This window comes from Camellia sinensis, chromosome 2 (genome assembly GCF_055761805.1).
Source record: "Camellia sinensis isolate YWXY chromosome 2, ASM5576180v1, whole genome shotgun sequence".
Classification (NCBI taxonomy): domain Eukaryota; kingdom Viridiplantae; phylum Streptophyta; class Magnoliopsida; order Ericales; family Theaceae; genus Camellia; species Camellia sinensis.
The window spans coordinates 41,464,056-41,536,144 of NC_138962.1; the positions used below are offsets into that span (position 1 = coordinate 41,464,056).

General features: G+C 42.5%; 1 protein-coding gene across 1 annotated transcript; it reads right to left on the reverse strand.

Annotated features, from left to right (window-relative positions):
* Positions 1-5,780: 5,780 nt before the first annotated feature.
* Positions 5,781-42,588, reverse strand: LOC145813291 (uncharacterized). The gene is made up of 5 exons (XM_082908583.1): positions 42,147-42,588; positions 39,181-39,311; positions 6,628-6,873; positions 6,418-6,478; positions 5,781-5,857 (listed from the first exon to the last, which is right to left on the reverse strand). The coding sequence occupies exons 1-5, from the start codon at positions 42,586-42,588 to the stop codon at positions 5,781-5,783; spliced, it is 957 nt and encodes a 318-aa protein (XP_082764709.1).
* Between the last annotated feature and the right edge of the window lie 29,501 nt (positions 42,589-72,089).

The following is a 72,089-nucleotide window of genomic DNA, read 5'->3' on the forward strand; positions in this document are numbered from 1 at the left end:
TGAAAAATATAAAGGTAGAATTGTTGCTCAAATCCTAGGTAAATTTGAACGTAACAATGTGTGGACTCTAGTTCCCAGACCTAGAGACATGAATGTGATAGGTACCAAGTGGATCTTTAATAATAAATCTGATGACAATGGTATTGTGGTTAGAAATAAAGCCAGGTTGGTTGCTCAAGGCTACACACAAGTAGAGGGTGTTGACTATGATGAGATGTTTGCCCCAGTTGCACGTCTCGAATCTATTCATATTTTACTTGGTGTTGCATGCTTTCTTAGTTTTAAATTGTTTAAAATTGTGAAAAGTGCCTTTCTGAATGGGTACTTGAAAGAAGAGGCTTATGTTGAGCAACCAAAAGGGTTTGAGGACCCTAAATGTCCAAACCATGTCTACAAGTTAGACAAGGCTTTGTATGGGTTGAAACAAGCCCCTCGAGCTTGGTATGATAGACTTACTACATTTCTTCTTGATAATGACTTTCAAAGGGGTAGTATGGATAAGACTTTATTTGTGAAACATACTAAGCCTCATATTCTTGTTGCTCAAATCTATGTTGATGATATTGTGTTTGGATCCACTGCTGATCATCTTGTGAAATATTTTTTTGATTGCATGACACATTAGCTTGAAATGAGCATGATGGGAGAGTTATCTTATTTCTTGGGTCTTCAAATTAAGCAGTCTTCTTCTGGTATGTTTGTTTCTCAGACCAAGTATGCCAAAACTCTTGTGTCTAAGTTCGGTCTTGAGTCTGCCAAACATGCACGTACTCCCATGAGCACCAGTCTTCACCTTTCCAAAGATTCCTCTAGTACTGATGTTGATCCTACCCTGTATAGGAGTATGATAGGGAGTAATCTTTACTCACAGCCAATCATCCTGATATTGGTTTTAGCGTAGGTGTTTGTGCCCGTTACCAAGCCAGTCCTAAAGAGTCTCATCTTCTTGCTATCAAACGCATCATTAAATATGTTAATCGGACTTTGGGATATGGGGTTTGGTTTTCTATTGATACTACAGCTGACATTACTGGTTTTTCTGATGTCGTCTGGGCAAGGTGTGCTGATGATAGGAAGAGTACATCTGGGGGGTGTTTTTACCTTGGGAAAAATTTTGTTTCCAGGCATAGTAAAAAGCAAAATGCCATCTTTCTTTCGACTGCTGAGGCTGAGTACATTGCTGCACGGAGTTATTATGCACAAATGCTGTGGATGATGCAAATGCTTCATGATTATGGGATAGAATAGAACACTCTCACACTTTTCTATGATAACACAAGTGCCATAAACATTTCAAAAAATCCTGTCCAACACTCTCGCACCAAACACATTGACATTCGTCATCATTTTATTCAAGAGCTAGTGGAAGAAGGCCTTGTTGTTCTTGAATATGTACCCACTGAGCATCAAAAAGCTGATATTTTTACAAAACCCTTTGATCTTCTTCAGTTTAAGTTCCTTAGAAAGACCTTGGGTGTCATGCTCGATCACTAGAGTGTTACTTGTTCCTTGAGTGGGTGTGAGTGTATGGCTTTATGTGTGCGTGAATGCTATAATCTCATTGTCATTGATTCCTATCATTTTTGCATCCAAATTTATTTGAACACTACTCATGCTGCTTACAAGATCTCATTTTTCTTTGTTCATAGCTCATTTTGAATACCCATGCTCATTAACTTCATGATCTCATTCTGTACACATCCTTGAGATAAACTGTTGCAGGGGTTTCCGCACAAGTGATCAAAGTTCTCTATGGACTACTAACAGTGTTTCTTATATTTTTTCAGAGGAATTGACCTATACTAGTATATCATGGGTGATGTTGAGTCTCTTAACCATCTACCATCATTTTTTCACTTCCACGGTTTCTCCCTCAGTTCCTTGAAGTCCTGGCATTAGGAAAAGGATACCTCAGAGGCACCAACCAGGCCATTCTTTTTTATTTCATTCTTCTCTGGTTTGGTTTCCATACTCTTGAGCGTGAATGCCACTAGTGAGTGCCCACAAGAAAGAAAAGTTGGAAAAAAATGATAATATAAAAAAAAAGGGATTCATTAATTGAGGGGGAGCCTCCGCATTTACTCAACAAATACCTTGTGTTTCCTAGTGGTTTGACTTTCCTCTGTGATGTTTAGTTACTCTTGCCAGAGGTCCAGCCATCCGATCACTACGAGGATTAACTCTAGCTTTGTGGCCTCTCAAGGACTGCACACACACACATTCATTTTGGGTTTTTTGAGTTGTACATTCTTATGTAGCTTATGATCACTGATTATATCTTATCTGATTTGCTCATGATTACAAGTGTCATATTGTCAAAATTGTAAGTTTGCAGGCTTCATGGTTTGTAGATTATTTCATCTAAGTATCATTTGTGGCTTATAGTGATCACCTACTTGTGTTACAGGTCTCGTTTCATGATATGAGTATAGTTTTTTTGCTCAAAAGGTGTTTTTTTTTTGTTTTTATTTTTTTCTTCTTCGCTCGAGCGAGGGAGTGTTCGCTCGAGCATGCTTCTGCAGATGGCTTAGACCTGAGCGCGTGGCTTTTTGGCTCGAGCGACAAGATCTTGGCTCGAGCGACCTCGTGCGCATAAGTGTCCTCGCTCGAGCGACCTGTCGTGGTTTAAATGTTGCTATTGCGTCTCTTCGCTTCAGTTTTGCCCTCTTTGCTTCGATTACTATCTCTTTCACTCCTTTTGGGCGATCTCACTTCCATTTGTGTTCATCCCTTGGGTTTCACTCGTGTTTGGGGCCATCACTCATTCATCCATCTAGCATTATCATTTTTTGGTAAGATTTCTTTTCTTTTCTCTATTTTTTTCTTCTTCTCGTCTGTAGTGTGCTTCTGTGTCTGCTCTGTTTTGGTCATCATGTCTAGGGTTCATCATTGCTGAGTTTAGTTTTTTTTATAATGATTTAGTGTCTCTCTTTTGCATCTTGGTTTAGGGGTATGGAACATTTTTGCTAGGTTTTTCTGTTAGGGTTTGATTTGGGGTTTTATTTTTAGTGTTTCATATACTAATATATGTGGTCTTAGTACATTGAATTAATGTTTATTCTCTTATTGGTATATCGGAGTCTGTCGATCTTTACCCTGGTTCAGTTTTTCATAACATTCATATTCTGCTAAAGTTTTGTGTTTATTTTTCTAACAATATTGGACTAATGGTGTTTTAATGGTTACTTTTGTTTTTTTGGGGGGTTCTAATATTGTCATTGGGTACCTTGTGTTGTGGTTGGTTATGTGGTTTCTTGTGGGTGTCATCACTTCTTCAGTGGTCAGTCATGGGTGAGCCTTCAAAACGTCGAAAGACTACCGTTTCCCGTCCCAAATTCAACACTGACAAGTTTGAATCCAAAGAGAAATCCAAACTGTTTAGGGAATTTTATGCCATTAGTAAATTCCATCTTGAAAGAAATGTCCTCCCTAGTGCATTTGAGTTGTTACCAATTCGTCTATTGTTTGATACCTTAGGGGGTGATCAGGTGTTGATTTTTTCAGGGCCTTAAAATCTGAGTCTTATTCGTGAGTTCTATTGTAACATGCACTCTATTCGCAAAGAAATTCCTTCATCTTTTAGCACTAGGGTTAGGAAGACATCTTTAGACATCACTGGCAATGTTTTTCGGTTGTTTCTCGGTTTTCCAGAAGTCCCGAATTTTCATTTTCCTCTTCATACTCGTACTGGTGTTGATTTTGATTGAGTTGCCACTGAACTTTGTGGTATTTCCCAAACTTGGATTGCCGGGGCGGTCATTCAACAAATTGAGCTTCTTCCTCGTTTTCGCCTTCTTAACCTCATAGTTTGTGCTAATATTCATGTGACCACTTATTCCTCCCACATTATCCAAGATCAGGGATATGTGCTATATTGCATTGATCACCATCTTTCCATTGACCTACCCGAGATGATAGTCACCAAAATGATCTCTGTTTTTTAGGGATGTAAGTCCTTAGGTCTTCCTTATGATTGCTTTCTCACTAGATTCCTCACTTCTCTTGGTGTTCCTATCTATGATGATAATGAGTTTGCTTCTCCTGCTAAACCCATTACTAAGTTGATGGTCTCACAGAGTCAAGCTCATGTCCGGGGGGATGTGTCGGGAGTTGGGGTGTCTGGAGTGTCTGATACAGGTGATGATCCCCTTGCTGAGGAGGCGGAGTTTGATGCAGCCCCTACTGACGTACCTGATATGCCTGAGCTACGTTCGTGTTCGTTTCATGGCCAGTTGCAACAGTTTGAGCAGTCAGTCACGCATCGGCTTGATCAGTTGGATGCTCGGATGGATACACTTGATAATCGTCTTGATGAGCAGAGCATGATGCTTGCTCAGATTCTTTCATTGCTTCAGATGTAGCAGCCACCTTCTTTAGACTCCTAGTTTTTGACAATATTTGGATCATGGTTTTTGGACAGTTTTTGTTCTTTTCTCGGACAATTTTTATTGTATGTATATACTTGTTTCTTTTGTCACTCTCGGACAAAAAGGGGGAGTATGTTTTGGGGGGTATATATGGGATATATGTTGAAAAATCATGATGGATTTTGCAGGTAGCATTGGACTAGCATTGGACTAATGTTTTGTATGGGATATTGTTTTGAGCTTCTGAGCTTCTACTTCATTGTGTCTTGATGGTTTTTTATATTGCATGTCAATTCTCTCCATTTTCAGGTTTGTAGATTTCCATCAAGAATGTTTTGATTGCTGTTCTTCCATTGAGTTGGTTTGTTTAGTTAGTACATTTGTTTTCTAGGAAATTGTGTTAGAAAGTTTTGTCCGGGAATTGACAAAGGGAGAGATTGTTAGGTCCCTTAGTCTTTTCAAATCCACGAACAAACTTGAGTTATTGAGTTGTAAATTTCCCTGCTATTTTGTCTTGCTTGCTCGAGCGAAGGAGTCCTCGCTCGAGCAAAGGCTGCGTCTGGCAAAAACCTGAGAATGATGAATGTACGCTCAAGCGAAGGTTGTGTGGCTCGAGCGAAGCCACTTACAGAAAAACACGTGAGATTAGTTCCTCGCTCGAGCGAGAGAGTCTTTGCTTGAGTGAGCTTCGCTGTCCCAGACTTCTATAAGTATTTGTTTTAGTCGAAAACTAGGATTAGGTTTTTGAGATCTACTTTAAGGTTTTTTGAGATTCTCTTCTGGAGTATTTTTTTGTGAGTTTTCCTTGATGATTTGAGTGAGTATTAAACTCATGCATTGATAAGCACATATCAAAGAGGCTGATCAATTATATTCAAGAGTGTTCTTCTTCGGTGGAATTCAGAGATTCAAACGTGGAGTGTTAAAGGAGTTTGATACTATGCGTAGTTGTTGATTCGACAAGTGAAGTTGTGGATTCAACTTCAGGTTAATCAATTCCAAGACGAAGGTTGCGGTGAAGGATTTATAGAAGATTTGAGGACAAATTGGAAGCGTTTGGGTAATTTGTTTGTTATCATTGTAATCTTTCTTTCTTCAGTAGTGGATTGATTAGTGGCGTTTCGCTTGTGGTTTTTTTATCACAATTGAAAGTGTTTCAATTGTGGTTTTTCCACGTAAAAATTGTTTGTGTCAATTTATTGTTTTTGAAAACAACAATCTAAATCACTTTCGTAAGTGCTTGATGATTTAGATTGTGTGTTTTGAATGATTGGGAATTGGAGTAATTAAATCTTGATCTAATCACGAATCATCTAGGATTTCAAACTATAACAATATCAGTCCAGCATCAAAACCATACAGCCATTCATCCACCCAAATAGAAGCAAACATCCATTCAACTAGGACGGACCATCACAGCAGCAACCATAGCAGAGCATAGCAGACCAGCATCAAAACATCCCTAGACAGCTCCACACAATGACAACAATCTACAGCAACAACAACAGACTAGTATCAAAGCCACACAATATCCCAGACAGACAGGCCGACCCACATCAATATCCCAGCTCAGCCAAGCAGCCCTCCTACTATTTACTACCCAAAAAGAAACCAGAGTTTCTTTTCCATTTTTCCATCCTGGAAAGAGCAATCACCCCCATTGTTTGAGGGATGAAATAATGAAAGAAGAAACACATCCAATCAGACAGAGATGATGGCAACCCTTAAGCAGAATAATTGTAAGACAAACTATCAGCCTCAACATCACAGTTCATAACACTATCAGTTTTAGCACAGCCTCACCATGGCAGTCACCATATGAGTTTAGCATTCCACAGATATCAGTATAAAGCATAACAGCTCAGACCATGACCATATATCTGAACAAACATATCAGCCCAACATATCAGTACAGAACCTACAATTCAAATAGGTTGGCAAGACCTAGTTTTTCTACGTTGTCTATGAACTCTACCTTAGCCAAAATGACCACTGCCTCAATGAATGTTGGGCTACAGAATCAACAGAGCTGTAGAGCTACATAACAAACCACTTCCTTGTAGCAAAGCATTAGCTACAACATCACAAAATAGAGCTGCAGCCTCCATCAACTACAGAATCAACATAAATAGCTCAACTACAGATAAACAACTCAGACCATGACCCATATATCAGTAACCTCCATGAACTACAAATCAGTCGGAACAAAGTCTGACTTGGTGCATCTTAAAAATGATTTCAGTCACTGAGTAGACCAAACCTGAACATGATGCTTAATCCACAATGTAATTCTTACTAACACCAGATCACAAAGATCATCTAAGTTAGGCTGGGTATTATTGAAAATACAATCATTCCTTAATTTCCATATAGACCAGAACACCGCAAAGGGGATGATTCTCCAAATTTTCTCTTCCAACTTTTTCAGCATAACTCCTGTCCACCAAAGTAGCAGGGCATCCACTGAATCTGGTATAATCCATTGAAAACCCCACCAGCTCAAAATCTTGGACCAAAGTAACCAGATAAAGGAACAATGCAAGAGCACATGATTATCCGTTTCCACTTCCACATTATAGAACACACAATGTAAATTACTAATGTTGAGCAATATACCAATCCTTTGAAGATAATTAGATGTCTTGATCCTTCTCTTTCATGCAAGCCAGCCAAAGAATTGGACTTTAGGGAGGGCCACATTCTTTCCAATAAGGTCTGTCACCCTGTAGATAGGACCATATGAGGACTCACACCACTCATAAGTAGATAAGACAGAAAACACTCCTGAAGAATCCGCATTCCATATCAATTTATCAGGCACATTAGCCCTTAACTCAGGGGCAGTAAGCAGCAGCCCTTTCAATCTACCTACCTCCTCCATTTCCCATTCAAACAAGCTCCTTCTAAAAGATAAATTCCAGTCTTCATGTTGAACTCTAGACCTCAGCATAGAAACAGATTCAAATTTATGTTTGGCCAGAAGAAAAAGTCTAGGAAACTCATCCTTGAAGCAAACATTACATGCCCATTTGTCTAGCCAGAACCATGTCCTCAAACCATCACCAAGGACAAGTTTAGAATTAGGTTGAAAAAGGCCCAACAATTCGGGCTTGGATAATATAACACCCACAATATCTTCCCATATTTTAGATACCCTACCCCTTCTCACAAGCGCAGGTGACCAAATATCACTAGACCCATAATACTTTTTTCAATTCACCTCTTTCCAAAGGGGTTTGGCCTCTGCCCCAAACCTCCACCACCACTTTGACAATAAACATACATTCATCAAATCAACTCTTTTAACTCCCAACCCACCTTGCTTTTTACTAAGAGTGACATCACCCCATTTAACCAAATGAACTTTCCTTCTAAGATCCGAGCCACCCCAAAGAAAAGTTGATTGGATTTTATTGATCTCCTTGGCTACCCCTACTGGAATCTTAAACAAAGAGAGGTAATAGATAGGTAAGCTGGACAAAACAACTTTTATTAGAGTTAGCCTACCTACGAAAGAAAGGTACCTTCTTTTCCAAGAAGCCAATTTTATTTTAAACTTCTCAAGCACATGCTGCCAAGTCTTTTTTCTATCAGGACTGGCTCCCAAGGGCATCCCCAAATATTTCAAAGGTAATTTTTTATGAAGACAATGTAATTTGGAAGCAAACTCTTGACATACAGCTGTAGGTATACCCACCCCGCACACCACACTCTTATTATAATTGATTTTGAGGCCCGATATAATTTCAAAGCATCTTAAAATTCTTTTGATATTTAAAACCCCACCCCATTCAACTTTACAGAATAGTATGGTGTCATTAGCAAATTGCAAGTGAGTGATCTTTAGATCACTAGACCCCACTGATGCACCCCTAATCAAACCCAGTTGTTTTGCTCTCTCCAACAATATATTAAGGTCTTCTGCCACAATGTTAAATAAGAAAGGTGATAACGAATCGCCTTGTCTGAGCTCTCTTTGTGGTTTGAACTCAAAAGTTGGGGAACCATTCACCAAAATAGAGATCCTTACTGAGGTCACATATTCTTGTATCGACCGCACCCACTTAGAACCAAAACCAAAATTAGATAGCATTGAGAATAGAAATCCCCAATTTACTGAATCGTATGCTTTTTCAAAATCAAGCTTCAGTAGTATCCCCTTTTTTCTGTCCTTCTTCCACCCATCAACAATCTTATTTGCAATCAAGATCCCGTCCAGAATATTTCTACCTCTTATGAAAGCAGACTGTGAATCACTTATTATTGTAGACGTCCCCCGAGCGCCCCGGGAGGGTGAGCTCCCGTTCTGTTCATTTGGGGTTACTACAGCTCGGACCCTCAAGTTGTCACGGTTCTTAATCTTGAACCAAAGAGTCCAAATCTGGCAAATCGTTTTGAGAGAAAAAAAATAGATTTTTTGAAAGAAGAGAAATGCCAAACATGGACTGCTTTGCCAGATTGCAGAGTCGCCACCTAAATATTTTATTTTGGGGGAATTTAGGAAACCCCGACTCGGTGCCGAAGGCCACATGTCTGTCATCACCGGAGTTGTCTCGGCTCGGGAGCTAGGGTACGATTGGGGAAGGTCAGCTATGAGCACCCCATCTCGCCCGGTTCGAAGACCGGCCTCTACTAACCATGATATCCGTTTTTGAAAACTTTATGTGTTCTTATTCCAATTATTATCCTAGAATTACTATGTTGTGCGCACAGCAAACAAGTATAGACTAGATTGCCTAATTTGGAAATAAACATTGCATATCCGTTTGTTTTGGAAAGCGTTTTGGAATTTACTAGTCGCAAGTAGGCTAAAACACGGATTTTAATGAGTTTTTCCGATTCAAACAATCCACCCTTCACCCACAGGTATTCAAACAGTTTTAACTCATATAAGCACTTAGCCACATGGCAAGCATACTGTCATGACAACACTCACACGCATGCGGGATGCTAAAGCATAACTACTTACATTGTACTCCGTGCCAAAACAGTAAACTAGTTAGCGAATGCGCATGTCCTAGTTCATGTTAAAATGACTAATGCATCGCATGCAAAATGTAATTAGAAATAGGCTCGGTTAATCCTAAATATGGCATATGAGATGCTACCAATCGATTCATGTATTCAATTTGGAATTTTGAAAATACGAATGCAGTTAGCATGATGTACCGAGCCTAATGCATGCAACACAAATGCATGAATGCACGCATGCATAGCATAAGGTATGCTAATTTCAAAAATGCCCTAATCTACCATCATAAGTAGGTAAATAAAAGGGAAGAAAGAAGTGGGGATTGGAAGACATACACACACTCACACACACTTATTACAGATTTGCCCTCACTCGGAGGGCCCAAATAAATATTACAGTCCCAAATAATAAACAAATAAAATTATTACAGAATTTCTAATTAATTAAAAAAAAGATGCAAAAGAAAGAAGAGGGTGGCCGCAGCCTTTGCCTCGGGATGCGCAGATGATGCATGCTCGGTCCGCCTTGCCCGAAAACTCGCTGCCATAGCATTGCTGCCTCTGTTTACACTGCCCTGTCTCTCTGAAAATTGCCAAAGTCCTGGAACAGGTTCCTCACACATTGCAGAGCACCACCGGCCAGACAGAATTCCCACCGGCACTCCAGAATTTCCATCGGCTGTTGAATTGATAATCGGCACTTAAAATATTGCCGCCCGGCGCTGAATTCTGCCGGTCGGCAGAAACTTCCTGTAGAGACAGTTTTGACAGCAAACAGAGAATAGACAGTGCATGGCATAGGGTTTTCCGGCACATGTAAGCATGGTCATATTTCCTATCATGCTTTGAACTCAAGGAAGCATGTCCCTCGATCCCCGAACCATCAATGGTGCATGGTGGCTCAAAGAATCAAATTTGCCACTTGATATAAAGGTGCATGCAACAAACAAAATGAGAACCGAAGCCTTATCAAGTTGGAGTCAAAGGCCCCGGTGACCGAGAACCAAGGCACATTACATCACTTGAAGTATGAATGTCCCTTGACTCTCGCATTTGGCTTGACACCCCAAACCAAATGATGCAATGCATGTTATGCTCACAAGGCTCAAAATGCAACATGATGCTAATTATGCAAGGCATGCCAAATGTCATGCAACAAATATGACAAGTATGTAATGCTAGCATGCAAGATGCAAGTGTGAAACAAACATGAACCAAATTGGCAATGGGATTAACATACTTCAAGGCTTAATGAAGCAACCATGCAACAAACATGGAACAAGCATGCAATGGGGCCTTGAACCATAAAGGGACAGACCTTGATCCGCCCCAAAACAGTGGCCAAAAGATGTCTAAAAGGTGGACCGATACTCATGCTAACAAGCAAACTAATGGTCCCAAGGTTAAGGCACAAAAAAAAGGAGACATTTTACCCCCACCAACATGACCTCTCATGGCATGATTAAAATAAGTAAAAACAGAATTTTACAAACCAAGATAGGACTCCAAACCCTCCTAATATGGCAGCTAAGGTGACTCCCAAGAGGCATATGCACCAAGGCTCATTCCTAGGCATAAGAGGGTACACCCTCAAGGCATAAAAGAGGTCATGCATGCATACATACAAACATGATTCTTGGACTAAAATGTGGTCCTAAAAGATGTTAAGTCATGAGGGTGATCACAACCATGCATGCTAGAGGTCAACATGCTCAAAGCTTTCAAGCCAAAATACATAGCACCCATAACAAACATGTCAAGCATGACCAAATGGATAACCAACAGACTTTAAGCATGGAAAAACAATACTAAAAGCTTCATGGAACTAAGCCAACACACGCAAGAATCATGGCCTAATCATGAGATGCATTTCTAAGCAAAATGGAGCAATACAAAGCAAGTACTACAAGCATACAAGGAGGCACAAATCCGGCCAAAAACAGAGGTTACATATGACCTAAAACACCTAAAAAACTTCTGAAATGAGGCCAAGAATGATCAAGCACACACGCTACCCTTTTAAGCCAAAAAGCAAGGAAACAAAACAATGAAGGGAGAGGGGTGTCCCTCCCCTATGCAAGACTTCAAACCACTTTTTTTTAACACTGAAAATCAACTGGTTTTTAGTATTGAAAGGACCAAAACACTGAAGTGAACAAAGCCTTACCAAAGAGGCACCAAAATGGACCAAACAAGGCCTAGAAGGGTGAGTTTGCACTCAAACAACAAAACGACCTTAATGAAAGTTCTAAAGCATGAAAATACCAGCCCTTTTTATGTTATACACAAAAGCTAAAACAGCAAGCAAGATAGGTAAAAAACTATTGCAAGTTTGGGGAATATAAAGCAAGATGCTCACCCTTGAAGAACCCTTGAAGAACAAATGGTCTAGCCCTCTTCTTTTGATCAAAACCAGTCCAAAAACTCAAGAATCAACCCTCCAAGTCCCTCAATCTCAGAGTAAGGTGTAATAGTGTGTGTAATGGTGCAAAAGTAAGGTAAAAACACACTTTTGGGCCAAAAATCACACACAAAGGAGGAGAGAGAGGGAGATATAGAGATAGGATATATCTATATCTCTAAGCTCTGGTTTTTGCTCCTAACTTTATAACCTAGATCAAAGAGGAAAGCCCTCCTCTTATAAGACTCCCTCTTGCAAAGTTATACAACAAGCTTGGTTAGAGGGAGCTCCCTCCATACACGTGTATGGAGGGGGGCAGAGTTGGTGCCAGCTATCACAACTGGCACAAAATATCTCCATAAAGTGGATGAATAGTGGTCGGCTGCCCAAAAATGCCATTTCGACAAAAAAGAGTGCCGACCGGCAACAAACCATGCCGACCGGCAATAAAGTGTGCCGACCGGCAAACAAAAGTGCCAATGGCAGCAAAAACCAGCCGGTGGCCTCTAGCCACTGCCGGTGGTGTGTGGGGATGTCTCACAAGGCATTCCCTGCCCCTTCGAGGCAAAACACAAGTGTTTGGTGCGAAACCAGACACTAAACGGTCAAGTTCGGTGATCCTGACGCAGGGCGCGGGAGCCGAGACCTCCGGGAACTCCAAACGAACACAAACATGGATGATCACCGAGTGTTCAAACGGTGACGCCCAAGTCTTGAGGAGGGTCAAAAATGGGGTGTTTACAGTTGCCCCTCTTTGACAGAACTCGAAAGTCATAACAATGACGGGAGTGAATGTCAAAGCCCAGAGACGACCCATTTTTGACAAGGCCGAAGACTCAGACAAACATGCAAGACAAACAAGATATGTGCCCGAAGGAAGGGGCAAAATGCAAGACAATGCACAGAGCCGGACATAACTTATGATCATGCAAAGAAAGCTGTAACGAAGCATACATGCGACAGTTTTAAGCTAGCATACACCAAACTACACTACAATGCAGAAAGGATGTAAGAGAATTGTGCAATTCTCAATACATCTCACTCGGAGGATACAATACCTGTGCGGCTCGTCTGGTTGCACCAGCCTCAGATGAACCGTACATACAATATCGTGCCTGCAAAGAAAACAAACTCAACAGGTACAATATTGCATAATAGTGTACTCGAAATGCGTGACATTGCAAAGCAAGTGGGGAGCATAACAACGCTGTGAAAATACAAACATGTAAGTGGAGCATGCGGTCTACGTAGGCAACGAAATTGATCATAAGCATGCGGTCTACGCAGGTAATGATATTAAACAATCATGCGGTCTACGCAAGCAAAACATGCGGTCTACACAAGTAATGAAATTGAACAATGATGCGGTCTACGCAATCAAAGCATGCGGTCTACGCAGGTATTGAAATTAAACATGCGGTCTACGCAATCAAAACATGCGATCTACGCAGGTATTGAAATTAAATATGCGGTCTACGCAATCAAAACATGCGGTCTACGCAGGTATTGAAATTAAACATGCGGTTTACGCAATCAAAACATGCGGTCTACGCAGGTATTGAAATTAAACATGCGGTCTACGCAATCAAAACATGCGGTCTACGCAGGTATTGAAATTAAATATGCGGTCTACGCAATCAAAGCATGCGGTCTACGCAAGTATTGAAATTAAATATGCGGTCTACGCAATCAAAGCATGCGGTCTACGCAAGTATTGAAATTAAATATGCGGTCTACGCAATCAAAGCATGCGGTCTACGCAGGTATTGAAATTAAACATGCGGTCTACGCAATCAAAGCATGCGGTCTACGCAAGTATTGAAATTAAACATGCGGTCTACGCAATCAAAGCATGCGGTCTACGCAAGTATTGAAATTAAATATGCGGTCTACGCAATCAAAGAATGCGGTCTACGCAAGTATTGAAATTAAATATGCGGTCTACGCAATCAAAGCATGCGGTCTACGCAAGTATTGAAATTAAATATGCGGTCTACGCAATCAAAGCATGCGGTCTACGCAAGTATTGAAATTAAACAAGCGGTCTACGCAATCAACACATGCGGTCTACGCAAGTAATGAAATTGATAAATCATGCGGTCTACGCAAGCAAAGCATGCGGTCTACGCAAGGAAAGGAATGTACTATTACATAGCATAATTGAAACAATTTGTGGAGTTCACAAAGCATGAAAAGGATACGGGGCGGGACATTCTTCGCATTTATTGAGCATTGCTCGCAGAAGTTGTGGCCTGAGGTCAACTCGAAGGTTCACGTTTCAAAGGTTTGCTTTCCCGTATTGTGAAGGCGTCCAACAACGTGGTTGACCCGAACAGAGGTGCGGAAGGTGTGTTAACCACAAGGGGAGTTTCATTGGTATCAATCCTGATACTTTGCTACCTTGTCACTCTATGCTTTACTTTTCTTTTTACTGGTAGTTTAAGCACATTGCACTGCCTCGGGCAGGTTTTATTTTTTTCTCAAAATTACACTCTTTGCAAAACACGTGATGGGAATGAAACAATTCATTTTATTCAAAAGACGTTGTATTTGTAAACTTCATATGCATCGCATCGCAAGGTATCACACCACAATGTGAACGAAATTGAACTCATTTTGGAAATTTGCATCATAATAATCAGGTAGTGAACCGACTTACAACTCGATAAGCAAAACAAAGACATGGTGCAACCAAACAAGTGCGAGTACAACTCGATAAACAAATCAAGAGCTCAAAGAGGGCGAAATACAACTCGATAAGCAAATGTACAATAATTTGACAAGCAGACAGGAGTGACTCCGCAAGAACCGATCGCCGGGGAGGGGTTGGAGGTGGTGAAGTTCCCCAATTCCTAGCATAAACAGCTCAAAAAACTAGAAGGAAGCCCACCGGCTTGGTGTAGGGACCACCGGCTGCAAGGAATGGCTACTGGCCATGAATATGTTTGGTCGGCAAAATGAGATGGCCGGTCGGCAGAATTTTTGGCCGGCCGGCACTTAATGAAGGGACCACCAGAATGTTGACACCTGTCCCCCACTCAACCTTATCTCCTACAAAAGATCCCAGCTTCGTAGTTTTCCTCATTTTCACACTGATTTGCTCCAATGGAAGGGTTTCTTGCTCAAAATCTCACAGCTTGGATTGCTAGCTTGGATGGCTCGGAAAAGGTGAATTTCCGGGGTTTTGGCATAAATGCACTATTCACTCTGGGTTGCACCCCGTTGCACCTCCCGTTTCTTCAGGCTGCGGCAAGATTTTGGAATCCGGTGACGCATGTCTTCAGCTTCGTTGGGCAAGAGATATGTCCTACTTTTGAAGATTTCCGAGCCTTGATGGAGTCCGAGCGCGACGAGGAGCTCCTGCCCCAACTTAATTTTGGCCATGCTCAATCCCTAGGACGAATGTGTGGACTCAGCATGCGCGATGCTCGGTCTCTGATTTGTGATGGGATGCTGGACATTCCGAGTTTGGCCAATCGATTTTCTGAGGCTGGTGATCGCAACAACCATCATTGGCAAGGCTTCCGGCGACATGCCCTCTGCTTGTGCATGTTGTCCCATTTTCTGTTCGTCTCAGGCTCTGGAGGGGCTAGTGTCCGACTGATTGAGGTTGCCCAAGGCTTGAAGGAGGGCAAGAGCTGTATTGCCATGATTCTGGCTGAGACGCTAATGGGCTTAGACGCCTTTTATCATCATGAGACGACCAGATTAGCAGGGAGTCCACTACTACTATAGGTAATGTTTCCCACCTAATCTCGCATATGTATTGCTCACATCACTCGGCCCTCAAGCTCGGTCTTTTCTCGCAAAGCCCTATTCTCACTTTTCTCTCCTCGTACATCTCTCTATTCTTTGCTCTCTCATTTTTCATCCCTCCCCAGGTATGGTTGATGGACAAACTGCAAGTTGTGGACTCTTGCCCAGCATATTCAGCTCACGGCTACTTCTTCCGGCACCGTCTAGTCAATGCCTTGGATGAGGGATGGTGGTTCGCTTGGATGTGCCACTTGTCCACAGACCGTATTGCTTGGCGGTGTCCTGGGCTGAGCCTTCCGGCAATAAGTTACAATATGCCCCGGCAGACCGGGATTCAATTGGTTGGTCTCACTCACTGTGTATTCTACTTCCCATTTTGGATTCTACGCCAATTTGGCCACGATCAGACCTGCCCGCCAGAGGGGATAGAGTATCCTGCTGCATTCCCAGCCTGAGGCACACAGCTTGCTTGGCAGGCCACCGCATGGAGGATGAGAGAACTCCTGGCCCCTGCTCCTACTTTCAGTTGCACTTTGTCTGACGAGTGCATGGATTGGCTCAACGAGGAAGCACAGATTGGGCCCAGCTTGGTATCAGAGGCTTCGACTAGCTCTGGGAAGGGGCGCAGGAAAACCTGATTTGACTATGCCCCAGATTTATTGCTTTATTAGTACTTTCAAGTTTTCTTTATGAATAAAAAAAAACAACTTCGATTGTATGCAAGAGCAGGAGAACTCTGTTTTGAAATCAATGAAATTGAAGGTTGTGGTACTGAAAATTTTCCGCTTTGGTCCAAAAAAATGGTCAAAGTTGTAAAAAGATTATTTGAACAAAGCCAGCTTTTATTAAAACTTCTCAAAGATATTTTCGATATGGATCAGAACTGGACACGCCTGAGATCTGTCACTGAGATACACAACCCCAGATCCCTGCAACTGGAAAGTTACCCCTAGTCTGAAGAGCGCCGTAGCACTGCATAGCAACGGAAAGTTGCCCCTAGTCTGAGTGGCACCGCACTGGAGATTCCAACGGATGCTGATGGACAAAGATGACTGAGATGATCAAATGGACAAAGTTGATCGGGGAAGTGTTATAGCTGAACTTCAGGATGAAGCTGCCTACGTATCCCAAACATGGGAATCAAGCCTCACGTAGTTCCGGTTCAGGTTCACTCGAGTATTTTCACTCTCCTTTTGCGGTCTAATTTTTGCCAAGGTCGCCCTCTGCGGGTTTTCAGCCTTGCGAGCTCAGTTTTTATATTTTCTAATTTTTTGTGCTCTAACTTTTGCCTAGGTCGCCCTTTCGGGTTTTCGGCCTAGCGAGCCTCTCAAGGATAATATTTCTTCAACTTGTCCGTGTTGATCGGTTGAGAGAATTCCAAGCCATCTAAGTCCATCAGAACCACAGCTCCACCTAACCAGATAGCTTTGATGATGTAGGGACCAGTCCAATTGGGTCTGAACTTGCCCCTTGGGTCGTGGATGGGAGCTCGGTTGTCCTTGAGTACCAAATCTCCTTCCTTTAGATTTCTGGACTTAACCTTCTTGTTAAAAGCCCGAGCAATTCTGCGCTGATAACTCTGAACGTGATACAGTGCTTTCAGCCTTCTTTCGTCGAAGAGCATGAGTTCCTCGAACCTGCTCTGTTGCCAATCTGCCTCAGCTATCTGACACTCGACCAATACTCGTAAAGACGGAACTTCAATTTCGATGGGCAGAACGGCCTCCATTCCATAGACCAAAGAATACGGAGTCGCTCCAGTAGAAGTTCTAATGGAAGTCCTGTAGCCCCACAAAGCGAACGGCAACTTATCTGGCCAATCCCGGTAGGTTTCTACCATCTTCCGCAGTATGTGCTTGATGTTCTTGTTGGCGGCCTCAACTGCTTCGTTGGTTTGCGGTCGGTATGTAGATGACTTATGAAAAGCCACGTTATACTTCTCCAACAAGTCAACCACTTCTTTCTTAAAGTGGGATCCATTACCCGAGATGATCTCGTTTGGCACCCCGTAGCGACAGATGATGTTGTTTCTGATGAACTTTGCGACGTGCGATGCCTTCAACACCGCGTATGATTGGGCCTCGACCCACTTTGTGAAATAATCTATCGCTACCAGGATATATTCATGTCCGTTCGACCCCTTCTGGGTGACAGCTCCGATCACATCAATCCCCCAAACGGAAAATGGCCACGGGGAAGTCATGTTGTACAGTTTGGACAGTGGGATGTTCATACGGTTTGCATGGATCTGGCATTTGTGGCATCGCCGAACAAAGCCGATACAATCCTCCTCCATGGTTGACCAGTAGTAGCCCTGTCTGAGGATCTTTCTGGCCAGCATTACTCCATTCATGTGTGCACCGCACTCCCCTCCATGGATGGCCTCCATCAGGCGCTTCGAATCTTCAGCTTCTACACAGAGCTTATGCATTCCCAGATGACCCCTTTTGTACAGCTTACCCCCGCAGATGATAAACTGAACAGCCATTCTTCTGATGGCCCTCTTATCCTTGGCATTTGCCCCTAGTGGATATATCTCCTTTTCTAAGAAGTTCCAAGTGTCGTAATACCAGGGGTTGTCATCTTGAACCTCATCTATGGCGGAAATCGACTCGTATGCTGGTGCAAACTTCTGATCAATGATGACTGGACGCATCCGGACTCCGGACGGGATGTCTATCATAGAAGATAGAGTTGCTAGTGAATCTGCAAACCTGTTGTTCTCTCTTATGAGGTGGGTGAAATTTAGCTTCTCAAACCGAGGAATTAACAAATCCAAGGTTTGGTGGTAAATTATCATCCTTTCCTCCTTGACTTTCCAGTCTCCTTTTGCTTGAGACATAACAAGGTTCGAGTCCCCAATGACGTCCAACCGTCTTACCCCTAATTCTAGGGCTGCTTCCAGGCCAGCAATACATGCCTCATACTCTGCTTCATTGTTCGAGACTTTGAACTGGAGCTTGAATGCTAAAGGGATACGGGAATCGTCAGGCGCTATCAGCAACACCCCTATCCCATACCCATACTGGTTTGACGCTCCGTCAAAGTACATCGTCCAAGTTTCATCTTCGATGTGCAGAATGGCTTAATTTGGGAATAGGTACTCAACCGCTTCATCCCCCTCAACCGGGTGGTCGGCAAGGAACTCCGCTACCGCTTTCCCTTTCACTGACTTGCGTGTTACATACTTCAAGTCAAATTCGGAAAGCAATAGCAACCAACGAGCTAGCCTACCCGTAAGTGCTGGTTTCTCGAAAAGATATTTGATGGGGTCCAAACGTGAAACCAACATTACAGAGTGAGCTAACAGGTAGTGCCGCAGCTTCCTGGTAGCCCATACTAAGGCTAAGCAAGCCTTCTCCAACGGAGTGTAGCGGGTCTCGTAATCCAGCATCTTCTTGCTCAGATAGTAGATGGCCCTTTCCACTTTGTCTTCTGACTCCTGTGCAAGCATACAGCCCATGGTAGTCTCAGTTACCGAAAGGTACAATATCAACGGTCTCCCCGGCTCTGGTGGTGACAACACGGGCGGGTTCTGTAGATATTCTTTGATCTGTTCAAAAGCTGCTTGACATCGGCCGTCCCATTGGAATTTCTTTCCTTTCTTCAGGAGACCAAAAAGTGGTTCACAAGTCAAGGTTAATTTAGAGATAAACCGTCTTATGAATTGCACTTTACCTAGAAAGCCTCGCACCTCCTTTTCAGTCCTTGGTGGTGGCATTTCTAAGATGGCCTTGATTTTGGAAGGGTGGTGTCGACCTCGATGCCCCTTTGCGTAATCAGAAACCCTAGCATCTTCCCTGCTGTAACACCAAAAGTACACTTCTGGGGATTCAGCTGCAGCCGAAACTCTCTGATCCTTTGAAAGAATTTTTGTAAGGCGATGTAGTGGCCCTCTCTTTCTTTGGACTTGACAATCATGTCGTCCACATACACCTCGACCTCTTTATGGATCATATCATGCAATATTGTAGTTGCTGCCCGTTGATAAGTAGCTCCAGCATTCTTCAACCGAAATGGCATCACTCTATAACAATATGTACCCCACGGGGTAGTGAACGCAGTCTTCTCCCGGTCTTCGGGTGCCATTACTATCAGATTATAGCCTGAGAAGCCATCCATAAACGAAAGCAAGGCGTGTCCTGCCGTGAAATCTATCAATTCATCAATGTGCGGCAAGGGAAAGTCGTCCTTCGGACTGGCCCTGTTCAAATCTCTGAAGTCTACACAGACCCGAATTCTGCCGTCCTTCTTCGGCACCGAAACAATGTTAGCCAACCAGGTCGGGTACTCGGATACCAGCAAGAAGCCTGCGTCGATCTGCTTGGTGACCTCTTCCTTGATCTTAATGGCCCAATTAGGGCGGATCCTTCTGAGCTTCTGCTTGACAGGTCGGGCCTCGGGATCAAGAGGGATCCGGTGCTGTACAATCTCAAGATCGATTCCAGGCATGTCTTCGTAGGACCACGCGAAAACATCTTTGAAATCCTTTAATAAAGCGACTAAGCGCTCGCGTTCCTCAGAAGACAACGTGGACCCGATCTGGACCAGCCGCGGGTCCTTCTCAGTACCAACATTCACAGTAGTGATTTCATCCATTAAGGGTTTAACAAACCTTTCCTGCTCTTGATCAATTAACCGTTGCAAAGCCGGAGGAATTTCTTCCTCGTTGTTTTCATCAAAATTTTGAAAATCCTGATTTAAGCAATAAATCAAAGGCACAGAAAAATACTCAGAAACCACATCCACGTCGTTCTCATTAAATACTTCCGAGCCGTCGGATTCCTCCGTTACAACAGACTCAAAAGAAAATGAAAATGACGACCTAGACAGGACTGTGGCATCCGGGTTATCACCCCCAAGAATACCGGACTCAGACTCAATTGAGCTGGAACCTGATTCCGACGCACAAGATTCGGTGGAATCAGATTCTGGCTCACTACCTGACCCGGTGCTGCTAGATAAAAATCCTTCTTCATATTGCCAGATGAGAGAAGGTGCGATGGACGCATCCAAAATAACTGATGGTAGGCCCGCAGCCGCTTCATTCCCAATCACACATACCGAGGAGCTATCCCCCAAGCACTTCTGTTCGATCAGAGGATCTGAAAGCAGACACGCCAGCGCTGCCCCTATTTCATTTTCAGCGTCCTCAGACTGCACTTCCTTACTCTGCTCAGCCTCAGCCGATAGATCTGCCTGCCCTTCGGCGATGTCATCCTCAGGTAACTGTAAATCAAAGAAGATCTCAAATCTTGGTACGCGCTTCTTCTCCGCGTTTAGCCACGGCTCTGGGAAGCCACAGAACGGGAAGTCTCCCCCCTCCCGGACGAAGCGTCCGTTTAGGGTACCTCGAATGGGCTGGTGCATTAAATCAAAGGGCTTCCCCATCTGTTTCGCCCTGGCCCTTCTGGCCATTTCCTTTCCTTTCCTTATCCAATCCTTTTTGGTGGGCAGGTAGCCTAAACCAAAGGTATGAGGGTTGTGTGGCACTTCGGCCAATGCTGCGGTGCCTTTCCGACCGCTCTTGCCCAATCCCATCCCGGGGATGTGCTGGAGTTTGTTCATGAGATAGACTGCTTGGGCACTGACATATACCCCTTCATTAGCTGCCATGATGTTCTGTACGACCCGAGCCTTAGCCAAGGTAAAACCCAATATGAACACATCTTCCACACCGTGCTCGATTTCTAGAACCGGCGTAGACACTTCCGGTGGCGGATGAATTGACGAGTTTCCAAAAACAATGGCTACTCCCTTCCCATAGGGGTATTTCACCACTTGATGTAGGGTAGAGGAGATCGCCTTTACCTGATGCAGCCACGGCCACCCCAAAAGCAGGTTGAACGTTGCAGGAACCTCCAAGACATGGAAATCTATCTCGTGCCGTCCCGGCCCAACCTTTGTTTGAATCTTAACTGTCCCCATTACTTCCCAGCTTGTGTTATCATACGCCCGAATCACTTGGGCTGTTGGCACAAAATCCGCGACTTTCAAACCAATTGCGTAAGCTGTCCTTGCCGGGCAAACGTTGATGGCGGACCCCATGTCAACAAGCACCACGGGTATCCATTTATCTTTGCACTCCACAGAGATATAGAGTGGCTTATTATGGTTTGCACCCTCAGGTGGCAGTTCTTTGTCAGAAAAGCTCAATGCCAGGGAATTTCCTCCCGAAAAGACTAGGCCCACCAGCTGCTCGGGCGTGGTGTCTATGGAAAGCTTGGCCTTGTCCATGGCTGAAAGGACAGCCTGCCTATGTACTCGAGAAGCCATGAGCAGTCCCCAGATGGAGATGTCTGCTTGTATCTTTTTCAATTGTCTCAATACGGCCTCGTCTTCGAGTTGCTTCTCCTTTTGTTTCTCTGCTTTCTTATTTTTTCCAGACGCCTCTGGTTGATCTAGGTGTGGAGGCTTGAAATACCGTCCACTCCTAGTCATGTGATCGACTTTGCCGATATACCAGGTATCATCTGGTTGGTTACCTTCCCAATCCTCGTCCGTGTGGGCAAGACATAGATCGTCGTCTTCCCACCACATACCATCTGCAGCTGACAGGCATCTGTCTGGTTCTGTTATAACTGTCCCGATACTTGCAGTACCTTTTATCCCTATGCTCGCAGCATTTTCCATTTCTGTACTTGTGGCAGTTCTGACCCCCACGTGGCCTTTTGCTTTCCTGATCCTCTCAGAATCTTCGAATCTTTCCTGTTCTGACTGTGTCAACGCAATAGACTGTTCAATGATCCATGTACTCAAAATGCTCCATTCCCGAGCGAAACTCTCGACACCGGCGCTCTCCGACGATATATTCTGCTTTTCAACCATCCTGGCTGTTATTGACATCTCTGCCCCTGCCGGGCCTTGTTCTGACTGAAACTCTCCTACCACATCTGGCTGATCGTCCAACCATCCCATGGCCTCCGCCGATTCTTCATAATCGAACCAGTTGATGGCTGAGTCTTCTGGATCTTGGTTATCGTAAAATTGGAACTGGGCGAGATCCTCTTCCACGGCTGCCAAATCATCCGTTCCCTATCCTGGACTGTCCCCCTTGATTACACACAGCTCTCCCCCGGCTGGAAATTTGACATTTGGTCTATTCTGGCCCATTGGTGAAATGTAGTCACTCGGACTGTAAGCGTTCCCAACATCACTCCCAGATTCCGCAGACTCTGGTTTGACAACCCCCTTTTCTTTCGGAGTCTTCTCCCTCCTGCTCTCGATGGTCACCACCACTGGCTTGGTTTGGGTTATGGAGACATCCATCATGCACAAATTGGTGCAATCAGGAAGGAAAACTTCCGGTTTAGGCAGGTAGGAGGGTGTGATATAGATACTAGGATCGTAGAACGCGACCCCAGTGTGGATGAAATTGATTCTTTTGGGTGGCGGAGCTTGGTTATGTGTGGGGAGAGGATTTGTAGTAACATTGGGTTTCTCAAGGGGTAAAATCACCCCATTATCAATGAGATCTTGAATCTCATGACGCAACCGAAAGCACAGGTCGGTGTCGTGACCGTGCTGCTGGTGGAACGCACAATACTTGGCTGGATTGTGGGCAGGGGGGAGTCTTTCCGGTAAGGGCCGTGGCTCTAGGGGCTTCAGATGCCCTTTTCTGATCAAAACCCCCAAAGCTTTGGACAGGGGCATATAAAGTGGAGCGAAGGTTTTGGTATTTCTGGGAGGGTACTTGGCTGTTTGTGGGTTTCTTCCAGACGCACCGGAGAATGGTGTGGCTGCCGTATTTCTTGGGGAAGGGTTGGTGGTGACCATACTCACTTCGGAGGTCCTGGTAGTCGTAGCGCCGCTCGGGCCTGCATTAGTATTACGATTGAAATTTCGGCGGGGTTGCTCCCGGTCATTATCAATCCACCCATGTCTTAAGGCGTCCTCGATCTGCACCCCCATTTCATGCAGATCAGCAAAGGTAGGAAAGGGGACTACAATCATCTTTTGCATTAGCTTCGGCTGAAGATTGCGCACAATTATCCGAATCTGGTCTTTGTCCGTGGGTCTCAAGGTCATCATCGAAGCCTTAGCCCGCCATCTGGTTACAAATTCTGAGAAGCTCTCCTTGGGTTCTTGCCTCGTTGTCTCGAGATCCCGGGTCGTGATCTCGATTTGTGTGTTATATGAGTACTACAGGATGAAGGCCTCAGCCATCTCGTCCCAACTTCTCTTGACGTCGTCCTCCAACTTGGCATACCATGCGGCCGCTACACCCGACAGGGTCCGGCCAAATAAAGACAGCTTCTGCAATCTAGTGAGGCCCATTGGCCTTAGGACGTCTGAGAATAGTCGCAAGTGTACCATGGGATCCTCAGACCCATCAAAATGATCAATTTGTGGCATCTTAAATCGATCTGGCAGCGTCACGGCTGCATCAGTGTATCCATCTCCAATGTCCGGAATGGACTTCACACCTTGAGATTTCTTTAACAACTTTTCCAGTTTGTGCATTTTTAATGCCACGGGGTCTACCTCGGACTCGAAGGGAGAATCCGACAGATTGATAGGAGTGGGTGCCTTGGATTGTTGAGGCGGAATCGGGGGTGGAGCCGGCCCCGTTGGGATGTCTGTATCTTCTTGGACATTCCGGGCGTTTGGCGTCTCTTCGGGTATTGGAACCCTTAATGGAGGAGGGACTTGCTGTGAAGGTGACGCCCCAGTTTGCTGTTGCAATCTCCCAATTAACTCCGCTTGCTCACTCATAACTGTGGCTTGTTGCCTGGCGAATTCTGCCTGTCGGACAGCATCCTGCTGCATCATTTTCATGCTTTCCTGAAGTTGGCGCACCATCTCTTCTAAGTTAGCCATGCTGCTCTATTCTGACTGAGTTGTCGGTGTATGTTCCCTTTCTGCAGGTGAAACAGGATCCTGATCCCTACTGTACACAGGTGGGGTAGATGAAGCCCTCTGTACCGACTGTTGAACCGATGTCCTCTGCCTAGTTGCCTTCCGTTTAGTAACCGGGGGTAGAGAATGGTACACCGGTTGTCCCTCTATCAGATCCTCAGATCGATGGAGCCGACGACCTCTGATCCAGAGTGCTTGGGGAATATCTAACTGGTTGGAAGCAATGATGCTAAACTACCTAGCAACAGATAAATAAAGCAGTAAATAAACTAACAACCGGATAGCATGACGGCATAAAATAAACATACAATACACAGTTGGATATGCATAATACATAATCGGTAAGCCGAACACACTATTCCTCGATACTGCTTACTGTTCCCCGAAAAATCTCTGTTCCCAAAACTGAACCCTAATACCCGCAGATAACTGATTCTCTTAAACTGATACTGATACCCTCAGGCCTGATATTCAAACTTGCAAACTGATATGTACTTTCCCTGTAGAAATACATTCTAAAAGCACATAGCAAGTAAAGAGAGCCAAAACACCACTATATTGGGGTAGGGTTTCCCTGTCCTATTTTGTCAGGAGCTAGGGTTTCACTATGCACGCAGCAGTTCTCAAACAACCTAACATCGGGTAAGCAACCTGTCTTAGTTTAGAATGGTCACTATGGATCCGAATATGTACTAGGTCGAATGGTCGAAAAGGGTGCCCCGGTGAAACCGGGGTTTGTGTTCCCATGCTGTCAGAGCCCATAGCCGGTCAGCCTTATGGACATGCCTTGACAAGACAAGCCTCCGGCAAACCGTTCAGGAATGGCAGATCGCAAACACTGTGTTCCTAGGCGCACCAATGCACATGCAATGCAAAGAAACACATAAATGAAATCAAAATAGGAAATCACGAGTTCGAGTCAAGCTCTCTACATTCCCCAGCAGAGTCGCCAGAAACTGTAGACGTCCCCCGAGCGCCCCGGGAGGGTGAGCTCCTGTTCTGTTCATTTGGGGTTACTACAGCTCGGACCCTCAAGTTGTCACGGTTCTTAATATTGAACCAAAGAGTCCAAATCTGGCAAATCGTTTTGAGAGAAAAAAAAATAGATTTTTTGAAAGAAGAGAAATGCCAAACATGGACTGCTTTGCCAGATTGCAGAGTCGCCACCTAAATATTTTATTTTGGGGGAATTTAGGAAACCCCGACTCGGTGCCGAAGGCCACATGTCCGTCATCACCGGAGTTGTCTCGGCTCGGGAGCTAGGGTACGATTGGGGAAGGTCAGCTATGAGCACCCCCTCTTGCCCGGTTCGAAGACCGGCCTCTACTAACCATGATATCCGTTTTTGAAAACTTTATGTGTTCTTATTCCAATTATTATCCTAGAATTACTATGTTGTGCGCACAGCAAACAAGTATAGACTAGATTGCCTAATTTGGAAATAAACATTGCATATCCGTTTGTTTTGGAAAGCGTTTTGGAATTTGCTACTCGCAAGTAGGCTAAAACACGGATTTTAATGAGTTTTTTCGATTCAAACAATCCACCCTTCACCCACAGGCATTCAAACAGTTTTAACTCATATAAGCACTTAGCCACATGGCAAGCATACTGTCATGGCAACACTCACACGCATGCGGGATGCTAAAGCATAACTACTTACATTGTACTCCGTGCCAAAACAGTAAACTAGTTAGCGAATGCGCATGTCATGACCCGAACCCGCCCCTATGGGTTAAGGACATAACCGGCCAGTAATCTTGAGATTACCTACGGCCTCAGACCAAAACAGACGTAACTCGTCAGAGTAAAGGGGCCAAACGGAAGCAATAATTAAAACTTTGTCCATAGAGCCGTGCTTATATGCACATCAAACAAACCATACTCGGATACGTTAATAACCCACATCGAAAGTACAGTTTCACAAAATTCATTACAGACAGGATCATCCAAAACGAGTCAACCTATATCAGACTATGTACAGACATACACTAGGCCCTTGCCAACAAAACAAAACATAAGTACATACTAAAAGGGCAAGGATGGCCTCATGTGTGAGGCACAAGGCTGACTCTCCCAAAACTCGTGTTGTTCCTAGCAGGATTCACTGGGGCTGGGTTTGTGCTTCTCTTGGCTCACCTACAAGCACATGAATGAGCGTAAGCGATAGCCCAGTGAATAATATCAAACATGACAATTACATAACAATATATAGAACAACATGCTCCAAACGGCCTTGGGCCCAATTCATACTTCTATTTAACGAATATGTATATATATAACTATACAAAATTCAATCAAGTAACTGTAATTCTAAACATTCTGGCCTTTGGCCCATTCGGCTTTCCATTCATGGCAAAACGGCCTTCGGCCCATTCACTTATGTCTAAACGGCCTTCGGCCCATTCATTTATGTCCAAATGGCCTTCGGCCCGTTCATTCATGTCAAAACGGCCTTTGGCCCACTCTTTCATGTCAAAACGGCCTTCGGCCCACTCATTCATTCATGTCAAAACGACCTTTGGTCCATTCATTTACATCAAACAACCTTTGGTCCATTCATTCTTATCAAATCGACCTTTGGTCCATTCATTTACATCAAAACGACCTTCGGTCCATTCATTCTTATCAAAACGACCTTTGGTCCATTCATTTAAATCAAAACGACCTTCGGTCCATTCATTCTTATCAAAACGACCTTTGGTCCATTCATTTACATCAAAACGACCTTCGGTCCATTCATTTATTTCTGTCAGACTTTTGTCCACAATCCCAATTAACGACTCATAAAGTTTATAAGGGAATAATAATTGGACATTGACAAGCTTTCAATATTGATGTTACTCACAGTGATCGGCTTGCGGATTCGCCCTGGAGCTTGACCCTACACATTCTATGCACACAAAAGGGTCATTAACAATTCAATCCGTCCCTTAATTCATATATTCCTCTTGAGGCTTTATTCTTATCTCATTAACTCATTTATAATGTTTAACACACGCCTAAGAGTGATTACAAGTGAAAGAGAACGGAAAACGAAACACAGAATGCATGAACAAAATTCCAGAAATTAGGGTCCCCGCTCGAGCGTGTACTTACCCGCTCGAGCGGACCCTTAAGGCCTGCAAAAGTACTGGTTGCCTGAAAAATGCGCTCGAGCGTGTAATAGAGCGCTCGAGCTGAAGGCCTGTCTACAAAACTCCACGCTCGAACGTGAGGTTTCCCGCTCGAGCGGACGTCCAACTCTGCAAAAGTGCTGGGAGCACGATTTTCCCGCTCGAGCGGACATTACCCCGCTCGAGCGGACATCAAAATTCTGGAAAACCCAGAACTGTGTTCTTGAGTTCCAAATCGACTTTCCAGCCACATTTCTTGCATTCAATGGCTCAAATCTCAATATAATCATACTAACATGGCACCAATGCAAGATTATAACATTATGAAGCTCAATTTCATGATTTATCTACATGCATGTCCCGAAATATCTCAAACCCATCATCAACATGCTCAAATTCAAACATTCAAGACTTATACTCCCATGATTTGTACATGCATGTGGGAGATGCTCATCATTCTCAACTTAGATGGTACAAATGGTGATTACAACATGAGCTTTACCCAAAACTCTACATGAATCATGTGTTTCAAGCTCAAACATGCAGATTCAAAGTAATTTCTTACATGCATGAGTTCCAAGACTTCAAACTCAACAAAAATCAACTTATTACATGCTCTTTAACATTCTTTCAACTTTGAACTTACAAATTACAAACAAGAGTCCATGAATTCACTTACCTAAGAGCTTCAACCCTTAAACTCTAGCCAAATCTTGAGCTATATCTTCAAATTCCCAAGTCTTGAGCCCAAATTACACAAGTCTCTCCCTTTCTATCTCTACAACCGGCCCTCTCTTCTCTTCCTTGAGTTTAATATCAGTCAAAATGAGGCTAGGGAGGGAGAGATTGAGTGTTTAAAGCTTGACAACAAAATCCACTAAAGCCAAGATTATAATAATAAAGTAGTTGGGCTCTAATTCATCAATTTAATCGGTTTAATCTAACCCGAATCAATTTTCAATTAAATTTCACCGTAGGCTCTAAAAATTTTGCCAATCACAACGGCGTAGTCGATTTCAGGTTCTGTTGCCGATAAGGCCTCCAATTTAATTTTCGAAGCGGTAAAATCAAACAGATATTCCTACGGTGAACAGATAGAAATTCAAAACCACATATTTTCACATAATGGCATACAAAACCATGCTAAACACATAACCATAAACAACTTAAGGACCAATTAGCATAATACAGAACAGGGATGTCACAGTCTTCCCCCCTTTAGGAAGTTTGGTCCTCCAAACTTAATTTACCTTCGTCGGGAAACAAATGTGGATAGCGTAGTCGCATTTCCTCCTCTTTTTCCCACGTAGCATCCGGCCCATAGTGTTCCTTCCATTCTACTTTCACCATTGGGATGGACTTGTTTCTCAATTCTTTCACTTGTCGGTCAACGATTCTTTCCGGCCATTCAGCGTATTCCATATTCTCATCAATAGCTACCCGATGGTAATCAATCACATGTAACGGGTCTCGGAGGTAACCCCTCAACATCGACACATGGAACACGTTATGGATTTGCTCGAATCCCGGTGGCAAAGCAACTCTATAAGCAACTGGACAAAGTTTCTCCAAAATTTGAAACGGTCCAATGTAACGGGGCGACAACTTGCCCTTTTTCCCAAACCTGACTTGGCCTTTCATCGGAGAAACACGGATGAACACATGGTCGCCGACCTCATACTCAAGAGGTCTTCTCCGAACGTCTGCATAATTTTTCTGCCGATCTTGAGCCGTTTTGAGCCTTTGCCGAATAGTTTTGATCTTTTCAGAGGTGTCCTGTACAATTTCAGGCCCAAGCAAAGCTCTGTCCTCGACCTCTGTCCAACAAATAGGTGATCTACACCTCCTACCATACAAAGCCTCATATGGCGCCATACCGATGCTGGAGTGGAAGCTGTTATTATAAGCAAATTCTGCAAGTGGCAAGTAATCTTCCCAACTCCCCTGAAAATCCAAAGCACACATGCGAAGCATGTCTTTCAAAGTTTGTATCGTTCGTTCTGACTGGCCATCTGTCTATGGGTGGAATGCAGTACTGAACCTTAGTTCTGTTCCCATAGCTTCCTGCAAACTTTTCCACAATCTAGATACAAATTTCGGGTCCCTATCTGACACAATGGACACCGGAACCCCGTGTAAACGGACAATTTCATCGACATAAATGGTAGCCAATCTATAAGCAGTAAATGTAGTTTTGACAGGCAGAAAATGTGCAGATTTAGTCAGTCTATCAACTATAACCCAAACATAATCCATACCTCGAGAAGTCTGAGGTAGGCCAACGACAAAATCCACAGTTACATGTTCCCACTTCCACTCAGGAATAGGGAAAGGTTGAAGTAGACCGCCTGGTTTCTGATGTTCAGCCTTAACTTGCTGACACTGGAGGCACTTGGACACATATTCTGCAATCTCTTTCTTCATTTTAGGCCACCAATAGGTTTGTTTCAAATCCCGATACATTTTATTGTTACCCGGATGCATAGCAAATACGGATCTGTGGGCTTCATCTAAAATCCTCTTCCTTAGCTCCGGAATATCTGGGACACATATTCGGTTTCGAAATTTCAACATTCCATTCTCGACACTGAACTCTGCTTTTGGGCTTACTTCAAATTCATCAATTACCTTTCTGAGGTACTCGTCTTCTTTCTGTTTCTGCTTGATTTCATCCACAATTGCCGGTTCGGCCGTAATGGCGGCTATCAATCCGCCCTGTTCACATGCCACCACTTCAATTTCAGACTTTTCAAAGTCTCGCAAAATCTCCCTTTGTTCAGTAAGCAAACAAGCCATACTCCCTGTTGATTTTCTGCTCAAGGCATCAGCCACTGTATTAGCTTTCCCGGGATGATACTGAATCTCCAGATCGTAGTCTTTTATCAGCTCTAGCCATCTTCTCTAACACATGTTTAACTCTTTCTGCGTGAAGAAGTATTTCAGGCTCTTATGATCCGTGTAGACTTCACACTTTGCCCCATACAAGTAATGCCGCCAGATTTTCAAAGCAAAAACAACTGCGGCCAATTCTAGGTCATGTGTTGGATAATTCTTCTCATGTGGCCTCAACTGTCGGGAGGCGTAAGTAATAACCTTTCCGTTCTGCATTAACACACAACCCAAACCCTTATAAGATGCGTCACTGAAAATCACAAAATATTCCGTACCTGAAGGTATTGTCAAAATTGGTGCAGTGGTTAATCTTGTCTTCAATTCATGAAAGGCTGATTCTCTTTCACTATTCCACTCAAATGGTTGTCCTTTACGTGTCAATTGGGTAAGAGGCACAGCTAATTTCAAAAAGTCCTTTACAAACCTCCTGTAGTACCCGGCCAAGCCCATGAAACTGCGAACTTCTGTCACATTAGTTGGTGTAGGCCAATTCACAATTGCTTCTATTTTCTGCAGGTCCACTGAAATTCCTTCCTTGTTGATCACATGCCCTAAGAAAACAACCTCATCCAACCAAAATTCACATTTCTTTAGTTTAGCAAATAATTTCCTTTCCCGAAGTATCTGTAAAACAATCCTCAAATGATGTTCATGTTCAAGTCTATCTTTAGAGTATATCAAAATATCATTGGTGAAGACTACAACAAACTCATCAAGGTAGGTTTTAAAAGTTCTGTTCATTAGGTCCATAAATGCTGTCGGGGCATTAGTCACTCCAAATGGCATAACAAGAAACTCAAAATGACCATACCTCGTTCTGAATGCGGTTTTCTCAACATTCTCTGCTTTAACCTTCAGCTAATGATACCCGGATCTCAAATCAATCTTAGAAAACACCTGTGATCCCTGCAACTGGTCAAATAAGTCATCAATACGGGGTAAGGGATATTTGTTCTTTATCGTTACCTTGTTCAGTTCCCGGTAATCAATGCACAGGCGCAGAGTACCATCCTTCTTCTTTACAAATAACACTGGTGCACCCCAAGGCGAAGCGCTAGGCTGGATGAACCCTTTATCAAGAAGGTCTTGCAACTGTTCCTTTAATTCTTTCATTTCGGCAGTAGCCATTCTGTAGGGAGTTTTAGAAATAGGCTGGGTGCCTGGCATAGTCTCAATAGTAAACTCTATCTCTCTGTCTACCACTCCCCCTGGTAATTCATTCGGGAACACATCCGAAAATTCTCTAACAATAGGAATATTATTCAATTCAGCATTCACGGATTGTTCAGTCAATACATAACACAAATAACCCTGGCACCCCTTCCTGATCAATTTGCATGCTTTCATTGCAGATATCAAATATGGTGGAGGCACTACCCCATTTCCCACAAACACAATCTCCTTCTGTTCTGGGGGTTTAAACACAACCCTCTTTGTCACACAATCTATAGTGGCACAATATTTGGTCAACCAATCCATGCCCAAAATTACATCGAAGTGTCTAAAGTTTAAGGGCAACAAATCTACATATAGGGTAGCATCCTCAATATGCATGTCACAAAACCGATATATATAGTCACATAACACAGATTCCCCCGATGGAGCAGACACACATAACAAATATGGCAACAATTCTAGGGGTCTTTTCAGTCTAGATGCAAATGCATATGTCACAAATGAGTGCGTCGATCCAGAATCAATTAATACAAGGGCATCCTGATTACATATTGAAATAGTACCTGAAACGACGGCATTGGCATTCCGTGTATCACCCGGAACGAGTGCAAAGACTCTCCCTTGTCTCACTGTATCCCCAGTAGTAGCAGACTTCAAAGTGTTTCCCGGCTTCGGGATCGATGCAGTGGAGCTAGTAGCTACCTTCCCACTATTCTGATTACAATCTCGGGCTATATGCCCTTGTTTCCCACACTTAAAACAGGCTCCCGATGTACGGTAACAAACTCCACGGTGCTTTTTGCCACAAATGTTGCACATGGGAGCTGTGTCTCGGGAAGAACTGGAAGTAGTTGAGGAGCCCGTGTTTTGCTTTTTCAAAAATTTCTTCTTCGAAAAGAAGCCTTGTCTTTTGTTGCCTTTCTATTCGGTTGTTGGCTTAGCTTGTCTAGCTATGTTAGCCTCTGATATGATGGCCCGGTCAAGCACCCCGATGTAGGTCTCCAACTTCAGGACATTCACTCGCTCTAGGATGTCACTTCGGAGCCCACCTTCAAAATGCCTTGCCTTCTTATAATCAGTGTCAATTACGTGTGGTGCATACCTGGCCAACTCAATAAATTTGGCCTCATACTCCGCTACAGTCATGCTGTCTTGCTTGAGTTCCATGAACTCTGCCACTTTCCTATCCCGGACACACTGCGGGAAATACTTGTCATAGAAGATTTCGAAAAATTTCACCCAGTCAACATCCCTGTGGTTTTCTCGCAACAACATCCACCACCTTCTCGCTTCGTCTTCTAGCATAAAAGTGGCTAGAAGCACTTTCTGTGTATCCGAGCACGGAAATACTTCAAACAGTTTTTCGATCCCAAGAACCCAAGCTTCCGCTTTCAAAGGATCTAGTCCACCATGAAACTGTGGTGGTTTCATTTTCTTGAACTCCTTGGTGAGAGCGATTATGCGATCATCATTTTGATTATCTGGCACGGGTGGTGCCGGAGGTGGAGGTGGCGGGTGTGGTTGCTGCCACTGTTGTTGCCACTCCTGTTGCTGTCTCAAAGCTTCTGCCATTTCCTGAATCAGCCTTTCCATTCTGTCCAGTCTGGCAGTAGAGGATTCCTCTAACTCATCACCTCTGGTTCTCACCATCTGATTAAACTTGCACTATATTCATACCAAAGGTACACAAGTACACATACACTAAGGAGCACATATTTCCAGATAATTTGTAATGCAAGTAGTTCACAACTTACACATATAATTATTCATAACAAAACATTTAAGCATATAATCAATGCTCCCAAACTCGTACTTATCACATGAATGCATCCTAGATCTTATCTAGACGCTTATTGCTCTTTTAGGACAAGTGTGGGAGTTATTAACTCGTGCTCTGATACCACTCTGTCATGACCCGAACCCGCCCCTATGGGTTAAGGACATAACCGGCCAGTAATCCTGAGATTACCTACGGCCTCAGACCAAAACAGACGTAACTCGTCAGAGTAAAGGGGCCAAACGGAAGCAATAATTAAAACTTTGTCCATAGAGCCGTGCTTATATGCACATCAAACAAACCATACTCGGATACGTTAATAACCCACATCGAAAGTACAGTTTCACAAAATTCATTACAGACAGGATCATCCAAAACGAGTCAACCTATATCAGACTATGTACAGACATACACTAGGCCCTTGCCAACAAAACAAAACATAAGTACATACTAAAAGGGCAAGGATGGCCTCATGTGTGAGGCACAAGGCTGACTCTCCCAAAACTCGTGTTGTTCCTAGCAGGCTTCACTGGGGCTGGGTTTGTGCTTCTCTTGGCTCACCTACAAACACATGAATGAGCGTGAGCGATAGCCCAGTGAATAATATCAAACATGACAATTACATAACAATATATAGAACAACATGCTCCAAACGGCCTTGGGCCCAATTCATACTTCTATTTAACGAATATGTATGTATATAACTATACAAAATTCAATCAAGTACCTGTAATTCTAAACATTCTGGCCTTTGGCCCATTCGGCTTTCCATTCATGACAAAACGGCCTTCGGGCCATTCACTTATGTCTAAACGGCCTTCGGCCCATTCATTTCTGTCCAAATGGCCTTCGGCCCGTTCATTCATGTCAAAACGGCCTTTGGCCCACTCTTTCATGTCAAAACGGCCTTCGGCCCACTCATTCATTCATGTCAAAATGACCTTTGGTCCATTCATTTACATCAAACGACCTTTGGTCCATTCATTCTTATCAAATCGACCTTTGGTCCATTCATTTACATCAAAACGACCTTCGGTCCATTCATTCTTATCAAAACGACCTTTGGTCCATTCATTTACATCAAAACGACCTTCAGTCCATTCATTCTTATCAAAACGACCTTTGGTCCATTCATTTACATCAAAACGACCTTCGGTCCATTCATTTATTCCTGTCAGACTTTTGTCCACAATCCCAATTAATGACTCATAAAGTTTATAAGGGAATAACAATTGGACATTGACAAGCTTTCAATATTGATGTTACTCACAGTGATCGGCTTGCGGATTCGCCCTGGAGCTTGACCCTACACATTCCATGCACACAAAAGGGTCATTAACAATTCAATCCGTCCCTTAATTCACATATTCCTCTTGAGGCTTTATTCTTATCTCATTAACTCATTTATAATGTTTAACACACACCTAAGAGTGATTACAAGTGAAAGAGAACGGAAAACGAAACACAGAACGCATGAACAAAATTCCAGAAATTAGGGTCCCCGCTCGAGCGTGTACTTACCCGCTCGAGCGGACCCTTAAGGCCTGCAAAAGTACTGGTTGCCTGAAAAATGCGCTCGAGCGTGTAATAGAGCGCTCGAGCTGAAGGCCTGTCTACAAAACTCCACGCTCGAATGTGAGGTTTCCCGCTCGAGCGGACGTCCAACTCTGCAAAAGTGCTGGGAGCACGATTTTCCCGCTCGAGCGGACATCAAAATTCTAGAAAACCCAGAACTGTGTTCTTGAGTTCCAAACCGACTTTCCAGCCACATTTCTTGCATGCAATGGCTCAAATCTCAATATAATCATACTAACATGGCACCAATGCAAGATTATAACATTATGAAGCTCAATTTCATGATTTATCTACATGCATGTCCCGAAATATCTCAAACCCATCATCAACATGCTCAAATTCAAAAATTCAAGACTTATACTCCCATGATTTGTACATGCATGTGGGAGATGCTCATCATTCTCAACTTAGATGGTACAAATGGTGATTACAACATGAGCTTTACCCAAAACTCTACATGAATCATGTGTTTCAAGCTCAAACATGCAGATTCAAAGTAATTTCTTACATGCATGAGTTCCAAGACTTCAAACTCAACAAAAATCAACTTATTACATGCTCTTTAACATTCTTTCAACTTTGAACTTACAAATTACAAACAAGAGTCCATGAATTCACTTACCTATGAGCTTGAACCCTCAAACTCTAGCCAAATCTTGAGCTAGATCTTCAAATTCCCAAGTCTTGAGCCCAAATTACACAAGTCTCTCCCTTTCTCTCTCTACAACCGGCCCTTTCTTCTCTTCCTTGAGTTTAATATCAGTCAAAATGAGGCTAGGGAGGGAGAGATTGAGTGTTTAAACCTTGACAACAAAATCCACTAAAGCCAAGATTATAATAATAAAGTAGTTGGGCTCTAATTCATCAATTTAATCGGTTTAATCTAACCCGAATCAATTTTCAATTAAATTTCACCGTAGGCTCTAAAAATTATGCCAATCACAATGGCGTAGTCGATTTCAGGTTCTGTTGCCGATAAGGCCTCCAATTTAATTTTCGAAGCGGTAAAATCAAACAGATATTCCTACGGTGAACAGATAGAAATTCAAAACCACATATTTTCACATAATGGCATACAAAACCATGCTAAACACATAACCATAAACAACTTAAGGACCAATTAGCATAATACAGAACAGGGATGTCACAGCGCATGTCCTAGTTCATGTTAAAATGACTAATGCATCGCATGCAAAATGTAATTAGAAATAGGCTCGGTTAATCCTAAATATGGCATATGAGATGCTACCAATCGATTCATGTATTCAATTTGGAATTTTGAAAATATGAATGCAGTTAGCATGATGTACCGAGCCTAATGCATGCAATACAAATGCATGAATGCACGCATGCATAGCATAAGGTATGCTAATTTCAAAAATTCCCTAATCTACCATCATAAGCAGGTAAATAAAAGGGAAGAAAGAAGTGGGGATTGGAAGACATACACACACTCACACACACTTATTACAGATTTGCCCTCACTCGGAGGGCCCAAATAAATATTACAGTCCCAAATAATAAACAAATAAAATTATTACAGAATTTCTAATTAATTAAAAAAAAGATGCAAAAGAAAGAAGAGGGTGGCCGCAGCCTTTGCCTCGGGATGCGCAGATGATGCATGCTCGGTCCGCCTTGCCCGGAAACTCGCTGCCATAGCATTGCTGCCTCTGCTTACACTGCCCTGTCTCTCTGAAAATTGCCAAAGTCCTGGAACAGGTTCCTCACACATTGCAGAGCACCACCGGCCAGACAGAATTCCCACCAGCACTCCAAAATTTCCATCGGCTGTTGAATTGATAATCGGCACTTAAAATATTGCCGGCCGGCGCTGAATTCTGCCGGTCGGCAGAAACTTCCTGCAGAGACAGTTTTGACAGCAAACAGAGAATAGACAGTGCATGGCATGGGGTTTTCAGGCACATGTAAGCATGGTCATATTTCCTATCATGCTTTGAACTCAAGGAAGCATGTCCCTCGATCCCCGAACCATCAATGGTGCATGGTGGCTCAAAGAATCAAATTTGCCATTTGATATAAAGATGCATGCAACAAACAAAATGAGAACCGAAGCCTTATCAAGTTGGAGTCAAAGGCCCCGGTGACCGAGAACCAAGGCACATTACATCACTTGAAGTATGAATGTCCCTTGACTCTCGCATTTGGCTTGACACCCCAAACCAAATGATGCAATGCATGTTATGCTCACAAGGCTCAAAATGCAACATGATGCTAATTATGCAAGGCATGCCAAATGTCATGCAACAAATATGACAAGTATGTAATGCTAGCATGCAACATGCAAGTGTGATACAAACATGAACCAATTTGGCAATGGGATTAACATACTTCAAGGCTTAATGAAGCAACCATGCAACAAACATGGAACAAGCATGCAATGGGGCCTTGAACCATAAAGGGACAGACCTTGATCCGCCTCAAAACAGTGGCCAAAAGATGTCTAAAAGGTGGATCGATACTCATGCTAACAAGTAAACTAATGGTCCCAAGGTTAAGGCACAAAAAAAAAGAAGACATTTTACCCCCACCAACATGACCTCTCATGGCATGATTAAAACAAGTAAAAACAGAATTTTACAGACCAAGATAGGACTCCAAACCCTCCTAATATGGCAGCTAAGGTGACTCCCAAGAGGCATATGCACCAAGGCTCATTCCTAGGCATAAGAGGGTACACCCTCAAGGCATAAAAGAGGTCATGCATGCATACATACAAACATGATTCTTGGACTAAAATATGGTCCTAAAAGATGTTAAGTCATGAGGGTGATCACAACCATGCATGCTAGAGGTCAACATGCTCAAAGCTTTCAAGCCAAAATACATAGCCCCCATAACAAACATGTCAAGCATGACCAAATGGATAACCAATAGACTTTAAGCATGGAAAAACAATACTAAAAGCTTCATGGAACTAAGCCAACACACGCAAGAATCATGGCCTAATCATGAGATGCACTTCTAAGCAAAATGGAGCAATACAAAGCAAGTACTACAAGCATACAAGGAGGCACAAATCCGGCCAAAAACAGAGGTTACATATGACCTAAAACACCTAAAAAACTTCTGAAATGAGGCCAAGAATGATCAAGCACACATGCTACCCTTTTAAGCCAAAAAGCAAGGAAACAAAACAATGAAGGGAGAGGGGTGTCCCTCCCCTATGCAAGACTTCAAACCACTTTTTTTTTAACACTGAAAATCAACTAGTTTTTAGTGGTGAAAGGACCAAAACACTGAAGTGAACAAAGCCTTACCAAAGAGGCACCAAAATGGACCAAACAAGGCCGAGAAGGGTGAGTTTGCACTCAAACCACAAAACGACCTTAATGAAAGTTCTAAAGCATGAAAATACAAGCCCTTTTTATGTTATACACAAAAGATAAAACAGCAAGCAAGATAGGTAAAAAACTATTGCAAGTTTGGGGAATATAAAGCAAGATGCTCACCCTTGAAGAACCCTTGAAGAACAAATGGTCTAGCCCTCTTCTTTTGATCAAAACCAGTCCAAAAACTCAAGAATCAACCCTCCAAGTCCCTCAATCTCGGAGTAAGGTGTAATAGTGTGTGTAATGGTGCAAAAGTAAGGTAAAAACACACTTTTGGGCCAAAAATCACACACAAAGGAGGAGAGAGAGGAAGACATAGAGATAGGATATATCTATATCACTAAGCTCTGGTTTTTGCTCCTAACTTTCTAACCTAGATCAAAGAGGAAAGCCCTCCTCTTATATGACTCCCTCTTGCAAAGCTTATACAACAAGCTTGGTTAGAGGGAGATCCCTCCATACACAGGGGCAGAGTTGGTGCCAGCTATCACAGCTGGTACAAAATATCTCCATAAAGTGGATGAACAGTGGTCGGCTGCCCAAAAATGCCATTTCGACAAAAAAGAGTGCCGACCGGCAACAAACCATGCCGACCGGCAATAAAGTGTGTCGACTGGCAAACAAAAGTGCCGATGGCAGCAAAAACCAACCGGTGGCCTCTAGCCACTGCCGGTGGTGTGTGGGGATGTCTCACAAGGCATTCCCTGCCCCTTCGAGGCAAAACACAAGTGTTTGGTGCGAAACCAGACACTAAACGGTCAAGTTCGGTGATCGTGAGGCAGGGCGCGGGAGCCGAGACCTCCGGGAACTCCAAACGAACACAAACATGGATGATCACCGAGTGTTCAAACGGTGACGTCCAAGTCTTGAGGACGGTCAAAAATGGGGTGTCTACAATTATCCTATGCATGACTTTCTTCATTTTATTGGAAAGTACCTTTTCAAGGATCTTATACAAAGAACCAACTAGGCTGATTGGTCTGTAATCTGTAAGACCAGAAGGGTTATCAATCTTTGGGACCATAGCTATAAAAGATGGGTTATCAATCTTTGGGACCATAGTCACTCCTATATGACGGTAAAAAGTTAAATTAAGCAACCAATACATACTCAGTGTGTTAGTTGACCATCTTATGATATATTTTGAGCCAAATTAGGTTAAATAAGCATAATGACCACAAATATATAATGGTGGCACTATCAAAACCTAACCCTTTCATATTTTTTCTCTGTCTATTTATTCAAGAACACAGCAAAAAAAAACCCAAGTTTCAAACATAAATCTATTGTATTTATCCTAGACACTAACATATGCAAATAGTTGTAGTAAATTACTCATTTTACATTGAATTCCAACATAGGGTTCATTTATTTTGGTTATAACTGGATATGCTTTAGAAATGATGCATGCATATCGTTGCTGAGCATGATTGCTACAATTCTATATGCATACGATGTACATCATCATCATTTGTGTTTAACCTGTTGGACTAATGTCATACTCAGTAGGTATCCAATTTATTCTATTTAAATAGGTTGTATTCAATCAATATATACAAAGAGAGGCTGGAATATTTTGTATCGACCTCTTGGTGAAGTTATGGAGGTCTAAATTTTTTTTTTCATTGAACCAACAAGAAGTCTTTCCCTCAAAGTGGGTCTATTAAGTTTTTTCTTCTTTATTTAATTTATTTATAAAAGGATTTATATCATCTGGTTTCCTTTTCACTCTAGTTTAGTTAATATTATAATGATTATATAAATTTCTGGTAAGACATCAACCTATGTGTATAATCTATTGTGTTATTCCAGCAATTATTGATATAAGCAAGGTGTTATATTTTTGTCATACTGCATTACATATAAAGATGTGCACAGTGCACAGTGCACAATTCATGATCTTAGGGATGTCACTGAACCTACTAGCTATGTTTCCACTCAGTGGGCTGGCTAATGAGCTATGTGATGCCTTTATGATTATCTATTCAATTATATAAAGCATAAACCCCATTTGGTGTGATCATTGTTACACTTTGTTTTCTAAGAGTGCCCTTCACATCCAATAAATGCCAAATCCAAGTTTTTCTTATTCATCAAACAGTCTAATATTGCTAACGGTCTTCCGCATGCATCAAACCATCGAAAAATTTAAATGTAAAATTGCAAACGCATCGTGTTGCACCCACTGCTTTGTTTTCTAAATTTTAATATATATGTATATATGTAGGATATTTTTCTACAACATATTGTGATGGCATTAAGGATTTGATCAAGTGATAATCATGCCTATATTAAAGTCAAAACTTGAAAGTAAGGGAAAAACTAGATATTTTATGTAGGGGCCATCAAATAATTTTTAAAGTATTATATAAATTCTTGTTGACTTCATGTTTTATATTTTCTCTGAAAATCAAGTACACAAGTTTTTGGTGATTTATCAAAATTTTCATTTAGAAGATTAAAAAATAAATAAATACGAATTAAAACATTTATATTATAGCACCATAATTAAATTCATAATTTGAACAAAAAAATTACATGTGCTATACAGTGTTGGACTTTTGAAAAGTTGTGTTGTTTTTAGATTTGACTTCACAATTTAAGAGGACCTCTAGTGTGTTGCAGTCTTGGTCTGAACAACATGGCTATTATGACACACTTAGAATAGGAGTAGGAGTTTGGGCTTGGTAAGGCTGGAAGGGTTCGGCTGGCCTGAGTAGAGGTTGGGATCCTTCTGATTGAAGGTGTTGGAACTTTTGTCATTGAAGGTGATTGGGTCAAAAAGTTAAGAAGTGAGTAGGGCTGTAGATGTTCGGACCGGTAGGGACTAGGTTATAAGACTAATTTGGGCCTAGACTTGTTTAAGAAATAGAATAAATTGGATGACAGGCTTCTGTGCTAGAGTGATACCGGTAAGAGTGACAAGTTTGGTGTGGGTTAAGGATATAGGGTCGGTTTTAGGGTGTAGGCTGGGTCGGGTTGGGGTTTAGGATTTGTTCCTTTCATTTCCTCCTCTCTATCGATCAACGTCAATGGAAAATTGAGACAACACAAGTTGGCAATGGTGCTGCTGGCGACTGTTGATGAGGATGAACAAAGTTGACTTTGGGTTATGACGCGTTAGCAACGAAGATGGTGTGAAGCCAACCCTCTAGTTGGCGATGACGAAGGCAACTAATACTGATGGGTTCCAACAAACGACAATGTCAACTCTAGTTCGTGGATAGCCCTTTGCGGTTGTTGAGCGACGAGATACTGATGACGATTGGCTAATGACAACACTAGGTGTCATTGATGTGTGGTCGTGATGATTTTTTTGATAAATAAGCAAACTTTATTAAGAAGCATCAAGACGATGCAAAGAATACAAGAAAGCCCATAAAAAGACGAAAAAAACTAACTAAGCAAATCCTCCACAAAATCAACAAAAACCAAAACATTTGGGTCGACTAAACCCGAAACCCAACTATGCACCGCCATCAACAGTCTACTCTCTAACCCAGCAACAGAATGGCACTCATCCCGAAACACTCCTATTCCGTTTGAGCCAAACCAACCAAAGCAAACAATGGGAAGAAAGCACCCAAGCCTCCCGACACCGCTTGCCCACCGTAGCCCCACCCCAACTCTGCAATACCCCCAACACAGAGGCCAGTTGCACCCACACCGAGCCAAACAAAGCAACAACAAAATTCTAGAGGCTAGACGCTATCAGACAATTAAAAAGCAAATGATCCACCATTTCTGCATCCTTACAATACATGCAACACCAATTGACCAACACATGCCGTCTCCGAATCAAATTATCAATAGTAAGAATACGACCTAAAACGATTGTCCAAACGAAAAAAGCCACCTTAGTTGGAGATCTCGTTGCCCAAATACACTTCCAAGGAAATACACCAAAATCATCCCCTGCCAGCACCCTATAGAAGGAAGACACTGAAAAAACCCCTTTAGACCTCCGAACATTCCATAGTACAGAATCCAAACCATTCCCCTTCAACTGTAGCCCGTACAAGAAACCTAGAAGATCCATCAATTGGTCTAACTCCCAATCTTGCACATCCCGGCGAAGACGAACATTCCAAACAACTGACTGCCCCTGCATCACTCTCACTGAAGCAACCATCTCTGCCCCATTCTCGGCAATGGCATAAATCAATGGAAACATAACTGCCAACGAGACCCCATCACACCACCGATCCTTCCAAAAACAAATCCTATCCCCTACCCCTACTCGAAACCGAACCTTAACCCAAAAGCCCCCTCTCCCCAACCATATCCCCATCCACAACCCAGGACCATGGGAATGAGCCACCCTCTTTGAACACCAACCCCCCATTTCCTCTCCATACTTAGCCACAATCACCCTCCTCTACAACTGCTACCATTCCTTCACAAAACGCCACAACCACTTCCCCAAAAAAGCCTGATTAGACATCACCAATCTACCAATGCCCAAACCCCCCTATTCTTAGGAATCCAAACTCTCCCCCAATCCACCAAATGATAATGGCAACCCCCCCTCCCCCATCCCCCAAAAAATCCGGTTGTAGCTTCTCCATCCGCTTGACCACCACCACAGGAATCACATACACCGACATGAAATACGTCGGAATACTAGAAATGACACTCTTGATCAGAGTAAGGTGCCCCCTTTTGACAAATACTGTCACTTCCAGACTGCCAACCGCCGCTGTACCTTGTCCACCATCCCATCCCACACCTTCACCTCCTTAAAGGTAGCCTCCAAAGGAAGTCCCAAATAGGAAATTGGTAAGGTGGCCACCTTACAACCCAAAATTGCAGCTAACACCAACAAACCAGCCACCTCGCTTACCAAAATCAATTCTGATTTGGCCAAGTTAACCCGAAGCCTAAAAACTGTCTCAAAACAAAGCAATACACACCGTAAATGGCCCACCTGAATAGCATCCACATTACAAAAAATAAGAGCATCATCCGCTTAAAAGAGATGAGAAACCACCAAAGGAGCAGACTCCACCCCCACCGCAAAACCCGATAACAAACCACCATGAACCGCCCTACAAATCAGCCGGTTCAACGCCTCTATAACCAGAATAAATAGAAGTGGAGACAAAGGGTCACCTTGCTGTAAACCTCGCCAAGAAGGGAAAAAACTCGCTGGAGTCCCATTCACCAAGACAGATACCCGAACAGTAGAAATACAGAAATATATCCAGCTCCGCTATCGCCCCCCAAAACCCATCCTCTCCAACACATACATAAGAAACTGCTAGTTAACATTGTCATAGGCCTTCTCAATATCTAGCTTATAAATAATCCCCTCTTTCCCCTGCTGAAGCCGCGAATCCACACACTCATTGGCTACCAGAACAGCATCCAAAGTCTGCTGACCACCCATAAAAGCATTCTAAGACCCTGACACCACCCCCTCCAAAACACCACGAAGTCGATTAGCCGCCAAAACCTTAGCCAATAACTTATAAACGTTACCCAATAGATTGATAGGCCAAAAGTCCCAAATATCCTCCTCACCTCCCTTTTTGGGAATCAAAGCAATAAAAGTAGCATTTAGACTTCTCTCAAACTGTCCCGTCTGATGGAACTGCGCAAACATAGCCATCACCTCCCCCTTCACCACCTTCCAACAATGCTGAAGAAAGCCAATAGAGAAACCATCCGGCCCCAGAGCCTTATCCCTAGGCATACTCCTCAATGCTCCTAACACCTCCCCCTTTGAAAAAGGTCTCTCCAGCAACAAGCCCTCTGCCTCAGTAATAGAATCAAAAACCACTCCATCTAACCTCGGCCTCTAACCCTCACCCGGATCACGAAAGACATGTTGGTAGAAGCCCACTACACCCTCCCTAATATCCTCTTCTGATGATAGCAACACCCCATTTACCCGTAACCTCTCTATCTGATTCACACGCCGATGAGCATTCACTATTCGGTGGAAAAATTTTGTATTCCGATCTCCATCTTTCAACCATAGGCATCTAGATTTTTTTTGAAAATTGATTTTCTCCATACGAGCCAACTTCGCATAATCCTGGCAAGCCACATTTCTACGCACCACATCCTCCGCGGAAAGGCCCCCCTCAACTTCTTTCTCGTCCAACTCCGTCAGAACTGACAAAATGTTGGCCGTTTGAACCGCCACTCGACCGAAAACCTCTACATTCCAACACTTCAGATTAGCCTTAAGAAGTTTCAATTGCTGAGCCAATCTGCAATCGGGTGTCCCTACCCTAATATAACTCCCCCACCACGCCCCCACTCTCTCCAAAAAAACTTTCTCTTGTAACCATATATTCTCAAAACAAAATGGCGCTGGGCCACGCCGAACTCCCCCACTATCCAAAATAGAGGCCAATGATTAGAAACCGGCTAAGGCAACCTTAACTGAAGCATCCGAGAAAAGTGCTCCTCCCAATCCCCGGAAACCAGAAATCTATAAATCCGAGAACTTGCCCCTCCGCCAGTCCAAGTGTAACCTCCCCCTGTAAAGGCACGTCTACTAGCTCCATCCCATCAATGAAGGAAGAGAAAGCCCTCATGGGCCTTGTCACTCGACTCCCCCTAAACTTCTCTGTCGGGCTCCTCACAACATTAAAATCCCCCCCACACACCAAGGCACCCCCCACCAAAACGCCACAGCTTGCAATTCTTCCCAAAAAACCTACCTCTCTGAACCTCGGACTGGCCCATACACCCCAGTGAAGACCCACTAATAACCATCGTCAAGACACCGAAACAAACCGGACAAGAAGAAACCCCCTATCTCTTCTCCCTCCTTCACCACCACCCTACTATCCCAACAAATAAGAACACCACCTACAGCTGGTTGAAATGCCCACTCCACATGTCGTCTCCCCCATAATTCCTGAACGACCTTCGCCCCAACCACCTCCAATTTGGTCTCCTGCAAACACACCATATCTGCCCTAGCACTCAACAAAACAGACTTAACCACCATATGTTTACCTTTATCATTCAAGCCTCACACATTCCAAATCAAAATTTTCAAATGCATGGCAACAAAAGTGGTACACCACGCTTCTTCCTCAATCGTCTATCCTCCCCCTTCATGCCACGGTCATAATTAATAGAACACTCGAGTCTCCGTAACTCCCGAACCCCTTTATCCTTTGGGCCAACTGATTGTACTGTCATTTCACCCCGGTCAACCCCTCTCCATGATGACTCAATCGTTATAAACAACTAACCTCAGCAATACAAGTCAACACCCACTCAGATACCTCATCTAGAGACGATAAGTGATTGAAAGTTGTCTCTGGCTCAACCTCAGATTTGGATTGCAGAAAAGGCAACCCAATTTCCACATACTCTATCATCAAAGGCCTCACTACTAAAGCCCTAGTGTCATCCGTCTTCACCCACTAGACCTCATGTGCTGCCATAGGGCCCTCAGAGCTTCCGTCGCTTAGCACAGCATCCCCATGAAGCACAGTCCTAGCCTGTGACTATGTCGGAGGGTACGACATCATCTCCAATGACACCAACGCACTCTGTCCACGAAATGGACTCTTGTAGACACCCCATTTTGACCGGCCTTAAGACTTGGGCGCTTTCTTTTGATTACCCGATAAAGACAATCAAAATGTGTTTCTCACAGAACCTCAGTAAGAGAGATGAAATTTGAGCTTTAATCCTAACATTCACACATTTTTGGCCAAATTATTTTTCATCCAAAATTCACCAATCTCCACTACCAAATTTCCTACAAATCAATTCCTACTCATCATCCACTTTCATAATCATACCCCACCATCTCCACTCACTATCCACTTTCATAATCATATCTCACCATCTCCACTCACTATCCACTTTCATAATCATACCCCACCAATTCCCACTCTTCATCCACTTTCATAATCATAGCCCACCATCTCCACTCACTATCCACTTTCATAATCATAGCCCACCATCCCCACTCATCATCCACTTTCATAATCACACCCCACCAATTCCCACTCACCATCCACTTTCATAATCATACCCCACCATCTCCACTCATTATCCACTTTTATAATCATACCCCACCATCCTCACTCATCATCCACTTTCATAATCACACCCCACCATCCCCACTTACTAATTACATCCCACCATCCCCAATCATCATCCACTTCCATAATCACACCCCGCCATCCCCACTTACTAATTACATCCCATCATTTCCACTCACCACCTACTTTCATAATCACACCCCACTAATTCCCACTCATCATCCACTTTCATAATCACACCCCACCATCCCCACCATCCCCACTCACTAATTACATCCCACTATCTCCACTCACCACCTACTCTCACTAATGACATCCCACAATCTCCACTCACCACCCACTTTCATAATCATATCCCACCATCTCCACTCACCATCTTTCATAATCATATCCCACCATCTCAACTCATCCATTTTTATAAATCACACACCACCATCACCATTCATCATTCACCTCCATTATACATTGTCTCCCATTAACTCCATTATCTTCCAAAAATGCTCCACTTTGCCTTCCACTTTATGCTTCACTTTGTCTTCCACTTTGTCCTCCACTTTGTCTTCCACATTGCCCACTTGCATTGGCTATATAATGAGAGCTCTAGTCTTGAATTTAGAGATGGAATTCTAAAGAAGAGAAGTATAGGGAGAGAATGCTAAAATTGTGTTAGAATTTGAAAGAAAAGAAAGTCTTAAAAACAACAGAGTTATCTTGCCAAACTAGTGAAGTTACATAGCTCTTACATCTTATCTTCCCTTGTCAAACCACTCAAAGCCTTAATCAAAAAGAGAGTATTCTTGCCAAAAAAAGAGTGATCATACCCTTGTTCAAAACCGTCATTCCAAGCTCAAATTCTAGTTTCAAATTGAGGATTGAGAACACATTTCTTAAACTTGAGGGTGATCAAGAGGAAGTTTGGAAATCAAGAAGTTCAATCTTTATTTGGAAGGTGAATTTCTAGTCTTTCATTTTTTTATATTTTCTATCTCATATTTATTTCATACTTTATATTTCATAATTTGTTGTTGTAATCCAAGTGGTTTGTTTAGCTCATTATTATTATTATTATTATTATTATTATTATTATTATTATTATTATTATTATTATTATTATTATTATTTGCCTGCTCTTGTTTCATATTAGTTGTGTTGTAAGCTAACCGGTAGTGGTTAGTTGAGCCACCTACATATTTCTTGTTTGCTCCCTTTTTTTGGTTTCTCAACAAGATAGGTTTTGCTCGGCCTAATTGGCCAGCCAACCTATTTGGTCAGCCGATTAGCTTTTTTTGGACAAGACGATATTGTCTTCCGATTTTAACCAACTTTCGATGGTTTCCAAGGTACATGAAGCTTTTCTTTTGTTTATTTTATTTTGAGTGTTTTGTGAGGTTTTTATTTTGTTGTAATATTCTCCCCATCCCTCTCTAATTAGGTTTGTACTTATTCTTTCAAGTGTTGTAATAATCTCCCTCCCGCTTCTTGCTATCCCATTCTTTTACTTGCTTTGTTTATTTGTGAATATGCATCATATTTTATTTTTCGTTATATCCATGCTTTGCATCCATGTTTCATGCATCTTGATTGGCTAAAGTTTCTATTTTTGGATTTAATCAATTCCTATGTGATTATGTGTGCTACCTAATGTTCTTAAGATGATTCACATGTCATATCTTAGAAGACGAATCTTTAGTTGCATCTAATGAGTGAATTGCATTAGGATTTTGTACATAAGATCATGCATGCTTTACTAACTTTGTGTTGTAGCTTGTTCGCGGGACGTCAAACATGTAAGTTTTTATGCTTTAGCATCCCTTTGGTGTGTGTTTTTCTTACTGTGTTTAGCATTCTACCATGAGGCTATTTGTTTATGTGATATAACTTTATGAATGCCAGTGGATGGAGGTTGTGTCGCTTAATTTGGAATGATGTTGATTTTCATGTTTGTAAACTCAATTTATTTGGGTTGTACATCTTCAAAACTCTTTCAAAACTACATGAAATCAAGTTACTCCAAAGTGGGTGACATAGGCTATACTTGTATGCTTCACATAGTAAATTTTAAGATTTATTAAATAATCAGAACATGAACATATAAAGAAAATAAAATTCATATCATGGTTAGTAAAGGCCAATCTTTTGATCGGGTGAGCGGGGTGCTCAATTAATGGCGTTCCCCTCTCATACCTAAGGTTCCGAACTGAGACAACTTTGGTTATGATGAACAGTGGCCTTGGCACGAGTCATGGGTTTCCTAATTTTCAAAAATATTAGGTAATGACTCTGAGATCTGATGACGTAGTCCATTTGTGGCAATAATTTTGTAATAAAATATATTTTCTGTAAAGTTGCCAAATTTGGACTCTCATCTATGCTTCACATTGCACTCGTGAGACTAGATCAAAGAGATCGAGGGTCCGAACTATTTAACACACATGGATACCCCCCGGGCATGTTATAACTCCCCATCGGACTGCGAGGCTCCAACACCGACGCACGCTACACACTCTCTCCTATCGGTGTGGTCACAATGATTGTCCGAGTTCAATGACGACAAAGGTTGAACAACAATGAGTGGTGTCGGAATGACGATGCCTCTAGATTAATGTCAAAGATTGGTGAATGGCAGCTGATGGTGGAAACAACTATGCAAAGGATACAATACACTCTGGATCGAAGGTTGCTCTGATACGACTTGATGCTAGATAGTCGGCAAAAATAAACATAAAACTAAAGAACAGAAGAAAACCATAGCAAAATTAAGCTCTCAATTAATGTGTTCAATATCAAAAGTGTCCTCAATTAACCATAAACTCAATATTTATAGTCCAACTAAGAGATAAAAATAAGAAAGAAAAAATCCCAAAAAAACCCAAAATTAAACTATTAATTCCCTAAATAAAATATCCCAAAATAAATCAAGCTAACTAAATTAATTCTAATTCTTTTGTGGCCACCTCATATAAGTGCAATGAATTTTGGGCTATAAAGCACCGACACTTCAAAACAGGTGTCGTAGCAGTGTCAAACACACGGACATGGCAGGGGCACGTAAGGGACACACCTTATTTTATTTAGTTAAGTTGTTTTCAGGGAACACATTAGGGACACACCAACTAGTTTTTTCCCCCTCTTTATTATTTTATGGATGTTGGATGTTGGATGTTGAATGTTTATTACTTTTTACTTAGATTTAAATAAATAAATAAAAATTGATAAATAAGCAAACTTTATTAAAAAAAAAACATCAAGGCGATGCAAAGAATACAAAAAAAAGCAGCCCACAGCGGCCCACAAACTAACTAATCAAATCCTCCAAAAAATGTACAAAAGTAAAGACATCAGGATCCACCACACTAGTAACCCAACTATGCAACACCATAAGGAGCCTACTTTCCAACCAAAGAATAGAGTGATGTAAATTCGGAAAAATACGACGATCACGCTCCAACCAAACCAACCATAACATACAGTTTTGGCATGATAGGTGGTGCATGGATTTGAAGTTGAAAGAGGAGTTCTCCAGGTTATTTAGGCTTTCTATGGAGAAAGATGGAAAGCTCAGTTACTTTATGCAGAGCAGGGACAGAAATGGTCTTTGGCGACTACATTTTAGAAGATCTTTGTTTGCTTGGGAGGTAGAGGAGGCAAGGAAGCTGCAAGTGATGACAAAGGATGTGCCCAGGCTAAATGATAATCTGCGTGATGTTGTAAAGTGGACAGCATCCTCATCTGGTGTGTTCACAGTTGCATCTGTGAGAGCTTGGCTTCAGCAAAATTCTGGTACTAGTTTACAGGTTCCTAGGATGCTATGGAATAATCTGGCACTACCTAAAGCTCAATTCTTGAGTTGGTTGGCTTGGAGAGGAAGGGTTAAGTCTGCAGTTGTTTTGTAGAGATTAGGGGTGTTAGGTGGTAGAGTGAATGTTGTTTGCCCCTTGTGTTTAGCTGTGGAAGAATCTGTAGATCATCTTTTTGTGCAGTGTTGTAGACGTCCCCGAACATCTCGAGAGAAATCCAGAAACTGTAGACGTCCCCGAACGTCCTAGGAAAATCCCCATTTTGTTCATTTAGGCTCACTACAGTTCGGACTCAAATGTCACCGTTCTGAATCTAATCTCGCAAAGTGCAATGCGAGATTGATAAATCACCAAATAGTCCAAATCCGACAAATCGTTTTGAAAAACTAATTTTTAGAAAGAAGTGTCAAACATGGACTGCTTTGCCAGATACAGAGTCGCCACCTAAATATTTTATTTTTGGGGAATTTAGGAAACCCTGACTCGTGCCTAAGGCCACGTATCCCTCATCACCAAAGTTGCCTCGGCTCGGGAACTTGGGTATGATTGGGGAAGGTCAGCTCTGAGCACCCCCGTTCGCCCGATCAAAGATCGGCCACTACTAAACATGATAGCTTGTTTTTGAAAACACATGCGTTCTTATTCTGGTTTATTCCCCTAGAATTACTATGTGATGCGCGCAGCATACAAGTATAGACTAGATCGCCTAAATTGGAAAGAAACATTTCATGTTTGTTTGTTTAAAATGGTTTGCTACTCGCAAGTAGGCTAAAATGCGGATTTTGCCACTCTCAAGTGGACTTAGAAAACAAGGTGATTTGCCACTCTCAAGTGGGCTTAAAAGCTCGCAATCGATGAATTGTTCAAATTCAAGTAATCCAACCTCCACCCACAGACATTCAGGCAGTTATATCACATAAGCAGTGAGCCTCATGGCAAGCATGCTATCATGGCAGTCACTCACACACATGCAAGGATGCTAAAGCATAAACACTCACCAAGTACTCCGAGCCAAAACAGAAACTAGTTAGTAATCAATGCATGATCCTAGTCCATGCTAAGATGGCTAATGCAACACTTGCAAAATGCAACTAAGACAGGCTCGCCTATTCTAAAATGGCATATGAAATGCGACAATTGATACATGTATTCAACTTGGAATTGAAGTACAATGCAGTTAGTATGATGCGCCGACCCCGGTGCATGCAAGACAAATGAATGAATGCAAACATGCGAGCATAAGTATGCTAATTGAAACATGCCCTAAAACTAACCATCGTAAGTTGGTAAATAAAAGGGAGAAAGAAATAGGGGTTGGAAGACATGCATCACACACACGCACACTTATTACAAAATTGCCCTCTCTCGGAGGGTCCGAATAAACAATACAGAACCGATTTAACTAATTATTACACAACTCTGATTAATTACCAAATTAACTAAATAAGCAATGAAACTTAGCATTCAATGCTACATGAAATGGACTGCCTCAGCTCTGCTCGGAATGATGAAGGATGCATGCATGCTCGAGTCGCCTTGTCAGGAAATCCATCGCGATGCCTCGATTTGCCTCTATTTGCAACTGGTCCCTGAACACTGTACAAGACTCCAGAAGGCTGAAACTCCACCATGGGAACCTGTAGGGATACTGCCGACCAGTTTTTGTTGCTGGTTTCTGGTTTGCTGCAACAGAGAGCAAGAAAGGGGCATGGCAAAGTATTTTTAACATATGTGTGCACAACCACTCTCCCCGTCATTCCACAAGCTCTAGGGGGTGTAATCCTTGATCCTCGTGCCACCAATCACGCATCTCAATGCATGATGGTCGAGAGGTCGAATTGCACGACTCGATGTGAAATGAATGCACATATAAGCAAGTAAAGCCAACAACTCTATCATGGACAGTCAAGAGTGTCAGCAACTGAGAATCGAGGCACGTTTCGTCACTTGGAGTACGAAACGTCCCTCGTTTCTCGTGTTTGAACTAAACCCTACTCCAAACACAATGCAATACACGTGGCATGCATGAATGCAACTCTAACATGCAACCTAAACATAATGCCACTAAGTGATGCAAACATGCAAATGATGATATGCAAACATGCTACTAGCATACACAATGCTATGAACTAATCAATGGCATACTCAATGCACATGGATTATATGGCATGCATACACAATGCACTAAGATACGTAATGTTATGAACGAGACACATGCAATGCAATGATCAAACATGTGATAACATGGCATAAATGGCATATACAAATGCAAGATGGACTTAAACCAAGATAAGTGAGCCTCAGCCACACTCAAATCAGTGGCCAATATGATGAAAACAAGATAACAGAATGCATGCAAACATGTACAAATGCAAGGGACCAAACCTAAGGTACAAAATGCAACTCTACCAAAGCATGGCAAGGATGAAATATGGCATACAATCATACATTTTCTAGCTCTGAAATGACATGCAAAATGGTCCCGAATCATGCAAACAACTCATGCTATGCATGTTAGGAAGCTCAAATACCAAAACTAGTGAAGTGCATTACACTATAGGCATGCAAAGCAATGCTCAAATGACCTAACCAATGCCAAACAGTCCCCATACAGTCCAAATCAGTATCAAATATGGACTAAAATGATGGCTCGAAAGGCATGGAAATGAAGCTCATGCAATGGTCCAAAAATGAGGCATACAAGCACAACTTTCAAAAGCATTTATAGAGTGGAAAACATGGGAATATGGCACAAGCATAGACTTTGAAATGACATTCTCAATGACCCCAAAATATGCAAACACCACCATTTAAGCATGCAAGAAGCTTCAAAACTCAAAGCTAGGCAAGGGCATTACACTACAAGCATGCGTAGCAAGCATCATTCGACCATGAGGCATAAAAAAAGAGCTAAGGCATGGCCAAAAAGTGCTAGAATCAACGGCCAAAATAGCATGCAATGGCAGCGAGTGAAGAGGATTTACATTACAAGCATGTGAAGCATATAAGAGGCCAGTAAACCAGCAAAAGTCAAAGGTATTACATGCTAAATAAAGCCCACAAACTCACTGAAACATGGTTAATGCATGCAAGAATGACAGGCTCCTTTGATAAGCTATGAAGAGGGTTGTTCTACACATGCAAGATGGACATCCAATATGGAAAAACAAGCTCTGGACAGAGCCTATGCCGGTCCTAAAACTCACCAAAAATGGCCTGAAACATGGTTCGGAAGCATGCAAATAAGGGCTCATTTGTTAGGCCAAATATGCTAGGAAACAAAACAAAGGGATCATTTTGGCACTCAAAACAGCATTCTAGCCACTAAAAATCCACTGGATTTCAGTGGCTAGAAGGCCAAACAAAGGTCAATGCAAAGGCCCTAATGCATGGCTCAAAATAAGGTAAAATGAAGCATGCAAGGTGGTAGATGACCCCCAACAGAAAAATGATCTTAAACAAACATGTTAAGGACCTCAAAATAAGACTTTTTCAGTTGATGACAAAGCTCAAACATGCTTGAAAGTATGGCTAAAAGATGAAGCAAAATAAAGCCTTAAAATGGAGAAAGTGTGTTACCCTTGTAGCTCAGCAACTCCAGCAGCTTCTAGACCAAAAATGTAGCTCCTCAACCTCTGAAAAAGGCCTCCAAGAAGCTTAGGTTGGTGTTGGAGGGGTTAGGCTAGGAGATGGTGTGCAAAGGGCCAAAAACTTCACACTTTCTAAGCCTAAAGGGAAAGATATAGAGGGAGATAGATGTATATGCCTTAGAGAATTTCAGAACCCTCTACAAGGAAGGGAAGGCCTTCCTTTATAGACAAGGGAGGCTAAAGCTTCTCCAAGAAGCTTAAAACCTAGGGCCAATATCCTCCATACACGTGTATGGAGGATGCAGTCTGTGCCTCCCAGCTAGCACAGTTGGAACCAACTCACTGAGACAGAAAAGGTGGGAGCTGGCCGACCAGTTCAGGTGGTCGGCCGACCAGGTTCAAAAGGTTTAGGTCTCAAAAGCTAGTTGGCAGCCTCCTAGGGTGGTCTCCTCACTCAATGCAAGCTAGTGGTATGGTGGGAGACTAGTAAATGTGGCCTAAAGACCAAGGAGACCAGCTTCCTGTCAAGAAAATCGGTCGGCAAGGAGAAAGGTGGTCTCCAAGGAGAAAAGGTGGTCTCCCACCCTTGTACCACATCCAAAACAATGAAAACAAGGTTTATGCTAAAAATGAACCAAAACAGATGCAAAACGAGGGTTCGAGGGGCAAAACGCGCAGCCGAGCGCCACAAAAATAGGCTGTTGAGCACCGAAAGTGGCGTGCGACCACAAAGGTGGTCTCCCAGGCCAGAGTGTCCCTCTAGACAAAGGAAACAAGGGGTGCTCCAAAAACCGTGCCAAACGGAGAAAGTTAAGCTGTTCCGAACCGAGGCGCACGGCCGATGGCTCCCAAAACCAGAAACTGGTCTCCAAACGGGAACAGTGGTCTATGACCACGAAAAGTAGCCTACGACCACTGAGAGATGGTCTACGAGACCTCTCCCTCCCTTCAGGAAGAGAAAGCAGAACCTAGTTCGTAAACCGAGGCAAAGCACAAAAGAGTCCCAAGGTCCGAGGGCAAGGCCCTCAGCCGAAACTCCGAAACCTCAGAACGAGCACAATATGCACCATCACCGAGTGCTCAATCGATGACGTCTGAGCCTTAAGGTCGGTCAAAAATGGGGTGTCTACAGTTGCCCCTCTTTGACAGAACTCGAAAGTCATAAGTGACGTGAGTGAATGTCAAAGTCCAGAGACGACCCATTTTTGACAAGGCTGAAGACTTAGACAAATAGGCGAGATAAACAAGAGATGTGCCCGCAGGCTGGGGCAAAATGCAAAACAATATGCACAAAGCCGAACATAACTCATGATCATGCAAAATGAGCTGTAATGAAGCAAATATACGCGATAAATGCAACAATTCTAAGCAAGAATGCCATGCAAATCAAACTACATTTCATGTAGTAAGGGTGTAAGAGAATTACAATTCTCGCTACGTCTCACACGGAGAATACAACACCTGTCCGGTTCGTCTGGTTGCACCAGCCTCAAATGAACCGTATATACAATATCGTGCCTGAAAAAGAAATAAACTTAACAGGTACAGTATTGTTAGCAATATGCATAACAATGCAATCTAAAACTGCGTGACAACGCGAGATGGATGCAAAACAATACAACCTAAGTGTGACGCATAACAATGCGGAATGGATGCAAAACAATGCAACCTAGGTGTGACGCATAACAATGCGGGTATAAGATGCAAAATGATATGCAATATTACAAAACAATGTAATAATATATGATATATTGAAACAATGTAAATGACATGCAATGCATTTGGGATGATCAAACCAAAAGCAATACAAAACCACACGAATATCATGAAGAGGATAAAGATGCGAAATCAAACTCCGTCTACCATAGAAAAGGTGCCGACACCCCCAAACCGCAATCCCATTAGTGGAATAGGCGTGTACACATGCAGAACTATGTGTGTGTAGACAAAACACAATTACAAGTAATTTGGTGGCATGATATAAGTGAGGAATGATCTGCTGAGGGAAGATCATGATCCTAAATGCTGGATGCAACACACTGCAATACAATGCAATGAATGAATTGAATAAGGCGCGCGGCCAAACCATACCTTGCCTAGAAAAGGCATGGGCACAAACAAACCACGTCTAACACAGAAATGGTGTCGTCACCCTCAAACCACAATTCCCTCAGTGGAATAGGCTCGTACACAAAATCTTACAACCATGCTTTAACGTGAAAAGTATGAGCACATGCCAGACCAAGCTCAATATGGAAAGGCACAAGCGATACATGGAGGTAATGCAATGGATATGCAGCAGAATGCATGCGAACTACAATGCAATGAATAGCTAAAATGCAATGTAATAGCTAGATGATGCAGTAGTTAGGAAGTGAAGATACCTTACAGGGGCAATTGGCAATGACCTACCTCATGCTGCTGGGGATCTTTCGCTTCTTCTTCGTTGAACCACGGGTATTACTTTTCTCCCTAACTATAGTCATAGCTTTCCCTATTCTCCAATAGGGTGACATATAGATTTCAAGCCGAGGATATGCCCCTGGGTATTTAAACCAAACTTTAGTCTCAGAAATCCCGAACCTTTGCGTTCTAGGCATGAGCCATTCGAACTCTAGTTTCCACCGTCTCAGTTGGTCTCCTAGGAACTCACCGCAAACACAGGCAGGTGGCTATACCAGACCACCGGAAGTCGTTCGGGCACGACAAACACCAAAGGAATTACACCTTTAGAGGATTTAAGGTCTCCTAGACTGGGACACCGGAAGTCGTTCGGGCACGACAAACACCAAAGGAATTGCACCTTTAGAGGATTTAAGGTCTCCTAGACCAAAGAGTGCACAAGGCAGTGCGAATAAAGATCCAGGATTTTAGGTCTCCTAAACCAGATGAGTGCACAAGACAGTGCGAGCTAAAGGTGCACAAAATAGTATGAGTAGGGTGAATCCACAAAACAGTGTGATACAGGTAAGGTGCGCAAGATAGCGCGATGCAATGCACTAACAAGTGCAGGTAAGGTGCGCAAGATAGCACGAGCAATGCACTAACATGTTCAGGTAAGGTGCGCAAGATGGCGCGATAAAATGCATGCACAATGCAAGTAATGGTCACGGCGCAAAATAACGCGATACGCAAAACAGCGTGAGTGCACAAGACAGTGCGATGCGCAAGAAAGCGCGAGTGTAAACTATACAAGACAGTGCGATGCGCAAGAAAGTGAGAGTGTAAACTGCACAAGACAGTGCGATGCGCAAGATAGCGCAAGTGATAAACTGCACAAAACAGTGCGATGCGCAAGATAGCGCGAGTGATAAACTACACAAAACAGTGTGATGCGCAAGATAGCACGAGTGATAAACTACACAAAACAGTGCAATGCTCAAAACAGTGCGAGTGATAAACTGCACAAAACAGTGCGATGCACAAAACAACGCGAATGTAAACTGCACAAAACAGTGCGATGCGCAAAACAGCGCGAAAAAATGCATGCACAATAGAAGTAAGGTGCACAAAAAAGCGCAATTAAAATGTGCATAACAATGCGAGAAAGGTGTGCATAACGATGCATTTTGCATTTCTTGCACACTTCATGCTTTTGCTATATATTATTTCTGCTCGTTCTGAACACATTCGCATACACAGTATTTCTGCTCATTCTGGCATACAGCTCAAACATAGCACAATACTGACTTGGCACATAGCTTATTCATAACACAATGCTGACTGGGCACACAGCTCACAACACAACACTCTGTTAATTTGGCACACAGCTCATAACACAACACTCTGTTAATTTGGCACACAGCTCATTTGGGCACAAAGCTCATTTTCGGGCGCACGGCTCATTTTCGGGCACGCAGTTCATTTTCGGGCACGCAACTCATTCTTCAAGCACATAGCTCATTTTTGGGCACGCAGCTCACTTTTTGGGCACGCAGCTCATTTTTTGGGCACACCGCTCATTTTTGGGCTCACAGCTCATTTTTCGGGCACACAACTCATTCTTTGGGCACGCAGCTCACTTTTTGGGAATACAGCTCATTGTTGGGCACACGGCTCATTTTCGGGCACACAACTCATTTTTCGGGCACACAGCTCATTCTGGGGCACGTAGCTCATTTTTTGGGAACACAGCTCATTTTCGGGCACACAGCTCATTTTTGGGCTCACAGCTTATTTTTTCTGGCACACAGCTCATTCTTTGGGCATGCAGCTCACTTTTCGGGCACACAGCTCATTTTTCAGGCACACAACTCATTTTTGGGCACACAGCTCCTTCTTCGGGCGCATGGCTCATTCTTGGGCACACAGCTCACTTTTCGAGCACACAGCTCATTTTTGGGCTCACAACTCATTTTTTCAGGCACACAGCTCATTCTTTGGGCCCGCAACTCACTTTTCGGGCACACATCTCATTTTTCGGGCACACAGCTTCTTCTTCGGGCGCACAGCTTATTCTTGGGCACGCAGCTCACTTTTCGGGCACACAGCTCATTTTTGGGCTCACAGCTCATTCTTGGGCACGCAGTTCACTTTTCGGGCACACAGCTCATTTTTGGGCTCACAGCTCATTTTTCGGGCACACAGCTCATTCTTTAGGCACGCAGCTCACTTTTCGGGCACACGGCTCATTCTTCGATTTTGAACACCCAGCTCAGCGTTTTTTCATTCTGAACACACAGCTCATTTACTTCACTTTGAACACGCAGCTCACACATTTCAATTCTGAACACGCAGCTCATACATTTTCATTTGCACGCAGTTCATTCTTAATTCTGAATACGCAGCTCATAAATTTTCATTTCTGAACACATTGCTCATTCACTCCATTTTGAACACGCAGCTCACACATTTCAATTCTGAACACGCAGCTCATACATTTTCATTTGCACGCAGCTCATTCTTAATTCTGAACACGCAGCTCATAACTTTTCATTTCTGAACACACAGTTCTTTCACTTCATTTTGAACACGTAGCTCACACATTTCAATTATGAACACACAGCTCATACATTTTCATTTGCACGCAGCTCATTTTTAATTCTGAACACGCAGCTTATTCATTTCATTTGCACGTAGCTCATACTGAACACACAGTTCATACACTTCACTTCTGAACACACAGCTCATTCATTTCATTTGCACGCAGCTCCTATATTTCATTTTTGAACACGCAGCTCATTCACTTCATTTTGAACACGCAGCTCACACATTCCACTTTGAACACGCAACTCACACATTTCAATTTTGAACACGCAGCTCATAACACAACACTGCTTGATCTGAACACACGGCTCATAACACAATAGTCTTTTAATTTTGAACACACAGCTCATTCTGAACATACAGGATGTGACGACGGAACTTGCAGAAGTTGAAACAAACTCAAATGCCCGACATTTTCCCTTTTTTCTTTTGCTTCGAAGTCTAGAACCTATGTAGCTTCAGATAGGTTTTGGTTTTACTGTCCCCACATGACCTGAGTTAAACCCTGCAGTTTTTGAAAGAACAAAATCCTGTTTTGCTCAAATGTGGAGAACAGCACGGCACTCTGAGCACAAAACGATTTTTTTGAAATTGAGAGTGAGAATAAGTTCTCAACTGGGTATTGAGCCTACGACTGAACATAGCACACCACGACTCAACAACAAAGAGAAAGACAAGGTAAGACAACCTAAACGCATCTATAGACACCCGAAACGACTCAAAACAAGAATCGAGACAAACAAAATGACTGACACGACACACAGACGTGTTCCAATGGCAAGAGACCTCTCAGTGCATGAGGAGCCTGTTTCTCTGGGTATTGTTTCCCACCCTTTCTCATTTGTGATTCTCACATCACTCGGCCCTCAGGCTCTATTTTCTGAAAAAGCCCTTTTCCTCACTTTTTCTCTTAGCGCACATCTCTCTTTTCTTCAATCTCTCATTTTTTATCCCTCCCCTGGGTGGTTGATGGATAAGCAGTAAGTTGTGGGTTCTTGCCCCTGGTATTCTACCAGATTCTCATTCTTGTTCACAACAGTGAGTTTCTCCCACAGAGGGGTTGCAATGTGCCCAGATGAGGGAGTGGAATATCTTGCCCCATTCCAGTTTGTGCTTCGCACTTGGCTTGATACCTCGTTGTTTGGAGGATGTGAGGGCTTTCTGCCCTTTTCTGTTGGCTTCCGCTGTGCCCTTCTTGGCGAATAGGGGACCCTTTCTGGCAAGTATGATGCCCTTTCTGGCAAGTGCATTGATAAAGGGGAAAAAACAGAAAACGTGACTCAACTGTGCCCCTAGTTTATCATTTTGACCATTTTTTGTTTTTTTTTTTTTGCTTCTGCTAAAACAATTTTAACCGAAATGAGAGTTAGATTAACACGCTTGTTCGATTTTCTGATTTGAAATCATGCAAGTCAGGTTATGAGCACTGAAAATTTTCCTTTTTTGGGTCCAAGAAATGGTCCAGTTTTAGAAAAATAGAATAATTTTTGAGAGAAATAGTCAACCTCATTAAAAATTCTCAAAAACTATTTTTGCAAATGGCCACTACTCGACTAACGCAGGATTTACTCTTGAGATACGCAACCTCAGATCTAAAACAAATGGAAAATTGCCCCTTGTCTGTACGGCACTGCATGGCAACTGAAAGTTGCCCCTAGTTTGAATAACACTGCAGCACTGCACGGCAATAGAAAGTTGCCCCTAGTCTGAATAGCGCCGCAGCACATGGCAGCCAGTCCTCACAGTGACAATTACAACCAAATTCTCGGATACAGAGAAGACAAAGATGACCCGAACCATCACATGGACATAGTCGAATTTGGATTGTTTTACGGCTGGACTTCAGAATGAAGTTGCCTACGTATCCCAAAGATGGGAATCAAGCCTTACGTAGTTCGGGGTAAGGTACTCTCGGGTATTAACCTCTCCTTTTGCGCTCTAACTTTTGCCAAGGCCGCCCTTTTGGGTTTTCAACCTTGCGAGCAATGTTCTTCTTTTCTTTTCAATTCTTTTCTTTCTTTTCATCTTTTTTCTTTTTCATCTTTTCTTTTCATTTTCTTCATTTTTCTTCTTTTCTTTTCTTTTCTTTTTTTTATTCTTTGCATTTTTCTTTTTTCTTTTTTTCATTTTTTCATTTGTTTTAACTTTTGCCTGGGTCGCCCTTCTGGGTTTTCGGCCCAGCGAGCCTCTCAAGGGTAAAAGTGTAGCTCTGTCCTTGTCGAATGGTTTTGAGATCTCGAAGCCATCTAGATCCAGGAGAATGGCTGTTGTTCGCTGATGATGAAGAAGTCCATCCAATAGGGGCTGAATTTGCCCCTAGTGTTGTAAATAGGAACTCAGTTGTCCTTCAGCAAAAAAAAACTTTCTTCTTTCCTCCCTTATGGGATTTGGCATTCTTGCTAGTCTTCATTGGTCTACAAAATGATCCATCTTTGGCTCTTCGAGCACGTCTAACATTTTTGCCCCTAGTTCAAGGGCTATTTCTGATCCAGCTTTGCAAGCTTCTTTTGATAACACCTGATCTTCTTGATCTAACTTTTCTTTCCCTAGTTCGAGGGTTCCTTCTGATCTGGCCACACAGGCCTCACATTGTGGTTGACCATTGAACATTCTGAATTCGAGTTGAAGGCTTGAAAGTAAGGGGTCAAGTCTTGAGGCTGAGAGCGTTGCTAGGCTACATAATCTCAAGAGCGATTCCACACAGGTCTTCGCAGAACCACGCAAAACATTTTTTTGAAATTTTTTAAGAAAGCGACTAATCGCTCGCGCGGAAGACAATGTAGAACCAATCTGGATCAAGCCAGGATCCTTCTCAGTACTCACACTAACAAGCGTGATCTCATTCATTAAGGGCTTAGCATGCCTCTCTTTCTCTCAATTGATCAAAGTTTTGCAAATCCTGAGGAATTCCTTCCTTTTTGTTTTCATCACAATGTTCAAAAAGTTTTGAAAAACTTAGGTCAATGCAATGAATTAAAGGTGCAGAAGAGTAGGTGAGATGCTCCGCCATTTCATTCTAGACTTGTTGGCACAACAGGCTCAAAATAACAATAAGCACAAAAACATGACAGCCACAGCTATTTCATTTAGATTTCCTTGTTGCAACTGGCTCCATAGCAAAGACAAACTCAAAAGAAAAGGGAAAAGACCAACACAAAACAAAGAGAGTGGGGTCCGAGGTGACACCCCTGGAATCACCCGACCTTCGTACAACAGGACTGACTCGATACAACAAGACAGACCCTTAATAAAAAAGACTGACTTAAGACAATGAGACAAACTCAAAACAAAACTACAAAACTGACTCAACACCTAAGTCAGAAACTATAAAACTAGCATTCGCAAATGCTCAAAACAATGTGTGCCAAACGCCACATCCGGAGTAAGCCGAGCACCGCTCGCAGGTGGTTCAACCCCTAATCACATACTTGCATTATCCTCAAAATTCACTGACCTAGTGATGGTAGACTTCGCCGAGCTTGGCGGGAGGACAACCACATTGTCAAACAGATCATGTACTTCGTGACGAAGACGGAAGCAGTTGTCGGTGGCGTGACCGGTCTGTTGGTGGTACGCACAGTACTGAGTAGCATCATGTGAGAGAGGGAGGTTACTCGGGAGAGGATAAGGCTCAAGAGGTTTAAGATGCCCCTTTTCAGCCAGTATTTCAAGTGCCTTAGACAGAGGCATGTAGAGGGCATGGAAGACCCTGCGACCTCGAGGCAGATACTTCGAAGTCTGCGAGCTTTTGCTGGACGCACTCGAAAAAGGATTGGCTGGTGCTGCCTTGGCTCTCTGATCTTTTCCAGGTGCAGGGTTAGGATTGGCAGGAACAGTTCCGGTGCGACGGTCCCCATCCCAATTTTTCCTCTGGTTCGAACTACTCTCGGTGTGAGTGGGGAAGATGTCATCCACAGTCTTAGCAACAACCGCGAGTACTTGTTACATATTCAACCCTCCGGCTTTTAGAGCCTCAACAGCTTGTTGGAGTTATTCATAGGGATCAATGTCCATCTTCATCTTGTTCTTTCCACTAGCCTCAGTTTGGTGAAAGGATTGGGTTGCTTGATCAGAGTGGAGCCTCGTTGTCGGCATGTCCTTGCCGAAGATTGAGACAGCTTTAGGTTGGCTGAGCTCAATTACAATTCGCCCCAGTAGCAGGGGCTCCTGCGGCATGAAGTTCCCGGCATACGATGTGGTTGGTGGCGAAGCCGACATTCCATAGGCGAGATCAGCCACAGACCTCTGGAGGCCGCCAATCATTCCCATCAACTCAAATGTGGTGGCCTCACGAGTTTGAAACAACTGGGGTGTCCAGATCGGGTGCACGACAGGCGACCTAGGCGGATGTGGTACTTTAGCATTGGTCTTATCCTGCAAGATGATTCCTTGGTCCAATGCGACTGCCACAGCCACAATTTCCTCTGAATTTTGTGTCATCATAAGTCCACTGAACTGAACGGAGGTGATGCGGCCGGTGACTGATGAATCAAATGTCTGCCTTGCCTCTGCGAAGGAGAACACTGGCTATTCTGAACTAAATCTCTGAATCCCTCGTTGAAAGAGACAACAGGCAGCATTTCAGCCTAATTTCATCAGAACAGGCATAGGCATAGCTGAATAACTATATTCTACTACTGATCACTGTTCCCCAAAATCACTGCCCCGAATCTGAATCTGATACCCGCAGATATACTGATTCCCAAAACACTGATACTGGTGCTCGCAGGCTGGATACCCAGACTTGCAAACTGATGCATGCATTCCTGTAGAGACGCACTCTAAAAGCACATAGCAAACAAGTGAGATCCAAAACACCCCTATGTTGGGGTAGGATTTCCCTGTCCTATTTTGTCAGGAGCTAGGGTTTCACTATGCACGCAGCAGTTTGAAACAACCTAAACTCGGGTAAGCAACCTGTCCTAGCTTGAAATTGTCACTACGGATTCCGAATATGCACAAGGTCGAATGGACAAAAAGGGTGCCTCGGTAACAACTGGGGTTTGTGTTTCCATTGTGGCAGAGCCCGTAACCGGTCAGCCTTATAGCACGCTTCCCGAAGTGAGCCTCCGACAAACTGTTCAGGAATAGCAGATGACAAACACTGTGACTTAGGTGCACCGATGCAAATGCAATGCAAAGAAACACATAAGTGTAAACGAAACAAGATATCATGAGTTCGAGTCAAGTTCGCTAAATCCCCAGCAGAGTCGCCAGAAACTGTAGATGTCCCCGAACGTCCCGAAAAAATCCCCGTTTTGTTCATTTAGGCTCATTACAGTTCGGACTCAAATGTCACGGTTCTAAATCTAATCTCGCATAGTGCAATGCGAGATTGAGAAATCACCAAAGAGTCCAAATCCGACAAATCATTTTGAAAAATTGATTTTTAGAAAGAAGTGCCAAACATAGACTGCTTTGCCAGATACAGAGTCGCCACCTAAATATTTTATTTGTGGGGAATTTAGGAAACCCTGACTCGTGCCTAAGGCCACGTGTCCGTCATCACCAAAGTTGCCTCGGCTCGGGAACTTGGGTATGATTGGGGAAGGTCAGCTATGAGCACCCCCATTCGCCCGATCAAAGATCGGCCACTACTAAACATGATAGCTTGTTTTTTAAAACACATGCGTTCTTATTCCGGTTTATTAGCCTAGAATTACTATGTGATGCGCGCAGCATACAAGTATAGACTAGATCGCCTAAATTGGAATGAAACATTTCATATTTGTTTGTTTGAAAATGGTTTGCTACTCGCAAGTAGGCTAAAATGCGGATTTTGCCACTCTCAAGTGGACTTAGAAAACAAGGTGATTTGCCACTCTCAAGTGGGCTTAAAAGCTCGCAATCGATGAATTGTTCAAATTCAAGTAATCCAACCTCCACCCACAGACATTCAGGCAGTTATATCACATAAGCAGTGAGCCTCATGGCAAGCATGCTATCATGGTAGTCACTCACACACATGCCAGGATGCTAAAGCATAAACACTCACCAAGTACTCCGAGCCAAAACAGAAACTAGTTAGTAATCAATGCATGATCCTAGTACATGTTAAGATGGCTAATGCAACACATGCAAAATGCAACTAAGATCGGCTCGCCTATTCTAAAATGGCATATGAAATGCGACAATTGATACATGTATTCAACTTGGAATTGAAGTACAATGCAGTTAGTATGATGCGCCGACCCCGGTGCATGCAAGACAAATGAATGAATGCAAACATGCGAGCATAAGTATGCTAATTGAAACATGCCCTAAAACTAACCATCATAAGCTAGTAAATGAAAGGGAGAAAGAAATGGGGGTTGGAAGGCATGCATCACACACACGCACACTTATTACAAAATTGCCCTCTCTTAGAGGGTCCGAATAAACAATACAGAACCGATTTAACTAATTATTACACAACTCTGATTAATTACCAAATTAACTAAATAAGCAATGAAACTTAGCATTCAATGCTACATGAAATGGACTGCCTCAGCTCTGCTCGGAATGATGAAGGATGCATGCATGCTCAAGTCGCCTTGTCGGGAAATCCATCGCGATGCCCCGATTTGCCTCTGTTTGCAACTAGTCCCAGAACACTGTACAAGACTCCAGAAGGCTGAAACTCCACCATGGGAACCTGTAGGGATACTGCCGACCAGTTTTAGCTGTTGGTTTCTGGTTTGCTGCAACAGAGAGCAAGAAAGGGGCATGGCAAAGTATTTTCAACATATGTGTGCACAACCACTCTCCCCATCATTGCATAAGCTCTAGGGGTGTAATCCTTGATCCTCGTGACACCAATCATGCATCTCGATGCATGATGGTCGAGGGGTCGAATTGCACGACTCGATGTGAAATGAATGCACATATAAGCAAGTAAAGCCAACAACTCTATCATGGACAGTCAAGAGTGTCAGCGACCGAGAATCGAGGCACGTTTTGTCACTTGGAGTACGAAACGTCCCTCGTTTCCCGTGTTTGGACTAAACCCTACTCCAAACACAATACAATACACATGGCATGCGTGAATGTAACTCTAACATGCAACCTAAACATAATGCCACTAAATGATGCAAACATGCAAATGATGATATGCAAACATGCTACTAGCATACACAATGCTATGAACTAACCAATGGCAGACTCAATGCACATGGATTATATGGCATGCATACACAATGCACTAACATACGTAATGTTATGAACGAGGCACACGTAATGCAATGATCAAACAAGCAATAACATGGCATAAATGGCATATACAAATGCAAGATGGACTTAAACCAAGATAAGTGAGCCTCAGCCACACTCAAATACGTGGCCAATATGATGAAAATGAGACAACAAAATGCATGCAAACATGCACAAATGCAAGGGGCCAAACCTAAGGTACAAAATGTAACTCTACCAAAGCATGGCAAGGATGAAATATGACATACAATCACACATTTTTCAGCTCTGAAATGATGTGCAAAATGGTCCCGAATCATGCAAACAACTCATGCTATGCATGTTAGGAAGCTCAAATACCAAAACTAGTGAAGTGCATTACACTATAGGCATGCAAAGCAATGCTCAAATGACCTAACCAACCCCAAACAGTCCCCATACAGTCCAAATCAGTAGCAAATATGGACTAAAATGATGGCTCGAAAGGCATGGAAATGAAGCTCATGCAATGGTCCAAAAATGAGGCATACAAGCACAACTTTCAAATGCATTTAAAGAGTGCAAAATATGGGAATATGGCACAAGAATAGACTCTAAAATGACATGCTCAATGACCCCAAAATATGCAAACACCACCATTTAAGCATGCAAGAGGGTTCAAAACTCAAAGCTAGGCAAGGGCATTACAATACAAGCATGCGTAGCAAGCATCATTCGACCATGAGGCATAAAAACAGAGCTAAGGCAGTTCAAAACATGCACAAAATCAGTTTAAGGCATGGCCAAAAAGTGCTAGAATCAAGGGCCAAAATAGTATGCAATGGGAGCTAGTGAAGAGGATTTACACTACAAGCATGTGAAGCATTCAAGAGGCCACTAAACCAGAAAAATTCAAAGGTATGACATGCCAAATAATGCCCACAAACTCAGTGAAACATGGTCAATGTATGCAAGAATGACATGCTCCTTTGATAAGCTACGAAGAGGGTTGTTCTACACATGCAAGATGGACACCCAATATGGAAAAACAAGCTTTGGGCAGAGCCTATGTTAGTCCTAAAACTCACCAAAAATGGCCTGAAACATGGCTCGGAAGCATACAAATAAGGGCTCCTTTGTTAGGCCAAATATGCTAGGAAACAAAACAAGGGGAGAGAGGCTCTCTCATTTTGGCACTCAAAACAGCATGATAGCCAGTGAAAATCCACTGGATTTCAGTGGCTAGAAGGCCAAACAAAGGTCAATGCAAAGGTCCTAATGCATGGCTCAAAATAAGGCAAAATGAAGCATGCAAGGGGGTAGATGCCCCCAATAGAAAAATGATCTTAAAAAAACATGTTAAGGACCTCAAAATAAGACTTTTTTTAGTTGATGAAAAAGCTCAAATATGCTTTCAAGTACGGCTAAATGATGAAGCAAAATAAAGCCTTAAAAGAGAGAAAGTGTGTTACCCTTGTAGCTCAGCAACTCTAGTAGCTTCTGGACTAAAAATGTAGCTCCTCAACCTCTAAAAAAGGCCTCCAAGAAGCTTAGGTTGGTGTTGGAGGGGTTAGGCTAGGAGATGGTGTGCAACGGGCCAAAAACTTCACACTTTCTAAGCCTAAAGGGAGAGATATAGAGGGAGATAGATGTATATGCCTTAGAGAATTTCAGAAACCTCTACAAGGAAGGGAAGGCCTTCCTTTATAGACAAGGGAGGCTAAAGCTTCTCCAAGAAGCTTAAAACCTAGGGCCAATATCCTCCATACACGTGTATGGAGGATGCAGTCTATGCCTCCCAGCTGGCACAGCTGGAACCAACTCACTGAGACAGAAAAGGTGGGAGCTGGCCGACCACTTGCCCTGGTCGGCCAACCAGGTTCAAAAGGTTCAGATCTCAAAAGCTGGTTGGAAGCCTCCTAGGGTGGTCTCCTCACTCAATGCAAGCTAGTGGTATGGTGGGAGACCAATAAATGTGGCCCAAAAACCAAGGAGACCAGCTTCCTATCAAGAAAGCTAGCCGGAAAGGAGAAAGGTGGTCTCCAAGGAGAAAAGGTGGTCTCCCACACTTGTACCACCTCCTAAACAATGAAAACAAGGTCCATGCTAAAAATGAACCAAGACGGATGCAAAATAAGGGTTCGGGGGGCAAAACGCGGAGTCGGGCGCCCCGAAAACAGGCTGTTAAGCACCGAAAGTGGCGTGCGACCACAAAGGTGGTCTCCTGGGCCACAGTGTCCCTCTAGACAAAGGAAACAAGGTGTGCTCCAAAAATCGTGCCAAACAGAGAAAGTTAAGCGGTCCCGAACCGCGGTGCACGGCCGACGGCTCCCAAAACTGGAAACTGGTCTCCAAACGGGAACAGTGGTCTACGACCACGAAAAGTAGCCTACGGCCACTGAGAGATGATCTACGAGACCTCTCCCTCCCTTCGGGAAGAGAAAATAGAACCTGGTTCGCAAACCAAGGCAAAGCACAAAAGAGTCCCGATGTCCGGGGGTAAGGCCCTCAGCCGAAACTCCGAAACCTCAGAACGAGCAGAACATGCACCATCACCGAGTGCTCAATCGATGACGTCTGAGTCTTAAGGTCGGTCAAAAATGGGGTGTCTACAAGTGTCCTGAAATTTGGAAGGTTTGGAAAGGTTGTTGTAGTGGTGGAATTTATGCTGGGTATCTCCTGCTACAGTGGATGGAGTGCTTTCTTGGTGGTTGGGAACTAAGCATAGGAAATTAGTAAAAAAAATCTGGGTGATGGTACCAGTGGCAATGTTGTGGTCAACGTAGAGGCTTAGGAATGAGGTTGTGTTCAATGGTCATCTGCCAGATATGATGAAGCTTGGTGAGTTAGTAAAAATAAGGGTGGGGTTGTGGGCTAGAGCTTCTTTACCTATTGTCCATTACTCAGTGCATCACATTGTGGAGAATCTGAGTCAGGTGCTGCTATGCATTTGAGATGTATGGGTATGGGTGGCTGCTGTGTTCTGTAGGTGGATGGGGCATGGTGATCTGTTATTCCTCTTATTTTGCAAGTTTTGCTACTGCTAGTTCTGCTTCTGTTTTTTCTCTGTTTTGCTATTTGGTTGGTATCTTACCAGCCTTGGGGTGGTGCTGTCAGATGATTGAGTTTGCTTCTTGGTGCCAACCTAGTTGGGATTAGGAAGCTAAGCTATGATGATGTTTGCACCGTCTCCCTTCTCCCTGCTTTTTGCTCTATTGATGTATCGTTTTTCTTTGTATTGGTTGATTTATTATAAAGGTTCTCTTTTGATTGATCAAAAAAAAAAAAATGCCCACACAATTGGATTAAGCGTTTAAGTATTAAAGAATATTTGGACTTGAACAGAGTATTTAGACATCTTAAAGCATAAAGCCGTCCACACTTAACAATTGGCTTTAACAGAGTCGTTGGCATTAAGGAAATTATTTTGGTACATGTACATGATATAGTGACCATTTTAATTGTGGAGTTTTGGGGAGTTTACTAGTCACTTGAACTAAGTTATCTGCTGTGAAACAGTAACTAGTATTTTATGAAGATCCTGAAAAAACAAAAATATCTATATATATTATTGTGTAATTGTTTGTGATTTGTTTTCTTATACCACATAATTTTCTTTTAAAGGATTAGTTATATTAGTGGGAGTTCTTTACCTTGTAAAGATATTTTGAGTACGAGCATTTCAATTTTATTTTTATTTTTATTAAATTGATAATAATCTTTTGCTCAAATTTCGTTTTGCAAGGAAATTTTATTTTATAGTCAACTATGTTTGTGAGGATTGTGGCCAATCAATTATATGTTTGGTCTTAATATTTTTCAAAGTTTAGTTATTGCCCGTATAAATATATCGCGTTTATGGGAACATGGAAAAGAAATTTGAAGTCTTCCCTAAATCCTTAGTTGTTTCAATTTTTTTTTTCCCCGGCAAAAAAACAAAAAAAAAGTTCATAAAAATAAAAAGTACGACAGTCCTAAATCAGAGGGAAAAGAATACAGATAAAAAAAAAAACCTCCCAGAGAACAACTAACAAGGGCAGCGCTACCCTTTCAATAGGGTATGCAATTGAATAATCTAAAATATATTTTTTTAATAAATTAGTAATATATATGTTAAAACCGTCCATTCTCCAATTATGAATACCCTGTCCCACTACATTGAATACCCAATCAAACCAACTCATCTTGTTGAACACCCACTCCACTCCATTAAATATCCAATTCATAACCCAGTAACTCTTAAAACAATAATGTTAGGATTATCATATTTTCTTTATCACCTTATTGTTAACATAAATTTTACTTTGGATCATTTACCATGTGTATTATCAAGAAATCAAGACAAAATGACATACCTAAACCCATTGATGAACGGTTAAACGGAAGCGTCTGATTGTCAATAAAACTTTTGATACAGAATCTGAATCCATCGATGAACGGTTAAACGGAAGCGTCTGATTGTCAATAAAACCTTTGTTATTGACTTTGTTAGAGCCTTCTAATCCTTTCCCTTTGGTGCCTTATGTTTCTCCTTAAGAGGATTTAGAAAAACAAACAGTGTTCTTATTTTCCCTTGGGAAGGAATAGGGACCATAACCTTTTAAAGGTTGTAATTGGTTTTCAAAACTGAAAGGTAATGAAAACCAATAAATTAACCATTATTGGTTTTAAAACTGAAAGGTAATGAAAACCAATAAATTAACCATTATTGATTTTAAAACTGAAAGGTAATGAAAACCAATAAATTAACCATTATTGGTTTTAAAACTGAAAACCAACTTTAACCAATATGTTTTAATTTCTATTTCTGCCCCTCATAGAAATAGAAATTATACAACTAGTATCTACACATTAGGTCCATAACACATATACCCTTAAGCCTATTAACTAAATTGAATCACTTAAATTGTAGGCTTCTTATAAATAATAAGACCACATTTAATTATGTAGTCCCATTGAGACATTATCTAACAATCTCCCACTGGACCACATATGTATCCTGAAAAATGTGCTTAACTTTAGTGAGCTCAGAAATTTGTTATCATAACTTGAGGGTATCCAAACAATCTTGTCCATTAACTATAGTAATATAGGATCAAAGCGTCTTCGTTACATCAATCGTAACTCGACCCACCAATGGTCACGTATACTAATACAGCTAAATGACATAGATCAATCATGGATGCGTAGCATGGAAATTACATGTGATGTGATCCATACATGCCTATTTCCAACTGGTCCTATTTAACTTTATTGAGATCAATACTTCACAATACGTAACAGAGCATAATAAACTGAATATTTCATTTCTGCAGAAATTAATCTAATTACATAGATAAAACTCAAGGCGGACATAAAGCAGTATTATAAATACAAACTCCCACTAAACCAGAATGTTCTCAAATAGAACAACACCCATCTGAGCAGTGTGCTCATGAAAGACCTTGGGTGGTAGTCCCTTCGTAAGTGGATCCGCTATCATGGAGTTTGTCCCAATGTGCTCTATGGAAATCTGTCCACTCTGCACTCTTTCTTTTACAACTAGGAACTTGATATCAATATGCTTTGATTTTGTCGAGCTCCTGTTGTTATTGGAATATAAAACTGCAGACTTATTGTCACAATATAACTTAAGTGGTCTTGTAGTGCCTTCCACAATACGCAACCCAGTGACAAAATTCCGCAGCCATATCCCTTGGTTTGATAATTTAATGACAACATCTCAAGATACCTAGCACAACATTAATACCAAGCCTTTGGGTAGTGATATTAACTATAAGTGGTATTCTTGTTGTAATGATCAAACACTGACAATACGTTATGTCAAATAACAAATCTACCTTTTGATGGATTTATTATTCACATTAGGTTTTCTTGACAATTGGCACATGTTTATCACCACAAAATGTGTGTGTAATTCTGCCAAGTCTTAATCATGTCTTTGGACCGATAAATACCCGCATGAGATACACAGACATGAACTTCAAAACATTCCATATAAAACAATCTAGACAAGAGAGATCACTTTTGTGACATCTTGTTTGAATTGACTTATATTGAGAGTGTTAGAAAATTAAATTTCTGTAGACGTTGTATGAAATTACATTAAATTTAAAGATTTCTAAATTTGTGACCCCGTATATGTTATATAATTTGCAGCAATTCCAATTATATATACACATTTATAAATAGAATTGACGGGTCCAAAAACAAACTGCCCACCGAATCATTTTATAATTCCAGAAAACATATTGCCATTTTCTCAGAACAAAACAGGAAAAAACAGAATTTACATCCATAAGAAAA

Coding starts and splice junctions, on each gene's coding strand:
- LOC145813291 (XM_082908583.1), bottom strand. CDS start 42,588: ATGGGGGGTTGGTGTTCAAAGAGGGTGGCTCATTCCCATGGTCCTGGG. Junction 39,312..42,146: donor GCTGGCAGGGGATGATTTTG/GTGTATTTCCTT, acceptor ACCGTCATATAG/GAGTGACTATGGTCCCAAAG. Junction 5,858..6,417: donor TGCTTTGCTACAAGGAAGTG/GTTTGTTATGTA, acceptor TTGTTGCTGTAG/ATTGTTGTCATTGTGTGGAG.